Genomic DNA, 72,089 nt, shown 5'->3' on the forward strand with positions numbered 1-72,089 from the left:
GGCAATAATAAGGCAATGCCTAGAGGAGATAGCAGGGTCCAATATGGTAGCCCTTATATTATAAGAAATGTGAAAATGTTGGCACATAAATTCCTCTTTTTTTTGTTGTACCACTGGTCACATAAGGACACCATTGTTACTCTCTTGGGCCCCCTCTGAACTATTGACTTTAACAATTTGATCAGCTTCCAGCCAATGACCATGAGTTAATGTATTCTCCTCAGTTTGGCCTTTCTTGATGGTCCCTATTTATTCATATTTATTTTTTTATTTGAGTTAATGGCCTCTGGTTCCTATAATTTGTCTGTATTGAGTCCATTTTGTATCATTATACACAGGACTGGAAATCCAGGTATTGGTTGCACTTTGAACAATCCAAATACTTCAGCATTTCCTTTCCTGCTCCATGAAAGATTTCACAATTACCTGTCACTGCTAAATAGCACCACTTGACCCAGTTTGCTAAACCCATATTATAAACCAAGGAAAAAATATCGGTTAGAATAATTATTTTGTTAGTTGTGTTTAGAGGTGTGATTTATGCTAAAACATCATTTAGATTTAGAGCACCCCATTTTCTCCCAGCATCATTTCTTTAGATCTTCCCTCCCGTTATTCCTTGATCCTTCACAACTACTGGTAATTTGATGACAAATTTAATGCATTTCACAAGTTGTCTTTTTGCTGTCTTCTTTTTACTTTCCTTTCCTAAGTGCTAGAGTCACCAAAGAAGATGGAAAGCCAATGTTTTTGCACGATTATTTTTCTTTTGTCATACTATTATGTAAATAGCTTTCTCCCCTTGAAATTCTAATATGCTGACTTATTCTAGATGGACTGATCTACCTAAAACTTAGATTCCTACCCCCATCACCACCCCATAATGCTATTATCTGCATATCTGTGAGTCTAAGGGTAAGGTTTTGTAAAATAAAAATTAATGTGTGTTTTTCACATTTGACAATGATATTTATACTTATTAAAGCTTTGCTTTCAACTTTTAATTAGTCTTTATAATAATAATTGCTATTTTTCTGTTGCATACTCTAACAATTGCTAGCTTTAGAGAAATAAAGAAATTTGTTAATTAACATTCAGACTGCTAATGAAAATGTGAAATTACTGAAGTTACAAATAGAACTAATGGTAATTATTTTCTATAATCTAATTCATATTTGTTGGTTTCCTAGAAGTAAACAAATTTGCTAGAGCAACCAGTTAAAATTGGAATGCTATAATTTAGGGGGTGGAGAAAGAAAAGCACTCTTGTCAGTTAGTTGACATATTACATTGTCCGTCATAAAGAACAGTTGTTTTTAGTCACTGCCTATAACACTTCAACATGAATTTTGAATTTCTAATTATCTCAGTAGTTGTTACCAACACACTATAATTTTTTATTTTGTTTTAAAGTGTATGTTGTTTATACCATTTAGAATGGAGTGTAAGGTCCACAAATTAAACTACTGGCAGGATGTTGCTGTTACAAAAATGTCAGAAACCACTGCACTAAAGCTTGGTGTGCACAAATTTCTGTTGTGAAACCTTACATAATTCTCTCAGTGGTGGTCCAAATCCAAATCAGATCACATCACAGAAGAGTCATTTTGTATACTCTGTGCTAGTTTCAAGCTACCCACATTATTTCATCAGCCAACAAGTGAATGAAAGTTAAAATATATATATATGTTTATAAAATGAACAATATCAGCACGGTGATGTGATTGGTTAATTGTATTTCAAAACCACGTGTATAAATCTTTAAGACCACATGACTAGAAATTGGTTAGCCACATTACCATTCCTCATTTTTAAACAGCTATAAAATTCCTTAGCAGGTCTCCCCTCACTATCTGCTCTTTATTCCTCTGCTGGGGGAATTTTGCTTAGAGAAAAACAGGAAATCCATCATTTCAGGGGGTGAGAAAGGAAACATTTTCTTCTGTTCAGAGCAAGATTGTCATTCTTTTGCACTTGGCTCAAATCAGGAAGAAAATACACACTCACAAGCAAGCTTTTAACTGAAAGGTTAGCTTTTCTGCAAACTCTGAATTCTACCCGAATCACAGGAAGTTCAAACAGTCTATAGGCACAGACTTCAGAGATCTGGATAAAGTTACAAGACTATTAAAAAATGCTATGGGCTTTAGATTTTGACAGAGTTCAAAAGCTGATACTTTCATTTGAAAGTGTAATTTTCAAAGGAGAAAAGGAATGGTTAAAAGAAAGTAAACAATTTTACTTCACTGGTTTTACTGAAAAGTGTTGGCTATATTTAAGAAGACTAAGTATCTGTGACTTTGCAAAAACATTGTTTTAAATGGTGTGTGATTAGGTGGCTACAAAAAAAAAAAAAAAAAAGAAAGAAAGAAAGGCAACTAGAACAGTGTATATTCCAGCCAGTATCTTATATTAACATATTTGAACATCAGCTGTGAGAGGATGGCCAAGCAATTTCTTTCTATGTGAGCTGCCTCTTCAACATCGGCATTAGTATCTGATTAAAGCTTGGTGAAAAGTCACTGAGTTATTCCGCTTTTGTTCTTTAACTGAAGGGCCAGAGGGTAGAAAGTTTTGATGAAGCTGTGGACCTAGAAAAGAGTTCCTATCAATTTCTACTTCTCCCAAGTTGTCCGGTCAGGTACAATTTTGTACTTTATCATTCTTCAATTACGGTTGTTTCCTCAGGATGAAGGACGTGACTTTTATGTCTCTATGTAACCTGAATAAATCACAGGGCCCTACGTGACCCAAAATGTGAATGGAGTTGCATCTAAAAGAATGATAAATTTTGGAAGGCTCAGGCTGGCCCGGAAAATTTACACATCCCTCTGCACAGAAAGCTTAACAGAAACTTGATACAAATACCCTCTGGTTGTTGAAAATTCACGAGAGCAGCACTGCCAAGCTCCTTCCCCAGAAACTACACTCAGCATGTCAGCATCAAGCCTCCATAGCTTTGAACTCTTTCTGTGAGCATCTGTGCTTTATCTCAGTTATTTTGGCATCCATTAGCAAGATGTGTCCTAAGGTAATTACTTCTTTGCTTTATGCCATTTTGGCTTGTGAAAAGTTTCATAAGAACACTGTACTTTTGGAGAGCAGGGGAAACCTGTATGTACATATTCCTCTATCCTCGGTTCCTTGGCATAACTGCTGAAAATCTTCCCTGCTCTCTCTCATCTACTCAGTTCTTTCATTACCATGATGCTCCCTCTGTTCACTTCCTCCTTCCCTGCCCTGTGGCACACTACCTAGCCTTCTGAACAAAAGTTGTCTCTAGTAGATCTCTCCCCATCCACAGGCCACTCTAGAAGGGCTAGTAATCCAACAGCTTTATTCCCTCCCCTTGGCAAGTGTGGTTCTTTCCTTACCCTGACTACTCTCTTGCAATAAATTGTCATGAAAACTCTCATTACATTTGAAACCCCCAATAGTACCTAGCACATCCCTAAGGTCATTTTAGATGTTTTAAAACTCTTTGCTAGTTGAAAAATGTGCAGATTTTACTAGTTTCTTATTCAGGAACTACTTCTTTCTGCTCCACATTTTTGTCATGCCATATTAGCAAGAAACTGAACTATCAGTGTACTTTCTGATCTATGAGAAATGTTAAAACAAACTCACATCTTAAGGTACCTAAAATATGATCCATGAGATCAACACTGCAGGGATGTTAAAAGACTACAGAAATATTGTTCTGTATATCAAACTGACAATGGTACCATCCATGGTAACCTGTGCCACAGCCTCTGTCTGAGAATCATGTCCCTCCTCTGATATCCCTGGGCTAAGAGGACATTCACAAATGAAAAAAAAAAAAAAAAAAAAAAAAAGAATGCAGAATTCACATACAGACCTATTTCTATGATGAAAAAAATACTATTGGATCAATTATTGATCTTCCACATCAAAAGAAAGTACCAGTGACATAAAGAAACCAAAAATCATTCTTAGAAAAATTGAGGTAATCTGATATTTTTTGGTTGCACATTTGCCTTGAATCACATTTGGCATAGTTCAACAATGCAAGGGTTTGTATTCATTGAACACACTGCAAATGAGTGGCAAAAGACAGAATAGAAACAGTTTCAGTGTATGCTTAGAAAAAAATCATAAAGCCATGCTAAGTGGGTCCAGTACAAATCCAGCTGTTCTTTCTCTGCTAGTGAGCAACTGTTTCATTCCTTTTTTTTTTTTTTTTTTACCAATTTCCTATTGTGCTTCTTATAGTAATTTCTCCAGGTTTTTCCCACACCAAGCAACTCTCAACACCAGCTTGGTGTCCTACAACTTGACTCAATTCTGACACTATCTACATGAAGATATCATCACATCCTAGAGGTTAAGGGTTCAGTCACACAAGACTGCCCCCCTCTTCCTTCAGATGCCAATCGCAAGCTCAGGTTTTCACTTGTGCTTCTGACCAACTGGCTATACTTCAGAGGTTCGATGACTCCTTCCTTGGGTTTGTTTAATTCTCTAGAGAGGCTCACAGAACTCGGAGAAACAGTTTACTTACTAGATTATTACCAGTTTATTATAAAAGGATATAACAGCCCAGTGGAAGAAATGGATAGGGCTAGGCATGAGGAAAGGGCACAGAGCTTCCATGCCCTCTCTGAGCTGTGCCACTCTCCCCAGACCTCCATGTGTTCACCAACCCAGAGGTTCTCTGAACCCCATACTTTTGGGGTTTTATGGAGGCTTCATTGGATAGGTATTATAGGTTAATCATTCGTCCTCCAGCCCCTTTCCCCTACCTGGAGGTCAAGGGTTGGGACTGAAAGTTCTAACCCTCTAATCAGTTGGGTGGTTCTCCTGGCAACCAGCCCCCATCCTTAGGTGATTTCCAAATGTCATCTCATTAACATAATGAGAGACATCTTTTTGGCCCTCATCATTCAGGAAATTCCAAGTGTTTTAAGAGCTCCCTGCCAGAAACAGGGATGAAGACCACATATATAATTTTTATTATAAATCACAATATCACACAGGCCTTCTCCCTATTCCCAAGACCACAGTTCATGTTTGGTCTTCAAAACACACCTATGAGAAATCTCACTTTATATTTTCCTGAGAAGATTGAGGGGCATCAACTTCTGTGTCTTTTCTCCTCTCCACATCAAAGTATCTATCACCACATTTTCACTACCATTGTATAACCTCAAGAAAGATATCCTCTTCTCCTTTGGTTCATCACCCTACCTTTGTTCTTGATTCCATTTTGACCCATTTCCCCTAAAACTTTGCTCCATCCTTTATACCAGGTGTCATTAACTCAAAGTTTGATATTAGCCTACAGACTTGATTTTTGGTCTGCGTAGAGTTTTGTTTTGGTTTGGTTTTTTAATGCTTTTAGACAAGACACACAGTCTTTTTGTAAAATTTTGTTTTTATTGAAGTGTAGTTGATTTACAATGTTGTGCTAATTTCTGCTGTACAGCAAAGTGACTGTTATACACATATATACATTTTTAAAATATTTTTCTCCATTATGGTTTATCCCAGCATACTGAATATGGTTCCCTGTGCTTTCCAGGGCACACACGCTTGACTTTGTCTCTACTCCCACTCTTTCCTACTGAATTACATTCACTAGCTTCAGTTATTTAACCACCTAACCAGACCATAAAGGCATTTGAGCTGCTGACCCCTGCCTTACATCTTCAGGTCTTTTCACTGGCTCCTTTGCTTCTGTTTACATTCTCAGATTCTTCATATCCTAAAAACACAAAATATCTCTTCTCTGGACCTTGCCATCCCCTGAAGGTACTATCTGATTCCCATGTTTCTTTGTACCACTCTATGTCATCACTTTGGCATCCTATGCTATTTCCCATTCACCCTGCTTCTGAGTAAAGAAAATACACACACACACACACACACACACACACACACACACACACACACACACACATATCAAGATTTGGATTCTAAAAGTGAAAGTATGTAATACATATTAATGAATTACGGACCCAGCTCTTTTACTTTACCAACTTTGAATAATAATTTAACACCTGAGATTCAGCTTGTTATGAGGATTAATGTCTTTCCTGCATACTGCACAGGGTTGTTTTAACACAGTAAAGGAATAATAATAGATTCTATTATTTATTGTCTGTGGTGTGCCAGGTTCTGTGTTGAGTGATTTACATATATTATGCCATTTACTTTTTGCAATAACCAAATGAAGAATATGCCATTATCACCACCACTTTGAAAAATGAAAGTGAAACTTAGGAGTTAAAGTAACTGGCCCAATCTTACACAATGAGAAAGCAGAAGAGCCACAAAAAAATACATAACTCACAGGAAAATATTTGGATATTTCTTTTAAGCCCTGGGTATGAGCAAATTGTTTTAACTATATTAGTCCAGTGTAGAAAGAATTTAACATAGCTATTAGCACCTTGTGTCCCTTAATGTCATTTAGCTCTATCTAGATGTAGACCCTTACAGTACTTTTCTCAGTATTCTGGAACCACGTAGAACTTCTTTTTTAGTGCTGTATCTATGTCCCTCCTCCTTCACATTGGCCTTACCACTTCTAAGGATAGACAAACATGAAAGAGGACATCTGTTTTATCCCTGAGTACAGCCTCTTGCAGGTCCAATGAATGAATTACCACCTGAGAACAGTGCTCTTGTAATTTAACCACAGAGACATAAATTTCAATTTCTCCTTGTTTCTCTTTCACTAAATTCTAAGAATTACAACAGATAGGAAAATTGCAGTTATCTGACAATTCTGAATACCTTAATTGTAAACTCCAGCCAGGACATGAAACTTACCAATGAAACTGCTCTGCTCATATAAAGCTGTATTAACTAAAAAGGTCAACTTTGTTTTGCTATCTTTTAATTTTTTTAAATACCTATACTGACTCTCACACAAAGAAGCACAAAAGACTTCCAACAGGAAATGAAATGGGTCACCCAAACATCTAAGTCCTTCAGGTATTCTCACTGGATGAAATATCAAGATTGGCAAGGCAGGTGTAAAACATAAGCAAAGTGGCTTGATATCAAGAATGATGGGAAGACCTTCTGCTCCTCTCCCTAAATCTACTTCCATATTGTTGCCTGGGTTAGAAATGCCTATAAGCCAAGATAAACATTTTCATTCTACATTAAGACCCAAGGCTGAAAAAGTAAAATATCTCAAGAGAGACAACACATAAACTTACCTTTTTCACACTGATGTAAAAATGACTGATATCAGATCTTTCCCTGAAAGCAGACTTTTAAAGGAGATGGAAAGTTTTGAGAACTGCTTTTATCTCAGCCTTCTTATTTCCCAAAATGATGGATATCTTCACTTGCATTCCTAGATTAGTCAAACTTAGTGATTGGCTACTTTAACAAGCCTCTGAAAGCTCCAAACATGAGGCAAAATGTTTGTTCCGTATCAAGATACTTCTTGCTGCTGTTACCTTATATAAACTGTTCAAGTTCTTGGTCTTAATCCTGACCCTTTGTAGCAGAAGCTGTTGGTCTGTTTCTGACTCTGTGATGCCCAATTTCTTTGCCTAAGTTCTAAATTTACTATTATTCACTGTGCTCCTTAATATCTGTGTGATTTTTCCAGCCTTGTTTGACCACCTGATTGCCTAGTTTTCATCCCAGATCTGCTCTTTTTGAATGAATCCTCTCTCTGGACCTATTTCAGACTCCTTGTTCCAGACAGACCATGAGCCTGATGGCAGTGCCTATCCCCGAATCTATTTCTCCATTTTGCATCAGATATCCAACAAAAGCTTGACTTTTCTACTCTGTATGAAGTAATAATAGGCCCACGATAGAGCAGAGAGGTGTCTACAAATCTGAGCATCTCTTGTCTTACTTTAAAAAAAGAGAATAATGCTGATAGAAGAAGCAGTGAAGCAGTACCAGGCAGCAGTTAGGCATGAGAACTCTTGAGTCAATCTGCTTTCAAATTATAGGTTCTCTCTTTACTAGTTTTATGATATTAGGTAGAATATGAGACCAGTGTGAAAGAGTAAGGAGATGGACACATGACCAGAAAAGAAGTTCTACATGGTTCCAGAATGCTGGGCAATGTACTATAATAATTTATATCCAGATAGAAGTAAATGTCTTTAAGGAACAGAAGGTACTTGTAGCTATGTTAATTTCTTTCACACTGGGTTAATATAGCTACAAAATTCAACATGTACTCATACCCAGGGCTTAAAATAAATACACAAATCTACTCAGTCTTAGCTTTTTCATGTGTAAAATGATGATAACAATACCATCTACCTCAAAAAGCTGTTGTGAACATTAAATGGCATATTTAGGTGAAATATGTAAGTGCTCGAAAAATGCAGTCTGGCGACAACAGGGTTAATCTCTTTGGTTTTGGCTGAGAAGAAAAATAAATCACAATCCTAAGTGATTACCAAGAAGGTCTGAGGTTGCTTCCAGCTTGTTCAGCACATGAGTATGTTTAAATTGCGATTGAGGGTACCAAATATTGAGGGTGCTCACTATTGAGGTCAAGACCTCAATGGTTGATTTAAGCAAGATCATTTGCATCTCTTTGTGTTTTACAGTTTGTTGAGCTGTGTTTGCCTAGTTGTTCAAGATTTTATTTTCTCTTCATTCCCACTTTCACTTTAAAGGATTTTGTCCAATATATGGCTTTACTCCAAAGGCATAGTAATGTGTGCCTCTTACTGTACCATTTTCCCAGGGTAAAAAATATTTGGTTTTGTTTTTTTTAAGATTGCTTGGAGGTAAGGTCAAATATCTTGAATAATATTTGTTATGCAAGGGAATTCAATAAGATGTATATTTTGCTTTCAGGGAACAGATAAGTCAGGTTTCAAAGACCTCCATAAACCCACATATTTTGGCTGTTGAATTACACTCTAAATAATGATACTAGCAGGGGTGCAGTGGAGAAGAACACTCTTCTTATGCCATCTAACTTTATAAAAACAAACGAAAATCAGCAGGCTTTCTGGGCCAATGACATTATCTTTCATCTGGGCAGCCTGACACACATGTATCTCCACAAACAGATTGTCCACCTGGGGAGTGTGAGTACAGACACAGCTAATGAGTACACTGAAGGGATTCTCACCAGAGATTGACCTGTGGGGAGGAACAGTCATCTTACCTAATACTGTAGGCACTAAAGAAGAAAACAAAATAAAGCAACCAACGACAACGACAAAAACTCAGGAGGGAGCAAGCTCAGTGTGGTAAAAGGCAAGCCATCCACTGATTCAGAGTATTGAATCTTTGCCCCACGCCCAGATACAGCCTCCAACAATAAAAAAGTCACACTTTGGATGAATAATATATTGGGGGTTATCAACTTCTAACAAAGCAGCCAATACAAATGGAAAACACAGAGATACACAATTAGAGATGGGATGTCTCGAATTGAGCTAACTATAGTGACTGTCAGTGACAAGTCTTTAAAGCAACTGTAGGTTTTAGGCAAAGGACACAAGGAGATATCATCAGTAGGGGAGGCAACACAGACTTTGTAATGTTCTTATGAGCAACAACACATTGCAGGAAGAAATGATGTCAGCAATATCATCTTTGAACGTAAAGGACAGTGAGATACCTAATAGCTGTTGCCCATTTTTAAACCATTCCAATCTCAAAGAAATGTACTTGGGAAGAATTTGGAAAATAAACCTTCCCCAAACCATACTACAAAGAGGCAAATACCATTAGAAACATATTGACTGCTTGGGGCTTGCAACCACCTCTTAGAAACAGTAAAAAGCCCTGGAATCACAAACATTGATATCAATGAACTTTTGATCTCAAAATATTATGGGGAAGCTCAGCAGCTACTTTCAAATTTTATTTCCCTTCTTCTGTAACTGAACAGAAAAAAATATAATTTTTGGAATATTAAAAGGCCCTAGTACAGATTGTAGCATTAGAATTTGCCAAATTTCTATTTTTAAAATGAACGTGTCCTTATACAAGAGACCATAAAAAGAGGAGGTCTGAAATTAATATGGGTTTTTAAAATTATGGTTAAAAAACACATAACATGAGATTTACCCTCTAAACAAACAGTTAAGTGTATAGTACAATATTGTTAGCTATAAGCACAGTGATATACAACAGATCTCCAGAACTTTTTCATCTCGCTTAACTGAAATCCCTCCCCTCAAGCAACACCATTTGCTTTCTATTTCTATGAGACTGACTACTATAGATACCTCTTATAAGTGGTATCATACAGTACTTGTCCTTCTGTGACTGGCTTATTTCACTTAACATACTGTCCTCAAGATTCATCCATGTTGTCACATATGACAGAATTTCTTTCTTTTAATGTGGATTTTTTTTTTACTCTCCTGAAACACAATACCTCTGAAATATTTAGATTCTGCAAATAAATTTACTTGTAGTCTGAGCACTTCTCATTCAACACCTGTAAGAACTAAGCATGTTTTTGTCCAAGATATTAAATTTTATCATTTTCTATTCAAAGTTAAAATAGCAGTCACCCCTCACTAAAGAGATTAAGGTGAATTGACACTTTTGTAAGCTCTTTAATAATGAAGAGACCAACAGAGTGTATACTTGCTCATAGGGATTTAATGAGTGCAGTAATCTGGCAATTAAGAGAATAGACAGTTTTTATAGAATCACTCTGTTTTTCACTTGATAATGAAAATATATGTGACTATTTGGATTTTCAGAAAACAATTACAAAGATCCCAGAAAAAAAATATGCAGTAGATTAAAGAATATATTGAAAAAAAGAGAGACAGGAAAAGTAGATTAAATAGGTAAGAATGATATGAAATGTATGCTGCAGCTAACATTTCCAGATGTCATCAATTTTCTATTCATGCTTTTTCCATACTTCCAATGCCAACATCTTAATGAGACTAGGGATTCTGAAAGAAGGGAGCAACTTTGTGATCATTGTACTACAATGTTATGATTCACTGTAGAATATGTTTTACTATTGTAACATTACTATTATCTAAATAATTACCACAATTTGGGCTTAATCTACAATCCAATTAATTAAATATTTATTGAAAATCTTCAGTGTACAGAACACAGTATCAGGCACTATGGAGAGGCTAAAAATGATTGAAGAGACAGTTTCTACTCTTAATAGTTTATGGTCTAGACATACAACATATTTTTATTCTGTGGCTTGAGAGTAATTAATAAATGCATTAACAGGTATAAAATTATACTGAAATGCCTGACTTTCAGCAGTTGATATATTCTGGAAAATGTATACATAAATTAAATTTCCTCAAATTAAATTACTTTTAGAAGAAAACCAGAGACTTAATTAAAGCAATACTATTTTGAAAAGTTTGATAAAGTAAAGTTACTCCTTGATTTGTCTTGTGCATTAATCCATATTTTCACAAATTGGTCTTGCTTCAAGTGAGGTACAAGTATACATTAAAAATCGAAACCTAAGTGCTGAGTGGGCACAAAGACACTTGTCAGAAGTAGGATTACTCCAAGAAGATTTTTAAAATATAGGATTCTTTGTTCAGGTCATAAACAAGTTTGTGAGGGTAGAATGGTTAAAAGGCATGCTGTAGAATAACATTAGAAATTAGAGGATCATACAACTGTGACCCCAGACAGAATTTGGTCTACAGAGATCAGTAGGCCTGTGGTTGGGGAAAGGGGAGAGTGGGACAAACTGATCCCTAGTTGTGAGTGTGACTGATCTTCTGGTCTACAAGAGGCCGGGAAGAAGTTGAAATAGTAGGTGAGTCTTCCCCAGCTGTGAAGCCAGGAATGTGCAGTACTTACAGCCTACCTGCTTTAAAATCACTAGCCTCAAGAAATAAACAACACTTCACCATTCAAGACTTATGAGACTGCCATTATGTAGAGAACACCAACAAATGTGCCTCACCCTAATGAGCTAAAATTGGAAAACAGCAAATCCTAAGGACCTAGCACCAGGGAGATGAATATCACTCAGAACAAGGAGAACACATGCCCATCAAAAGAAAACCACTGGGTAATTTGCCAACTAAACAATTGAGTAGACACATTTAAGGAGAGGATAACATCTATTGAGACCCTAATTAGGAAACTAGAAATCAAAAGAACAAATACCTAAAAAAAAAAAAAAAACCTAAAACTCAAAGCCAATATATAAAGAGAAAGAAATTATGGGAAAAAGGTAAGAACCTCTGAAGGTAGATACAAGGTGATTTAATATACAAATAATAAGTGTTCCAGAAGGATATCAGGAATAGATGGAAATGTGGCAATAATCAAGCCAATAATACATAGAGGAAAATTTCCCTGAGCTGGAGAAATATCTAAGCTCACAGACTAAAAAGGCTCATAAAATTCTAGCCAGAATTGGTAATAGAAGACACACATATAAAATTACTGAACTTTGAGTATAAAGAGAAAAATCTAACAAGTTTCCATTCATTCAAGAAATATTTATTAAACATCTACTGTGTCAGTCACTGCTCCACGAATTGGAGAACAGTTCTTCCTTCATGGACTTGATATATTCAAATCCATTGTCCTCCTCTTTCTCTGTCACACCCTCAAGGAAAAGCCCTAAAACTGGACATTTACAGCTCCATCAGTTTCCTACAGTTACCCATACAGTTGAATGTGGCTGGAAAAAAAAGTAAGACCATGCTGACAAATTTCACTTAAAATTCATGACCACTAACCTTGAGTGGGTCCCTAATGCTTCCCAATAATTCTGCCACATTTTTTCCAATTTAGTTTACATCTCTCCCAGATGACTATTTCACACTTCCAATTTTTTCAAACTTCCAACCACCTTCCTTCCTTCCTTCACTCTCAGCTGATCACCTTCTTCCTCATTAATTAGGAAAATGTAAGCAATCAGAAGATAATTGCTCTTTATATTGTTATGTGATAATTACCTTGATGCAGTGGTGTCTACCAAGCACACTACCAGGAAAACTCTCCAAGAGATCACAGAACAGAAAAGCTCACATGAAAAAAAAATTAAGATTTTTTAATCATATGATCTATTAAATTGATTTAAAACAAAACAAGAAGCACAGGAAAAGAAATCTGGCATGTCAGCACACCTAGGATAGGATGTAAGTGATTGGATGAACCACACTAGCTGAATCCTTGGTTACATAATGTTCATATGTCCTGTCCCTCTGTTGCATCAACTTTCCCCATGATGGCATGGTTATGAGGACCAGAGATGAGGTTGGAGAAAAGGGAGGGAGGAGGCATGAACAGAAAGCATCTATGGCTTGCTTTACAAGAAAGATGCAGAAGTAATTGTGTTTGGCTTGGCCAATAGCTGTAGCTCACCAATTACCTTGCTGAACAACTATGGTTTTATCTTTGCTTCTTGGGCACAGCACATGTGGGGTCAGAGAGGAAGTATACTGAGCACTATCAGTGAATGGCTACTTTAGGGATGACATAGCTGTTAATCCAGATGGTGCATTATGGTACCTTATGATGTGATCTTTCCATTCTTTTCTACCAAAAAGTAACACTCTTGTTTGATCCATCATATATTCCATTTATTCTATCTTTAACATATCTATTTATCTTTAATTTATCTTACTAACATAGTGCCTATGTTTAACACATCTTAGAAATTCTATCTATATTTAACAAGCTATTTACTTACTCATAACTTATACTTACCATACCTCATGGAATTTGTTTGCATCCTGTAAGTTAATTGCTTCCTTATTATTTCATAATTAAAACTGTCAAAACTGTCAAGAGTATGAGATTCCACACAATATTCAAACTCAGTTAGTTTTCTGTAATTTGTTGTGGCAGAAGATGTGAGATTTCTGGTCAGTGATAAAGGAGAGTTTATTTCCACAACAATGGCAGTAGCCAGATATCATAATTTCCTTACACCAGTTTCTTGAGCTGCAGTTCCAGCAGGGCAATGCAACAAGAGCCAGGTGAAGCCTACACACATAGTGGATTGTATTAGGAGAGGAAACTCAAGTTTGGAGAACCAGAATCTTTTATAATGGGCTACAAGCAGACCTATCTTTGCTCCATAGGAAGACATTATCTTTATCGTACTGAAGAAGAAATAAATCTGTCCTTTTTTCTGGACAGAGAGCATTATCTCTATTTCAAGATTGTGTGCTATAAAACCAACCTTGAAAAAAATGTATCTATTCTCAAAATAGGCAAAAACAAAAGAGACTCATGGAGAATTATCTCCCTCAAAACAATTTTTATGAGTTTTATTGATCCTGTTTGTTCTTTTCATCCTCTGTAGCAGAACTGAATAGTCTCAGCTAATGCATCAAAACACATATTATACCACCTACATCTACATCCTACATCTGTGCCTATATATTCTCCCTTTACTCCATAGGCTGAGGTGAACTATTCATGCTCTTATATAAGGCCAGCAACCCCATCCTCAATATTCGTTTATTTACCCAAGGGCTTTATTCCTCTCCTGAATCATAAATTATTTTCTGCACCTCTGGCTTCCCACCATCAGAATAACAAAACTACTGTATTTTTTCAATTAAAAAAACAACCTGTATTGACTTCACATTTTATTTTAGGTCATCCTTACATCAAAACTCTTCATAGAGCTATCTATACTTATCTCCAATTTATCTCTTCCCATTCTTTTTGTGTTGCATCTTCTTGATGTAGTGATCCCTTTATTATTATGAAATATCTCTTTTTGTCTCTAGTAATTTAACTTGTCTTAAAGTCTGATGTTAATATAACTACTCCAGCTCACGATGGTTATTGTTTTCAGAGTAAATCTTTTCACATTTTATTTGTTTCTTTGATTATAAAGTGTCTCTTGAAAGCAATATATCATTGAATATTGCTTTTTTTATATCCAGCCAGATAGTCTCTTTTGATTGGTGTGTTTAGTCCACTTACATTTAATATAATGATTGATATGGTGAAATTTACATGTGCCATTTGCCTTCTATGTGTTTCATGTTTATCTTTTGTTGTTGTTCCTCTATTTCTTTTTTATTGCTTTCTTGGGCAAATTTTTCTATGAAGGGACAAATAGTAAATGTTTTAGGCTTTGAGGATCATATGTTCTCTGTTGAAACTACTCAACTCTACCATTGTAATATGAAAACAGCCATAGATAATACATAAATCAATGAACATGGTTGTGTTTTAATAAAATTTTATTTATAATATGTGGCCCACAGGCCATAGCTTGCCAAACCTTATGTGAAATACTTTTTACTATGCCATTTTAAGTCCTCTGTAGTATGTATTTTAAAAAATATATATTTAAAGAAATTTTTAAAAATTTTAGTGGCTGCTGTAGGGATTACAACATACATCTTTAATTTATCTCAATCTATTTTAGGTAGATTTAACTTTAGGTTAATACTGACATAATTTTGGTAAAATATAGCCACTTTGCTCCCATATAGCTCTAACTCTTTTCATTCATTCCTGTAGATCCAGATTAGCATCAGGTGTCATTTTCTTTTACTCTGCAGGACTCCCCTCAGTATTTCTTATAGGGTAGATCTTTTAGTAATTAATTCTCTCAATTTATATTTCCATCTAGAAAGTCTTTATTTTACTTTCAATTTTGCAGAATAATTTCTCTGGGTATAGAATTCTTGTTTGATAGCTTTAATTTTTTTTTCAGTTCTTTGAATAATTTACTGCCTACTGGCTTCCATTGTTTCTGATGAGAAGTCTGCAATTTGTTGTTTCCCTATACAAGATAAGTTGTTTGCTCTTACTGCTTTCAAGGTTTTTTGAATGTCAGCAGTTTGTGATTTGTAGGTGTGGTTATTTTTGTGTTTATATATATAATATATATAATATATTTATATTACTTGAGGTTCATTGCCCTGTTTTTCTGTAATCATATGGCAAAATTTTGGCCATTATTTTATTAAATATTTTTTTTAGTCTTTTTCTTCTTATCTCTCCTTCTAGGATTCTTTGTCTTTTTTTTTTTTTTTTTATGTGGTACGTGGGCCTCTCACTGTTGTGGCCTCTTCTGTTGCGGAGCACAGGCTCCAGACGCACAGGCTCAGTGGTCATGGCTCATGGGCCCAGCCGCACCACGGCATGTGGGATCCTCCTGGACCGGGGCACGAACCCGTGTCCCCTGCATTGGCAGGCGGACTCTCAACCACTGCGCCACCAGGGAAGCCCCTAGGATTCTTATTATGCACAATTTGGGATACGTTGTCCTACAGGTGTCTGAATTCTTCCATGTTTTTCCTATATTTTTCACTCTGTGTTTCAGATTTCTTTTGCATTATGGATGCTTCATATTGAGTTCTAGAAGATACATTTAATTTTTTTTCATAGTTTCTACTTCTCTGTTAAGATTTCTATGTTGAACCATTTTTCTTCAAAATTTTTGTTAATGTTTTGGACTTTTTAAAATTTATTTTATTGAAGTATTGTTGATTTACAATGTGTTAATTTCTGCTGTACAGCAAAGTGATTCAGTTATACAAATATATACTTTTTTATATTCTTTTCCATTATCACAGAATATTGAATATAGTTCCCTGTGCTATACAGTAGGACATTTTTGTTTATCCATTCTATATATAATAGTTTGCATCTGCTAATCCCAAACTCCTAATCCATCCCTTCCCCCATCACCCCTCACCCTTGGCAACCACAGGTTTGTTCTCTATGTCTGTGAGTCTGTTTTTGCTTCATAGATAGTTCATTTGTGTCCTCTTTTAGTTAATTTTTTGGACATATTTAAAGCAGCTGCTTCAAGGTCCTCAATTATTAAATACAACATCTGGGCCCACGCAGAGTCAGTTTCTATTGACTATTTTTTTTCCTGAGCATGGGTTGTACTTTGCTATTTCCTTGCACATCTAGTAATATTTTTGCAAAAATTGGGTATTTAAATAATATAGCAACTTAATATTCTTTTTTATTTTTCTCAGGGCTGTTTTTGTTTTAGTAACTACATGGACTTAAATTGTGGACTCTGTCTCCCTCACTGTAGCTACTGATGTTTTCAATTATTTTCCTTTTATATTTAGTCTAGCTTTCAACGCATCAACCCTTTATCTGCATAGCTTAGTGGTCAGCTAGTTTGGGTAAACATTTCATTTACACATTTTGAGCCTGAAAGGCATCCACCCAATGCCAACAAATCTGTGAGTGGGTTCATGAGTTCATTTAAATTTGCTGTCAATTATCAAATCTCCCTTGGCTTTCATTTGTGGCTGGGCTCTCTGGAGACTTCCTTACACATGTGTAATTTTCCTTTCAACCAGGGATGTGATTGAAACACATTTTCACTTCTCTTGATCTCTCATTTCTAGAATCTTCCCATTAAATTTCTGGCTGGCCCATTAATTATCCCAATTCTGTGGGTTTAGACCAAAGCTGTGGGTTCCTTTTATTTTTCCAAACCTAAGAAACCTATATTTGCCAGAAAAGCTATTGAGTTTTTACTCCCTCTCCCCCATAATTAAGTTCCCCTTTTTGGCAGCAAATTTTCTGGTTTTCATGAGTAGTCCCTGAATGTTAAGATACTATTATTCTTGCTGACCAAACAAATTGGTGGAGAAGTGGGGAGGAGATCTTCCCCAGGCAAGGAGACCATAAACTTATTTCTGCTTTTACTAAAAGCTCTTGCAGTTTTTCAAGAATACACACTTCTCAATTTCTTGTTAGACATTGCTCAATTTCCAGTGCCTTAAAATGTTTGTTTTTACTATATTTTCAGTCTTTTATTTTGCAGAGAGAAATCACCAACTTCTTCACACCTCCATAACCAGATGTCCCTCTAACATTCTCTTTGACAACTTTATTTAGATTTTGCCCTCAATACTCCATCAAAATTTGTCTAAGTCACCAATAGTCACCACATTGCTAAATCCAATTTTCAGTCCAAATCTTTCTTGACCCATAAGCAGTATTTGACATCATTAGTCACTTTCCCCTTCTTGAAACACTTTATTTGATCTCTTGAGCAACAGTCTTCTCTTTGAAAATTCACTTGCATCACTGGTTATTCCTTATCAGTCTTCTTGGTTTACTAATTCTAATCTTCATGACAGTTAAATATTGGGTGACCAGAGGGCTCAGTCCTCAGATTGCTTATCTTTTTGATCTACCATCACTGCCTGGATGGTCTCAGCATGTCTCATGGCTTTAATAGAACCTAGACATTGAAGATCTCCAAATTTTGTCAACTTTCTCTAACCAGGAAAAATGAGGAAAATAAAAAATATAAAACAATAATATAAAATATTTTTTTTTATTTGTTTGCGGTATGTGGGCTTCTCACTGCTGCAGCCTCTCCCGCTGTGGAGCACAGGCTCTGGACATGCAGGTTCAGCAGCCATGGCTCACAGGCCCAGCTTCTGCGTGGCATGTGGGATCTTCCCGGACCAGGACACGAACCTGTATCCCCTGCATTGGTAGGCTGACTCTCAACCACTGCACCACCAGGGAAGCCCTAAAATATATTTTTTTAAATAAAGATGATTGCAATAGAATCAAGTATATCAGTCACTATATTAAGTGTGAATAGAGTGACTTCTCCCCTTGAAAGACTCAAACTGGTGGATTGGAATGAATTAAAAAAACACATCTCACTAAGATGTTTCTACAGAAAACATTCTTAAAACAAAGTAATAATGAAAGGGTGAAAATAAAGGAATGGGCAAGAGGATGTCAGAAAAATGCTAAAATAACCAAGAGTAACATTATTAAAAAATTAAAAGTAGAATTTAACTTTAAAATCATCAAGTAAAGTAAAAAGCATAGTTAATATAAAAGGTGAAATTTACAAAAAAGATATATCAGTCATATAATTCTTTGCAATGAAAAATATAAATGTATTAAACAACACTTGCTATAAATTCAATAAGAAATTATTTTTAAAATATGACTATAGTAAGAGACATCAATATATCTCTTTCAGAGGTAGACATATTAAAAGGCCAAAAATAATTTAATTCTATATCATAATATTATAATGCCTTTCACTATATATAGCATATATAGAACTTCATCTCCCTCAAATAGAGAGCTTTTTTCCACATGTCCATTGAATATTTTTTAAAATCATGTATTTTCCCCAAAATACAAAATGTAAGTCCTTCAAAAGATACTATGTGCAAGCCACATTTTCTGTCATAATCCAACAAATTAGAAACAAATTTTAAAACAAATTACAGGAAGCCCCTTCACTGGTGGAGATGGGTGGGGTGGCAGGGGAGAAGCTTCAGAGCCACAGAAGAGAGCATAGCAACAGGGGTGCAGAGGGCTAAGTGGAGAGATTCCCACACAGAGGATCAGTGCCGACCAGCATTCACGAGCCTGAGATGTTGATCTGCTCACCCGGTGGGGCAGGTGAGGCCTGGGAGCTGAGGCTCTGGCTTTGGAGGGCAGAGCCCAGGGAGAGGACTGGGGTTGGCTGCGTGAACACAGCCTGAAGGGGGCTAGTGTGCCACTAGCAGGGAGGGAGTCCAGGAAAAAAGTCTGGAACTACTTAAGAGGCAAGAGACTGTTGTTTTGGTGTGCGTAAGGAGAGGGATTTAAGAGCACCACTTAAACGAGTTCCAGAGATGGGTGCAAGCCACGACTATCAGTGCAGACACCAGAGATGGGCATGAAACACTAAGGATGCAGCTGCAGCCACCAAAAAGCCTGTGTGCAAGCACAAGTCACTATCCACACCTCCCCTCCCAGGGGCCTGTGCAGCCCACCACTGCCAAGATCCCGTGATACAAGGACAACTTCTCTGGGAGAACACACAGTGTGCCACAAGCAGTTGCAACGTCACACCGGCCTCTGCCGCCACAAGCTCGCCCCGCATTCCATACCCTTCCCTCCCCCCAGCCTGAGTGAGCCATAGCCCCCCTAATTGGCTGCTCATTTAACCCCATTCTGTCTGAGCAAACAACAGATGCCCTAAGGCGACCTATACACAGAAGCAGGACCAAATCCAAAGCTGAACCCCAGGAGCTGTGCGATAAAAGAAGAGAAAGGGAAATTTCTCCCAGCAGCATCAGAGGCAGTGGATTAAATATCTCCACAATAAACTTGACATACCTTGCATCTCTGGAATACCTGAATAGATAATGAATCATCCCAAAATAGAGGCAGTGATCTTTGGGAGCAACTGTACACTTGGGGTTTGCTCTCTGCATCTAATTTGTTTCTGGTTTTATGTTTATCTTAGTTTAGTATTTAGAGCTTATTATCATTGGTAGATTTCTTTATTGAATTGGTTGCTCTCTTCTTTTTTTTGTATATATAGAGATTTTTTTTTTCCTTTTTAACTTTTTGTGAGTGTGTACATGTATGCTTCTTTGTGGGATTTTGTCTGTATAGCTTTGCTTTTACCATTTGCCCTAGAGTTATGTCTGTCCGTTTTCTCTTTTGTTTGTTCTTTAGTATAGTTTTACTGTGTGTTATCATCGGTGGATTTTTTTAATACTTTTCAATTTTTTTATTTTTAATAATTTTTAGTCTAATTATTTTATTTTATCTTTTTCTTTCTTTCTTTCTTTCTTTTTCCCTTTTCTTCTGAGTTATGTGGCTAACAGGGTCTTCGTGCCCTGGCCAGATGTCAGACCTGTGCCTCTGAGGTGGGAGAACCGAGTTGGTGACAGTGGTCTACTAGAGACCTCCTGGCTCCACATAATATCAAACAGCAAAAACTCCCTAAGAGATCTCCATCTCAACACTAAGACCCAGCTCCACTCAAAGACAAGTACACTACAGTGCTGGACACCCTATGCCAAACAACTAACAAGACTGGAACACAGAGCTTCGCTGGTGGCACAGTGGTTGAGAGTCTGCCTGCTGATGCAGGGGACGTGGGTTCGTGCCCCGGTCCGGGAAAATCCCACATGCCACGGAGCGGCTGGACCCGTGAGCCATGGCCACTGAACCTGCACTTCCAGAGCTTGTGCTCCACAGTGGAAGAGGCCACAGCAGTGGGAGGCCCACGTATCACAGGAAAAAAAAAAAAGACTGGAACACAAACTGACCCATTAACAGAGAGGCTGCCTAAAATCATAATAAGGTCCCAGACACTGAAAAACACACTACCGAATGTGGTTCTGCCTACCAGAAAGACAAGATCCAGCCTCATCCAACAGAACACAGGCACCAGTCCCCTCCACCAGGAGGGGCACAGCCAACTGAACCAAACTACCCACTAGGGGCAGACACCAAAAACAATGGGAACTACGAACCTGAAGCGTGCGAAAAGGAGACCACAAACACAGTAAGTTAAGCAAAATGAGAAGACAGGGAAACACACAGCAGATGAAAGGAGCAATGTAAAAGCCCACCAGAGCAAACAAATGAAGAGGAAATAGGCAGTCTACCTGAAAAAGAATTCAGAGTAATGATAGCAAAGATGATCCAAATTCTTGGAAATATAATGGAGAAAATACAAGAAACGTTTAACAGGAAGCTAGAAGAACTAAAGAGCAAACAAACAATGAGGAACAACAAAATATATGAAATTAAAAATTCTATAGAAGGAATCAATAGCAGAATAACTGAGGCAGAAGAACGGATAAGTGACCTGGAAAACACAATGGTGGAAATCACTACTGCAGAGAAGAATAAAGAAAAAAGAATGAAAAGATTGAAGACAGTCTCAGAGACCACTGGGACAACACTAAATGCACCAACATTCAAATTATTGGTGTCCCAGAACAAGAAGAAAAAAAGAAAGGACTGAGAAAATATTTCAAGAGATTACAGTTGAAAACTTCCTAACATGGGAAAGGAAAGACTCAATCAAGTCCAGGAAGCCCAGAGAGTCCCATACAAGATAAATCGAAGGAGAAACGTGCCAAGACAAATATTAATCAAACTATCAAAAATTAAATTCAAAGAAAAAATATTAAAAGCAGCGAGGGAAAAACAACAAATAACATACAAGGGAATCCCCATAAGGTTAACAGCTAACGTTTCACCAGAAACTCTGCAAAACAAAAGAGAGTGGCAAGACATATTTAAAGTGATGAAAGGGAAATATCTACAACCAAATTTATTCTACCCAGCAAGAATCTCATTGACATTCGATGGGGAAACTAAAAACCTTACAGACAAGCAAAAGCTAAGGGAATTAAGCACCACTAAATCAGCTTTACAAAAAACGTTAAAGGAACTTTTATAGGCAGGAAACACAACAGAAAGAAAAGAACTACAATAACAAACCCAAAACAATTAAGAAAATGGTAATAGGAACATACATATCAATAGCTACTTTAAATGTAAAAGTATAAAATTCTCCCACCAAAAGACATAGACTGGCTGAATGGATACAAAAACAAGACCGGTATATATGCTGTCTACAAGACACCCACTTCAGACCTAGGGACACATACACACTGATAGTGTGGGGATGGAAAAATTTATTCCATGCAAATGGAAATCAAAAGAAAGCTGGAGTAGCAATTCTCATATCAGAAAAAAGAGACTTTAAAACAAAGAATATAAAAACAGACAAAGAAGAAGACTACATAATGATCAAGGGATCAATCCAACAAGAATATATAACAATTGTAAATATTTAGGCACCCAACATAGGAGCACCACAATACATAAGGCAAACACTAACAGCCATAAAAGGGGAAATCAACAGTAACACATTCATAGTAGGGAACTTTAACACCCCACTTTCACCAATGGACAGGTCATCCAAAATGAAAATAAATAAGGAAACACAAGCTTTAAATGACACATTAAACAAGATGGACTTAATTGATATTTATAGGACATTCCATCTAAAAACAACAGAATAAACATTCTTCTCAAGTGCTCATGGAACATTCTCCAGGATAGATCATATCTTGGGTCACAAATCAAGCCCTGGTAAATTTCAGAAAATTGAAATCACATCAAGTATCTTTTCCGAACACAACACTATGAGACAAGATATCAATTACAGGAAAAAATCTGTAAAAATTTCAAATACATGGAGGGTAAAGACTAAACTAATATATAACCAAGAGATCACTGGAGAAATAAAACTGGAAATAAAAAAAATATCTAGAAAGAAATGACAATGAAAACATGATGACTGAAAACCTATGGGATGCAGCAAAAGCAGTTCTAAGAGGGAACTTTATAGCAATACAATCCTACCTCAAGAAACAAGAAACATCTCAAATAAACAACCTAACCTTGCACCTAAAGCAATTAGAGAAAGAAGAACAAAAAATCCCCAAAGTTAGCAGAAGGAAAGAAATCATAACGATCCGATTAGAAGTAAATGAAAAACAAATGCAGGAAATGACAGCAAAGATCAACAAACTAAAAGCTGTTTCTTTGAGAAGATAAACAAAATTGATAAATCATTAGCCAGATTCATCAAGAAAAAAAGGGAGAAGACTCAAATTAATACAGTTAGAAATGAAAAAGAAGTAATAACTGACACTGCAAAAATACAAAGGATCATGAGAGATTACTACAAGCAACTATATGCCTATAAATTGGACAACCTGGAAGAAATGGACAAATTCTTGGAAAAGCAGAACATTCTGAGACTGAACCAGGAATAAATAGAAAATATAAACAGACCAATTACAAGCACTGAAATTGAGACTGTGATTAAAAATCTTCCAACAAAGAAGAGCCCAGGACCAGAAGGCTTCACAGGTGGCTTTTACTAAATATTTAGAGAAGAGCTAACACCTACCCTTCTCAAACTCTTCAAAAATATAGCAGAGGGAGAAACACTCCCAAACTCATTCTACAAGGCCACCATCAACTTGATACAAAAACCAGACAAAGATATCACAAAGAAAGAAAACTACAGGGCAATATTATTGATGAACATAGATGCAAACCTCCTCAATAAATTACTAGCAAAGAGAATCCAACAGCACATTAAAAGAATCATACACAATGATCAAGTGGGGTTTATACCAGGAATGCAAGGATTCTACAATATGTGCAAATCAATCATTATGATAAACCATATTAATAAATTGAAGGAGAAAACTATATGATCATCTCAATAGAGGCAGAAAATCTTTCAGCAAAATTCAATGCCAATTTATGATAAAACTCTCCAGAGAATAGGCACAGAGGGAACTTACCTCAACATAATAAAGGACATACATGAGAAACCTATGGCCAACATCATTCTTGATTGTGAAAAAATAAAACAATTTCCTCTAAGATCAGGAACAAGACAAGGTTGCCCATTCTCATCACTATTATTCAACATAGTTTTGGAATTTTTATCCACAGCAATCAGAGAAGTAAAAGAAATAAAAGGTATCCAAATTGGAAAAGAAGTGAAACTGTCACTGTTTGCAGATGACAAGATACTATATACAGAGAATCCTAAAGATGTTACCAGAAAACTACTAGAGCTAATCAATGAATTTGGTAAAGTAGCAGGATACAAAATTAATGCACAGAAATCGCTTGCATTCCTATACACTAATGATGAAAAATCTGAAAGAGAAATTAAGAAAACACTCCCATATACCATTGCAACAAAAAGAATAAAATACCTAGGAATAAACCTACCTAAGGAGAAAAAATACCTGTATACAGAAAACTATAAGCCACTGCTGAAAGAAATTAAAGTTGATACAAACAGAAGGAGAGATATACCATGTTCTTGGATTGGAAGACTCAACATTGTGAAAATGACTATACTACCAAAGCAATCTACAGATTCAGTGCAATCTCTATCAAACTACCAATGGCATGTTTCACAGAAGTAGAACAAAAAAGTTCACAATTTGTATGGAAACACAAATACCCTGAATAGCAAAGCAATCTTGAGAAAGAAAAACAGAGCTGGAAGAATCAGGCTCCCTGACTTCAGACTATACTAAAAAGCTACAGTAATCAAGACAGTATTGTTCAGGCACAAAAAAACAGAAATATAGATCAATGGAACCAGATAGAAAGCCCAGAGATAAACCAAGGCAAATATGCTCACCTTATTTTTTTATAAAGGAGGGAAGAATATACAATGGAGAAAAGACAGCCTCTTTAATAAGTGGTTTGGGGAAAACTGGACAGCTACATGTAAGAGAATGAAATTAGAACACTCCCAAACACCATACACAAAAATAAACTCAAAATGGATTAAAGATGTAAATGGAAGGCCAGACACTATCAAACTCTTAGAGGAAAACATAGGCAGAACACTCTATGACATAAATCACAGCAAGACCCTTTTTGACCCACCCCCTAGAGAAATGGAAATAAAAGCAAAAATAAACAAATGGGACCTAATGAAACTTAAAAGCCTTTGCACAGCAAATGAAACCATAAAAAACACAAAAAGACAACCCTCAGAATGGGAGAAAATATTTGCAAATGAAGCAACTGACAAAGGATTAATCTCCAAAATTTACAAGCAGCTGATGCAGCTCAATATCAAAAAAAAAAAAAAAAATCCAAAACTCGGCAGAAAACCTAAATAGACATTCTCCAAAGAAAATATATAGATTGCCAACAAACATGAAAGAATGCTCAACGTTACTAATGATTAGAGAAATGCAAATCAAAACTACAATGGGGGGCTTCCCTGGCGGCGCAGTGGTTGAGAGTCTGCCTGCCGATGCAGGGGACACGGGTTCGTGCCCCAGTCCGGGAAGATCCCACATGCTGTGGAGCGGCTAGGCCCGTGAGTCATGGTTGCTGAGCCTGCGCATGTGGAGCCTGTGCTCCGCAGTGGGAGAGGTCACAACAGTGAGAGGCCTGTGTATCGCCAAAAAAAAAAAAAAAAAAACTACAATGGGGTATCTATCACATCACACCAGTCAGAATGGCCATCATCTAAAAATCTAGAAACAATAAATGCTGGAGAGGGTGTGGAGAAAAGGGAACACTCTTGGACTGTTGGTGGAAATGTACATTAATACAGACACTATGGAGAACAGTAAGGAGTTTCCTTAAAAAACTAAAAACAGAACTGCCATATGACCTAGCAATCCCACTACTGGGCATTTACCCTGGGAAAACCATAATTAAAAAAGAGCCATGTACCACAATGTTCATTGCAGCTCTATTTACAGTAGCCAGGACATTGTAGCAACATAAGTGTCCATCGACAGATGAGTGGGTAAAGAAGATATGTCACATATATACAATGGAATATTATTCAGCCATAAAAAGAAACAAAATTAAGTTATTTGTAGTGAGGTGGATGGACGTAGAGTCTGTCATACAGAGTGAAGAAACTCAGAACGAGAAAACAAATACCATATGCTAACACATATATATTGAATCTAAAAAAAAAAAATGGTTCTGTGGAACCTATCGGCAGGACAGAAATAAAGACATAGACATACAGAATGGACTTGAGGACACAGGGAGGGGGAAGGGTAAGCTGGGACAAAGTGAGAGAGAGACATGGACATATGCACACTACCAAACGTAAAATATATAGCTAGTGAGAAGAAGCTGCATAGCACAGGGAGTTCAGTTCAGTGCTTTGTGACCACCTAGAAGGGTGGGATATGGAGGATGGGAGGGAGACGCAAGAGGGAGGGGATATGGTGATATATGTAGATGTATAGCTGTTTTACTTTGTTATTAAGCAGAAACTAACACACTGTTGTAAAGCAATTATACTCCAATAAAGATGTTAAAAAAAGTTATAAAATGATTGCCAAAAACAAAAAATGTTAAATATATAGGAATTAGAAAAATCAACTCTAAATGATATTTGGTTCACAAAGGCCATCAAAATTGAAATTAAACCCATATGGAATAAACTGAAACAGAAAACATTTCTATCAAAACCTATAGGATACCGAGATCTCTATACTTAGAAGAAAATAAACAGACTTAAATGTTTTTATATTAAAAAGGAAATATGAAAATATATGATCTTCTTTCTCATTATATTATTTGAGAGAACTACAAGATCAAACTTGTAGGAAGTAGGAATTAATAGACAAGCTGAAATCAATAAGTTAGAAAGTAAAATATATGAACAAATAAATATAAAATCTTTTTTAGAAAAAATGAATTAAATAGCTATCTATCTCAAACGCATAGTTAAGGAAGAAAGAGAGCAAATGCACAATATTAGAATTATAAATGAAACTTAACCACAGATATTGAAGAGATTAATATATCAAAATTATCCTCTGAAGAGAATTCAACACACAGTTCCAAGACAACAAATTTTCAAACCTAGAGAAAAATTGATGATCTTCTAACAAAACATAATTTCTAAAAATTAACCCAAAAGTATTGGAAACCTTAATAACCTAATTATGATAAAGTGATTGAAAATGTGGTTCAAGAACGATCATTGTAAAAGCAGGAGCAGATTGATTCAAAGTTGAATTTGTCAAATCTTTAATGTACAGATAATTTCAAATTTATTTAAACTATTTCCAGAGAAAAAATGAAAAAAATTCCAATTCATTTTATGTAGACAGCATAAGTTTATTACCATGACTATGAAAATGGTATTAAAATAAACCTTATAAACCAATATGAATATAGATGAAAACATTCTAAATATTATAACATATTAGAAAATATAATTGATATATCATATTATAATACACTGTAGCCAATTAATGTTCCACAGATGCAAAGTGTTTTTTTTTATCAGGAAATCTATCTACATAATACATTTAATAAATAAATTAAAGGAGAAAAGCAGTAGTATTTTATCAACAAATGTTAAAAACTTATTCAAAAAAGTTCAGTAGCCATTTCTAGTAAGTTATCTAAATAAGATAGTAATTGAAGAAAACTATTTACATATAATAAATACTATCAAAACCCTCAAATGAATATTGTCTCAAAGAGTCAGATCTTAAAACCAATACAGTTAAAATCAGTAAGTTTTTATCATTATTTTCAGCATTGTTTTGGATATTCTTGGATAAGACAAATAACTGGTATAAATATCAGAAAATAGATAAAATGATTGCATGATAGTTTATCTATAAAACTACATATACTCTATAGAAAAAGAAACTAAGAAGAGAATTTGATGAGTTGCTTGAGTAATACATAAATATACAAATATTAACTGCTGTTTGTGATTCTAGCAGTAAGAATGTAGAAGAGTCAATGGAAAAAATATTTTACTCACTAGAGTGAAAAACTAAATAAAGGGAAATAAAAGCAAAGTCAGGGCTTCCCTGGTGGCACAGTGGTTGAGAGTCCGCCTGCCAATGCAGGGGACACGGGTTCGAGCCCTGGTCCGGGAGGATCCCACATGCCACGGGGCAACTGGGCCTGTGAGCCACAACTACTGAGCCTGCACGTCTGGAGCCTGCGCTCCGAAACGAGAGGCCGCAACAGTGGGAGGCCCGCACACCGCAATGAAGGGTGGGCCCTGCTCGCCGCAACTAGAGAAAGCCCTCGCATAGAAACAAAGACCCAACACAGCCAAAAATAAATAAATAAATAAATAAAAATTTAAAAAAAAAGCAAAGTCAAAGAACCTATATGGAGAAAATGATAAACACAGAAGAATTTAAAACAAGGTCTGAACGAATATGATAAAACTATCAGTTATCCCAAAACTAATGTCTCAAATCAATACAATTCCAATTAGAATACCAAGAATGTTGTTGTTTCCTAATTGCATTAAACTATCTTAAAATTTATATTGAAGATTAAATGACAAAGTATAGTCAAAAAATATGAAAAAATAGGTTGGTTGATCCTTGCTTTGTAAATATACTGTAAATCCTCTTTAATAAAATCAGTATGGTATTGGTATAGTCATATGCAAGTAGATCAATAAAACACAATGGAGAAAACTGAAATAGATTCCAATATATACAAGAATGTAAATATGACAAAAGTAATATTTTAATCCTTTGAGCAAAGGCTGGATTCTTTTCCATAAATGTCACTGGCATAAAAAAATCTAAAAGTAAACAAACTTAAACCTTCAGTTAAGACATGAACAAAAACATTAATGAGCTTCAGATTGACTCAAGGTTTAAATGTGGATAAAACAATAAAAGTCATGTAAGAACACACAGGAGTTTATATATAAAATCTGGGGCCCAGAGAAATGATCAGCTTCTTAACCCAAACTGGAAACTCAGGAGTTTTAAATGAAAAAAAAAGTACACATATTAGACTATATAAAATTGTAATGCTGAGCTAGGAGGAACCAAGATGGCGGAGTAGAAGGAAATGCTCTCACTCCCTCTTGTGAGAACACCAAAATCACAACTAGCTGCTGAACAATCATCAACAGGAAGACACTGGAACTCACCAAGAAAGATACGCCACATCCAAAGACAAAGGAGAAGCCACAGTGAGACAGTAAGAGGGGTGCAATCACAGTAAAATCAAATCCCATAACTGCTGGGTGGGTGACTCACAGACTGAAGAACACGTACCACAGAAGTCCACCCACTGGATTGAAGGTTCTGAGCCCCACGTCAGGCTTCCCAACCTGGGGTTCCGGCAACGGGAGGAGGAATTCCTAGAGAATCAGACTTTGCAGCCTACTGGGATTTGATTGCCGGACTTCAACAGGACTGGGGGAAACAGAGACTTCACTCTGGGAGGGCACACACAAAGTAGTGTGCACATCGGGACCCAGGGGAAGGAGCAGTGACCCCAGGGGAGACAGAACCAGACCTACCTGCTAGTGTTGGAGGGTCTCCTGCAGAGGTTGGGGGTGGCTGTGGCTCACTGTGGGGACAAGGACACTGGTAGCAGAAGTTCGGGAAATACTCCTTGGCAGGAGCCCTCCGAGAGTCCGTCATTAGCCCCACCAAAGAGCCCAGGTAGGCTCCAGTGTTGGGTTGCCTCAGGCCAAACAACCAACAGGGAGGGAACCCAGCCCCACCAATCAGCAGTCAAGCAGATTAAAGTTTTACTGAGCTCTGCCCACCAGAGCAAGAGTCAGCTCTACGCACCACCAGTCCCTCCCATCAGGAAACTTACACAAGCCTCTTAGATAGCCTCATCCACCAGAGGGCAGACAGCAGAAGCAAGAAATAATACAATCCTGCAGCCTGTGGAACAAAAACCACTTTCACAGAAAGATAGAAAAAATGAAAAGGCAGAAGGCTATGTACCAGATGAAGGAACAAGATAAAACCCCAGAAAAACAAATAAATGAAGTGGAGAGAGGCAACCTTCCAGAAAAAGAATCCAGAATAATGATAGTGAAGATGATCCAGGACCTCAGAAAAATAATGGATGCAAAGACTGAGAAGATGCAAGAACTTTTCTACAAAGATATAGAAGAATTAAAGAACAAACAAACAGAGATGAACAATATAATAACTGAGATGAAAAATACACTAGAAGGAATCAATAGCAGAATAACTGAGGCAGACAAACGAATAAGTGACCTGGAAGACAGAATAGTGGAATTCACTGCTGTGGAACAAAATAAAGAAAAAAGAATGAAAAGAAATGAAGACAGCCTAAGAGACATGTGGGACAACGTTAAACATAACAACATTCACATTATAGGGGTTGAAAAGGAGAAGAGAGAGAGAAAGGACCCAAAAAATTATTTGAAGAGATTATAGTCTAAAAGTTCCCTAACATGGGAAAGGAAATAGCCACCCAAGTCCAGGAAGTGCAGAGAGTCCCTTACAGGATAAACCCAAGGAGAAACACACAAAGACACAGAGTAATCAAACTGACAAAAATTAAAGACAAAGAAAAATTATTAAAAGCAGAAAGGGGAAAATGACAAATAACATACAAGGGAACTCCCATAAGGTTAACAGCTGATTTCTCAGCAGACACCTTACAAGCCAGAAGGCAGTGGCATGATATACTTAAAGTGCTGAAAGGGAAGAACCTACAACCAAGATTACTCTACCTGGCAAGGATCTCAGGCAGATTCGATGCAGAAATCAAAACTTTACAGACAACCAAAAGCTAAGAGAACTCAGCACCACTAAACCAACTGTACAACAAATGCTAAAGTAACTTCTCTAAGTTATTCGGAATCACAAGAGAAGAAAACGACCTACAAAAACACCCCCAAAACAATTAAGAATATGGTCATAGGAACATACATATCAATAATTACCTTAAACGTGAATGGATTAAATGCTCCAACCAAAAGACACAGGCTCGCTGAATGGATACAAAAACAAGACCCATATATATGCTGTCTACAAGAGACCCACTTCAGACCTAAGACACATACAGACTGAAAGTGAGGGGATGGAAAAAAATATTCCATGCAAATGGAAATCAAAAGAAAGCTGGAGTAGCAATACTCATATCAGATAAAATAGACTTTAAAATAAAGAGTGTTACAAGAGACAAGGAAGGACAGTACATAATGATCAAGAGATCAATCCAAGAAGAAGATATAACAATTATAAATGTACATGCACCCAACATAGGAGCACCTCAATACATAAGGCAAATGCTAACAGCTAAAAATGAGGAAATCGACAGTAACACAATAATAGTGGGGGATGTAACACCTCACTTACACCAAAGGACAAATCATCCAAACAGAAAATCAATATGGAAACACAAGCTTAAAATGATACAATAGACCAGAGAGATTTAATTGATATTTATAGGACATTCCATCCAAAAACAGCAGATTACACTTTCTTCTCAAGTGTGCACAGAACATTCTCCAGGACAGATCACATCTCGGGTCACAAATAAAGCCTCAGTAAATTTAACAAAATTGCAATCATGTCAAACATCTTTTCTGACCACAATGCTGAGATTAGAAATCAATTACAGGGAAAAAAATGTAAAAAACACAAACACATAGAGGATAAACAATATGTTACTAAATAACAAAGAGATCACTGAAGAAATCAAAGAGGAAATCAGAAAATACCTAAAGACAAATGACAATGAAAACATGACGATCCAAAAACCTATGGGATGCAGCAAAAGCAGTTCTAAGAGGGAAGTTTATAGCTATACAAGCCTACCTCAAGAAACAAGAAAAACCTCAAATAAAATATCTAACCTTACACCTAAAGGAACTAGAGAAAGAAGAACAAACAAAATCCAAAGTTAGCAGAAGGAAAGAAATCATAAAGATCAGAGCAGAAATAAATGAAATAGAAACAAAGAAAACAATAGCAAAGATCAATAAAACTAAAAGCTGGTTCTTTGAGAAAATAAACAAAATTGATAAACCATTAGCTAGACTCATCAAGAAAAAGAGGGAGAGGACCCAAATCAATAAAATTAGAATGAAAAAGGAGAAGTTACAACAGACACCACAGAAATACAAAGCATCCTAAGAGACTACTACAAGCAACTCTATGCCATTAAAATGGACAAACTGGAAGAAATGGACAAATTTGTAGAAAAGTATAACCTTCCAAGACTGAACCAGGAAGAAACAGAAAATATGAACAGAGCAATCACAAGAAATGAAATTGAAACTGTGATTAAAAAGCTTCCACCAAACAAAAGTCCAGGACCAGATGGCTTCACAGGTGAATTCTATCAAACATTTAGAGAAGAGCTAACACCCATCATTCTCAAACTCTTCCAAAAAATTGCAGAAGAAAGAATACTCCCAAACTCATTCTACAAGGCCACCATCACTCTGATACCAATACCAGACAAAGATACTACAAAAAAAGAAAATTCCAGACCAATATCACTGATGAATATAGATGCAAAAATCCTCAACAAAATACTAGCAAACAGAATCCAACAACACATTAAAAGGATCATACACCATGATCAAGTGGGATTTATCCCAGGGATGCAAGCATTCTCGAATATACACAAATCAATCAATGTGATACACCATATTAACAAATTGAAGAATAAAAACCATGTGATCATCTCAATAGATGTAGAAAAACTTTTGACAAAATTCAACACTCATTTATGATAAAAACTCTCCAGAAAGTGTGCATAGAGGAACCTACCTCAACATAATGAAGGCAATATATGACAAACCCACAGCAAACATCATTCTCAAAGGTGAAAACTTGAAAGCATTTCCTCTAAGATCAGGAACAAGAGAAGGATGTCCACTCTCACCACTATTATTCAACACAATTTTTGAAGTCTTAGCCATGGCAATCAGAGAAGAAAAAGAAATAAAAGGAATACAAATTGGAAAAGAAGAATTAAAACTGTCACTGTTTGCAGATGACATGACACTATACGTAGAGAATCCTAAAAAATGCAACCAGAAAACTACTAGAGCTAATCAATGAATTTGGTAAAGTAGCAGGATGCAAAATTAATGCTCAGAAATCTCTTGCATTCCTCTACATTCTCTTGCACAGAAATCTCTTGCATTCCTATACACTTAAATGGGAGTTAAGGAAACACTCCCATTTACCACTACAACGAAAAGAATAAACTACCTAGGAATAAAGCTACCTAGGGAGACAAAAGACCTGTATGCAGAAAAGTATAAGACACTGATGAAATAAATTAAAGATGATACCAACAGATGGCGAGATATACCATGTTCTTGGATTGGAAGAATCAATATTGTGAAAATGCCTATTCTACCCAAAGCATCTACAGATTCAATGAAATACCGATCAGATTACCAATGGCAATTTTTACAGAACTAGAACAAAAAATCTTAAAATTTGTATGGAGCCACAAAAGTCCCGGAATACCCAAAGCAGTCTTGAGGGAAAAAAACAGAGCTGGAGGAATCAGACTCCCTGACTTCAGACTACTCTACAAAGCTACGGTAATCAAGACAATATGGTACTGGCACAAAAACAGAAACATAGATCAATGGAACGAGATAGAAAGCCCAGAGATAAACCCATGCACCTATGGTCAACTAATCTATGACAAAGGAGGCGAGGATACACAATGGAGAAAAGACCGTGTCTTCAATAAATGGTGCTGGGAAAACTGGACAGTTACATGTAAAAGAATGAATTTAGAACACTTCCTAACATCATACACAAAAATAAACTCAAAATGCATTAGAAACCTAAATGTAAGACCAGACACTATAAAACTCTTAGAGGAAAACAAAGGAAGAACACTCCTTGACATAAATCACAGCAAGATCTTTTTTGATCCACCTCTTAGAGTAATGGATATAAAAACAAAAATAAACAAATGGGACATAATGAAACTTCAAAGCTTTGGCACAGCAATGGAAACCATAAACAGGGCTGAAAGACAACCCTCAGAATGGGAGAAAAATTTTGCAAATGAATAAATGGACAAAGGATTAATCTCCAAAATATATAAACAGTTCATGCAGTTCCATATTAAGGAAACAAACAACCCAATCCAAAAGTGGGCAGAAGACCTAAATAGATATTTCTCCAAAGAAGACATACAGATGGTCAAGAAGCACATGAAAACCTGGTCAACATCACTAATTATTTGAGAAATGCAAATCAAAACTACAATAAGGTATCACCTCACACCAGTTAGAATGGGCATCATCAGAAAATCTACAAACAACAAATGCTGTAGAAGGTGTGGAGAAAAGGGAACCCTCTTGCACTGTTGTTGGGAATGTAAATTGATACAGCCACTATGGAGAACAATATGGAAGTTCCTTAAAAAACTAAAAATAGAATTACCATATGATCCAGCAATCCCACTACTGTGAATATACCAGAGAAAACCATAATTCTAAAAGGCACATGCACCCCAATATTCATTGCAGCACTATTTACAGTAGCAAGGTTATGGAAGCAACCTAAATGCCCATCGACGGACGAATGGATAAAGAAGTGGTGGTACATATATACAATGGAATATTACTCAGCCATAGAAAGGAACGAAATTGGGTCATTTGTTGAGACGTGGATGGATCTAGAGACTGTCATATAAAGTGAAGTAAGTCAGAAAGAGAAAAATAAATATCGTATATTAACGCATATATGTGGAACCTAGAAAAATGGTACAGATGAACCGGTTTGCAGAGCAGAAATTTAGACACAGATGTAGAGAACAAATGTATGGCCACCAAGGGGGGAAAGCGGCGGGGGGGTGGGGGAGGTGGTGTGATGAATTGGGTGATTGGGATTGACATGTATACACTGATGTGTATAAAATTGATGACTAATAAGAACCTGCTGTATAAAAAAATAAATTAAATAAAATTTAAAAACAAAACAACAACTAATACTAAACTTTCTTTGGGTTATTTGTACAGAAATATATTAATATAAATGTTTCAGACATTACATGAAATTCCTAAAAGTCTTATATGCTCTGGTATAATGTTATAAGTCATAATTCTAGTTATTATTTTAAAATGTATGTCTCAGAAATAACTAAATTTCCTTGTCAATTGTATTATTATGAACTTTCATCAAATATTTAACCATGGTCAGTTTTAAGTCTTTTGTCATTTACAGACAGTTCTGGGTGTACTCTGATGCTTTTGCAAAAATGTTCCTATAAAAGGATTTCATCTTCAAGGAATTCATGGAAAAGACTCTGACAAGCACAGGTTTCTGGTAACTGACTATACTGCTGAACTGAATGAATAAGCATTTTCAGAACTCTAATGGAAAACTGATGAATTCATAAAAGTGCTAACAAAAGATCAAGAAGAAAAAAAAAATTAATTACATGGGATTGAGTGAACTGATGAGGATGATTATAATTTTTGTGACTTTCTGTTTGAATAAAAAAAATGTAATGCCATGGAAAGACAGCAATAACATATATCTATAATTTAGATATGGGGGAAAAGCTGTTCTCATAGGTTGCTAGAGAAATTATGCATTAATTGATGAAGCTTTTCTGGAAGCATTGTTGATATCCTCTTCAATCTAGAAATCTCAATTTTAGGAAATATAAACACAAAAATAAAAACACCAATATATAAGGATTATATACGTGTGTGTGTATATGTATAAATATATATATATGTGTGTGTGTGTGTATTACAGCATTGTTCATAATGACAAAAAATGAAAAATAGGTGAATGTCTTTCAGTAGGTGCACTAGTGAATAAATCATGCTACAGCTTCAAAATAGAATCTTCTGCACACATTAAAAAAAATTCATCAGTTCTATACCAGCTTTCTTTGAAGAATTTCCAGAAGTTATATTTGAATAAGAAAACTAAATGCAGAAAATATCTGGAGGTAGGAAAAAGGAACCTACATTTTACAATTGCTCAACAAAGTTTGAGAATTTTTCATAATTTATGTGCATGAAAAACTACTCCACGTGGTGAAATAAGAATAGATCAAGTCTTGTACATAAATAGTTGTTCTGCATTTTTTAACCTAAACAAATGCATCCTTACTTTGATGCTATTAGTCTTTTAGAAATCCAGACCAAAATTCCTTTGATGGACATTCAGCTTTTAACAGCTCCTTATCTCTCCTCTTAGAATAGCCATATGCCAAAGGGTCAGGTGGCACTTTTCCAGGGAAGCATGTTCAGACACAATACTGAGTGGAAATTCTTGTGTACTCCCCTATTTGGATCCTTCTTTAGTGTCAAGAGTTAGATTGTATACTCAGTCAGCCTTCCAGTGCTGTGATTCTTGATAATTCTTAGATCTCTTTCTGCAGGTCGTAAATAAATGCTCACCATCCTACCCTGCCACACACAAAATAAACTCACACAGTATTCAGTATAGCATTGAGCCATAGGAAGTATTTTAAAAGCCCACCTATGTCATTCATTCCTTTAATAAATTTTTACTTAGCACTGGTTTTATACAAATATTATAGTAATTTCTCTGAGTATGTAATGATGAAAAAATAGACATGGTTCCTGGACTCCTGAATCTTAAAGTCTAGTGGAAAAGACAGACAATAAATATGTATGATTATTATATGTAAATAAATTTCATAATGCTTTGATTCTTAGACATACATTTTTTTACACCTCTGAAATCTAGATGTATCTTATAATTGATGGAGTATCATAACTTAATTGGCAGCATCCTTAGTTTGTTTTTAGTGATCCATAAAATAATGGTGCATCTTACAATTGATAGCATCTGAGATTCAATGAAAGAAGACATGTATTCACAAACTGAGTTATATATTATGAATTCTTGAAAAACTGAGAAAAGTAAGAGATGATGGACCTACTGAGGAAGGATCAGGCAATGTTTTATTTTATATTTCTTTTGCTAGAATTGATCTTCACCAACTTCTGCTACACTCTTACTAATGTTTTTCATCCTCAGAACTTTTAATCCAGTCCAATAAAAAAAACTAGGAGCATATAAGACTTGTTGCTTGTTTTCAAACATTACCTTAAAGTTTATCAGCTATGATACATCCTGAACTATGGTAGTGGAGATGACAATGTAAATAAATGGAACAATTTGTAAAGAACTTAGGTCATAGAGTCGAAAGAACAGACAGAATATGAGAGATGAGGGGTTCTGATATGGGTTGATTGATATGAAACCACTGTGACATATGAAAACAACTACTGATTAAGATTTACTAGAATAACAGAAACTAATTTTTTCAGAGTAATTTTAAATGGCACAATTGTCAAATTTATGTTATCTAAGAACAGAAACTAAGACTTTTAACTTGATAAACTCACATATTACATAGAATAATGTTGTGAACAAGGTAAGTATGTTTTAGACATATCACATAAAACAAGCAAAAGTGGCCAACATGCCTGAACAATCCATAATTTGGATCAGCTATTTAATCCACATGACTAATTAGTACCATTGATGGTAACTAGAAAGAATTATTTATTTAATATGGCTTTTAAACCAGAAAATCTCAAATCCAGTGAGAAGAATTATGTTTCTTCAGCTTCAAACAATGCAAAAAAATTGTTTTAAATACCTAAAGGCAACAATGTATTTTATTGCTGAAGAAATAGAATTACTAAAGGTGTGTTTATAATAATAAAACCAGATAAACTTTTTTGAAAGAACTATCATCTATTGGGGATTATATTATCACTGTGTTGATACAGTATCTAATATTTTGGAACCAATAATAAATCCTTTCTAGTTATATAATGAATGCTTTTCAAGATTTTTTAATCTCATTTATTATCTCCATGCTATTACAACATAGCTAAGATTTTATTCCTAATTTTATCGATGCTGAAAGCATCTGTGATACATAAAAAGAAACGCACATGAGCTAGCATATGTATATTGCCATTGAAGATGTTGGGTGACCACCTGGTGAGGATGCTGTAGAGAAGATTTAAGCACTGGGCTAGTGATTAACCTATATCATAGAAATTCCTTTTACAGCTCTGAGATTCTATGAATGTCAATAGCAGAAATGTAGCTCTCCATTGGACTTGAATTTTGCCTGTGCACCCTTGTTTAGAGTTAAGAACTTGGGAACCAAAATCACACCGCATGGGTTCAAATCCTGACTCCACCAGTTTATTACCTTATAACTTCAGGTATCTGTTTCAAAGTTTCATAAAACAGAGATTAATGCAAAGAGTTGTGAGTATCAAATAATATATGTAATGCATCTAGCAAAGAGCTGGATACATAGTAGATACAAAATAAATATCAATTTTTTAATTACTATTATTCACCAGGTGATACAGGAAATTAGAAATATTTAACTTACACACCATGGGGCAGCATAGCACCAAGTCACTGTCAGATATAGATGGACTTGAATCCTAGCTCTAGTTGAGCATCAGTTCTCTCACGTTTAACATAGAAGAAAAACATTTTTTCTCATGTGGTTTTGTTTTGTATAGTTTGAATGAAGTAAGGTATGATAAAGCAGATGACATGTTTTTATTTTACATAATGAAATCAAATATTGGTTATTTTGTTACACTTGGAACATTTTTCTCTTTTCATCAGAATGCTTGTCTCTGATGAGATATATATCCTTAGTTTTAAGTTCTCATGGAACTATCATCTTTGCGTTGTTAGTCCTCAAAATAAAAGCTATTGAAAATGTGCTGGTTAAGCTTACAACATACTAGCTCTGAGCAATATTGTGCCTTTGATTGCAAGCAGAAACAAATATGAAATCACAAATTGCATGGTCAATTTCTACCCTGAGCTTCCTTCTAGTGTTTGCTATATGGGTAAACACTCAATTGGAGAACCTTGACCACATAAATGATATATACTAAATTATGAGAATCATAGTCTTACCTGTCTATTCAACAGACTGTTTCTTTAAATATAGAGAAAAGCAGGGTTGATGGTGCTACAGTATTCATAACTAAAGAACTGATTCACTGTACCATAGTCTGACTTCAGGCAGAATGATAACCAAGGTTATCATTTCTCAGAGCAAGACATGGCCCAATTAAAAAAAAAATCTAAATTATTAAGAAACACTGAAATAGCGTATGTCATTGTCCAAAACATGCAACAAATTACCATCTCCAAAACATGCACCAAATTTTAAAAGCTCATGTTTTAACTGATAAATCAGTGAGCCTGAAGTATAATTTCCTTAGTTTAAGTGTATATATATTCCTTGTGATGTGCTGTATTTATTTCCTATGTACTATAATCCCTGAATGCAGTTAGTGTATCAATTTTGAGTTTTCCTCAAGCTGCAAGTAACACTAATTACTGAGCAGGCAGTTTGACATCTGCATTGAATATATCTGTATTCATAAAACATAATTATCTTTGGAAGTTGAACAATATGTTCTTATTAATGAATGCCAACATATGAGCTTTATATTATTTTAGATGTATTTTAGATGTAGTTGCATTTTAGTCTATACCCAAGCAAATGTATTCAGAGTTTCTTCTCTAATTTTCTAGAGTAAACCCTGTCTATTGTATACAACATGATGTCAATGTATTTCCTTGGTCAAATAATTAAAGGAACCTTGAAATTTTTAGGCATAAAACCAAAAACGAATATCATAGCAAACACAGAAAATACAAGTAAGTCAAGTTTTAAACAAACAGATGTATGTATTTTCCTTTTTGGATAAGGATAAACATTTATAGTCTTTCTGTAAAGTACATTTGAATTGCTGTTTTTCCTCCCTGCTGACAAAATAGATTAGTATAGATGATTTCTGTCCATAAAAGGTTTTATACTTTTGACTCATCCATTTAACTCCTACCAAGTTACCCTTTTTACCAACATTCTCTTTGTCAAATTTAGAGAGAAATTTGCATTTGTCATTTTGGTTCTTTCTCAATTTACTGTTCCCCTATCATTTGCCCTATTCCTAACTCTTTCCTTAAGAAACAGAATACAGTAGTAAAGAGGTTTTTCCTTCCTGTGCCTACCAGCAATTTCTACCTGCAGATAATGTGAAATGTGTTTTAAAATAATGCTGATAGGCTCAAATAAGAGAAAGAAGGCAAGTTAGACTCAATTTAATCCAACATCTTTTCTGTTGGTTGCATTTTTAGAGCCAGTATTCCTAGCACATATCTGCTTTTAACAATAGGTGCAAATAAGGCTTATCAGGATACTGCAGTGAAATTTAAACAAAAGATATTTAACACTGTGACATGTATTGTATTTAAATTACTCATTTGAAGCATTTCTTTTGGTTTAAAATCACGGGGCTAATCAGAAGCCCAGTAACCCTTTGAGGCTTTTCCCTACCACCTGCACGCTGTTTCCTTATGGCCACAAAATAGATCAAAGAGTCAGCTGGGTCAAGATGAAGTACGACATCAAAGTCATGGAGGGCCTTAGTTTAGTGTGGGAAGGCCCTGCTTCCCCATACTCTGTGTCTAGCTTATTGGATATTTATTAAAGCCACAACTGAGGCAGAGCCTCTCTAGGGAAGAGACATGACCATTCTTCATCTTAGTGTCCCCCTGTGCCTATTACAGTGTGTCACATAGAAGATGCTGAATAAATGATTGTAAAGAATGAATGAATGATGCACAAGTAAATAAATTTCTAATCAGCCATGAGGGTGTTCTATATGCCCAAATGAGAATTGGATGAGAATTTTTTTTTTTTTTTTTTTTTTTTAGCATTTACTGAGAGAATAGCCAGGGGGATGGTTAGAATACCACCAGATCAGAGTTTCTCTCTTGGTGAATCAATCCTTTGCCTCTTCTGAGCTTGCAGGGTGCATAAATACATCTTAATACAAATTGCAAAGACCAAAAAGGAAATTTTCATATTAATGCTCATAAGTCATAGTCTAACAGGTGTTGGGGCATTTAGATATGGTGGTGCTCTAAAATCTACTTGTCAGATATCACCAACCCATTCAAGGCACAAATTCAAAGAAAAGTACTTACATCAATGTTTCTTAGTGAAGCCGAATCAAATGGCAATGCAATGCACTGGATTGGGTGATCTAGCACCATATTGTCCAGAGGCTAAAATTAAACAACCTAACTAATTAAGATCTCTTTTCTCCCTTCTGCCCACCCAAAGGTTAATCAATTTGGCAGATATTCAGTGGCTCTGACTCTTTTGCTCATATTATATAGACATAGCCATAGACTAAACTGGCCCAGGCAGATTTGAAATGTTCACTCAGCACGTACTTTCTACATGCTCTGCTTTAAGCCACAATTTAATGAAAAGAGAATATATTTCAAGTTGTTCTCTATTTTAACAGTTATCTGGTAAAAACCCAGGTTAATGCACACACATGTATAATAGGTATCCAATTTTTCTCTATTAGACTTTGGAAAATGTTATTAACGTGCTTTATGGCACATATTAAATTTTAATTTTTTTCCTTTTTTTCTTCAAATGAATCATAATCTACAGTACATTCACAACTTTTGTGTTTTGACAGATTAATTACATTTGCCATATCTGGTAGCCTGGTGGCAGGAGTAAAAAGCCTCAAATTAAGCAGTCCTGGAATAATTCTACTCTTTAAAGGATGTGTTTTAACAAAACATGATCATGATTAAAAATGCTAAGATGCTGAAAATAGTGTAGGCTACAGAATGATAAGAGTCAGAATTTATCTCAGAGGAAGAGTTACATAATGAGAGGTTATAGCAGATATTTGATTAGTGGGCTATGAAAACAACAAATCCTGAATGGAAATTTACACATACCTACGGTTTGTAGTACTTTCTCAAATGGATGCACATTATACTGTTCAGAAAAGAAAAAAATAAAGCATTCTCTGATTGCAAATAAGCATACAAAGTTTTCCCTCTAATTTTCAGACAGAAATTATATTCTCATTCTCCTGGCTGCTATAGACATGGTTTCTAGGGACCCAAGAACACATTTTACTAAATTCATTACTCATACAGAAGGGATAGAGTTATGATTCTTTTCAATGCCATTGTCACTGAATTGCTAATTTGTCTGAATAATAAAAATTTAAATGCAATGTTGGGATAGATGACTTTTCAGGTCCCTTCCAACCCCAATTCTAGATGTATCCATGATTCTAATATCTAAGACTGGAGAAATGTAACACAAAAAGATGAATCTCACATCTCTTCCTAGAACTCAACTTGGTCCTTGGAGATTAAAAAAAAATTCTAACACATAGAAGGAATAGCTTAAGGGGACCAAATGATACACATATTTAAATGTTTTACTTTGGTTTCAAGTAGCTTCTCTAGAAAATGTTGCTTGGGAGTATTAAGGACACACATACTTCTAAAGAGAGCAGAGTTCATTGCCATAAAGAGATTTTTGAAGGTGAAAATCAGAGGATTGAATAACAGAAGATATTGATTAAGCAATTAAAAGAAAAAGATGGGATCTCAGCATATCTTAGTAAATACTCAAGTGCTTAGAAAATCCTTTTGGGGGACTGATGAAAATAAGTGCCCCAAAAGAATAATCTTTGGAAATGTGAACAATGCATCTTAATAGAAAAGACTTCAAACCCTCACAACTTTTACCTTCCAAGAATTTGGCTAAAAGTACCTCAAAATGCAGGAAAATGGAATTTTAATATTCTGTTTGAAAAGGAGAAAGATAAATTATGAAAACGGAATTAATTTTTGCTGTGATCTGATAAAAATTTCAAGGGTCATCAGTGTTTTCACATTTTAGCATGTAGTGATACATACTCAATTATGTGTGCCAAATTCTGTCCAGAAATAAGTAGACCCTATTCCCTGAAAGTACTACCTGAAAGGGAAACCTACTGTGTGACAATATTTATGTAACATTTTCCTAAGAACCACAGTACCTGTAAACAATAGTTGAGCTATATTTATGTGACTGTATCTCGGAACTGAAGAAATAAAAGAATGGCAGTTACTATCTTTACTATATTTAACAATCTCAAGACAGTCTCTTCAGCAAGTGGTGCTGGAAAAGTTAGACAGCTGCATGTAAATCAGTGAAGTTAGAACACACCCTCATGCCATGCACAAAAATAAACTCAAAATGGCTTAAAGACTTAAACATAAGACATGACATCATAAAACTCCTAGAAGAGAGCATAGGCAACTCTGCTCTGACATAAGTCATACCAATGTTTTCTTAGGTCAGTCTCCCAAGGCAATAGAAATAAAAATAAACAAATGAGACTTAATCAAACTTACAAACTTTTGCACAGCAAAGGAAACCATTTAAAAAAAGACAAGACAACCTATGGAATGGGAGAAAATATTTATCTCCAAAATATACAAACAGCTCATACAACTCAACAACAAAAAAACAAACAACCCAATCAAAAAATGGGCAGAAGACCATAATAGACATTTCTCCAAAGAAGACATACAGATGGCCAATAAGAACATGAAAAGATGCTCAACCCCACTAATTATTAGAGAAATGTAAACCAAAACTACAATGAGTTATCACCTCACACCAATCAGAATGACCATCATTAGAAAGTGTACAAATAATAAATGCTGGATAAGGTGTAGCCAAGACTGGAAACAACCTAAATGTCCATTGACAGAGGAATGGATAAAGAAGATGTGATACATATATAAAATGGAATACTACTCAGACATAAAAAAGAATGAAATAATGCCATTTGCAGCAACATGGATGCAACTAAAGATTATCATACTAAGTGAATTAAGTCAGAAAGAGAAAGACAAATACCATATGATATCACTTACATGTGGAATCTAAAATGTGGCACAAATGAACCTATCTGCAAAACAGAAAGAGACTTGTGGACATAGAGAACAGACTTGTGGTTGTCAAGGGGGAGAGAGGTGGGGGAGGGAAGGACTGGGAGTTTGGTATTAGCAGATGCAAACTATTATATATAGGATGGATAAACAACAAGGTCCTACTGTATAGCACAGAGAACTATATTCAATACCCTGTGATAACCATAATGGAAAAGAATATAAAAAAAAGAATGTCTATATGTGTATAACTGAGTCACTTGGCTGTATAGCAGAGATTGGCACAACCTTGTAAATCAATCATACTTCAATTTAAAAAAAGAGTTATCTTTATCATCTTCATTCTCCTCATATTAACTCAGGACTTGGACAAGAGGTCTCACAATTTCATTCCATAATATAGGCAGGCAGGACAAAGGATAAATGTAGAACACAACCAATGGCAGGGGGCAAGTGCTAGGGGACCACTCCCAGCAATAGAGGTGGAATTTGAAAGTGCATCCAGCTAAGTAGGGGACTATCCAAGAAGCACAGATATCTCAATCCCAGTTGAGGAAATATTTGACAAACAAAATGGAAAAGCAGGATCCCAATAGCTAGCCGGTAAACTAAATCAGGGACTTTATAGACAACAGTCCTCAGAATTCTAGACATGAAATATCATCCAAGAAATCTGTCTATAACTAACTGGGGTAGTAGGCAGGATAAGAGGTTGAAATCTACAATTAGTGAACAAAAGTCAGTGGGACTGGTCTAATGCTGAGAGATGCTGAGAGCTGAAACTCAGAGACAACAGACAGAATCTCTGGGTACTTCCAGTTCTGGGTCTGATTAGTATTAAAAGAAATGGGGGGCTTCCCTGGTGGCGCAGTGGTTGAGAGTCCGCCTGTCGATTCAGGGGATGCGGGTTCGTGCCCCGGTCCAGGAAGATCCCACATGCCGCGGAGCGGCTGGGCCCGTGAGCCATGGCCGCTGAGCCTGCGCGTCCGGAGCCTGTGCTCCACAGCGGGAGAGGCCACAGCAGTGAGAGGCCCACGTACAGCAAAAAAAAAAAAAAAAAAGAAAAAAAGAAATGGGGTGAACAATAAAGGATTCAGTAAAGAAGTGAGTAGTTCCTGATTAGCAGGAGCTCATGCTATTTGAATCTTTTAACTGAATATTATATAATATTTAATGCACATAAAAGAATACACTTAACATATATTAGCAACCATAACACATACTAATAAAATAAACACCTGAGAGCCCACCACCCAACCTCACTGCTACAAGTTACAAAAGTCATTGACTCTACCTATGTATTAATACTTCTTCCCTATTTCAACCTCCTACCTTTCTGCAAAGGTAGTACATCCATTTGCAATTACATGTTTATCATCACTTGCTTTTGAAAATAGTTTTATCGCATATTTATGTATTCTTAAACAATACATTATTTGTTTTGCTTGTTTTTTAGCTTCATAAAAATGGATTCATACTACTCAGACTGTAGTCACTGTAGTCTATAGTGACTTACATATTCACTATTTTTCTAAGATTTATCCAAATTTTGTGTGAGCTCTAAGTTATTGTTTTTCAATGCTGTATGATACTCTATCTTTTCAATATACCAAAATTTATTTATCCATTTATTTATCCATTCTCCTAGCAATATTATGAACAATGCTGTTATTAATATTTCCTATACAATTCTCATAGCGAACATGTGTAAGAGTCCCCCTAAAACCTACTTCTAATTCAGAGTTGCTGGGCCATAAGATATAGAGATGTTTAATTTTGCAAGCTAATGTCAAATTGTTTTCCAAAGTGTGTGTCAAATTTAGTCTTCCCTCAGCAGATTCTGTTTCCATTGATCTTTGCTCTTACCAACATTTGATAATGATAATCATAATTTTTTCAGATGTGCAAAATGCTATTTCATGGTATTCTCAAATTGTATTTCTCTGATCAGCAATGATACAAACATCTTTTCATGTTTTTATTCTCCATGTTTGTTTCATCTTTTGAAAAATTCCTGTAGTAACTTTTGCCCATTTTAGCTATTGGTTTGTGGTTTTTACTTATGGATTTGTAGTAGTTTCTAAAAATTATATTCTACAAACTAATCATTGCACAGTTATATGTATTGTAAATACATTGTCTCAATTTCAGGCTTGCCATTTTACTCTTCATAATGAACAGAAGTTCTCATTTTTAATGTAGTCTAATATATTGATCTTATCTTTTCTGGTTAGTATATTTTGCATCTGATTTTTAAAATCCCCTACACTGAGGCCATAAAAATATTTTCCCATTTCTTTCCTAAAAGTTTGTTTTACATTATTTTACAAGTGAGCCAGGAGGAGGGAGTTGAAATAGAATGAAACAGGGATATTTCAATGATTCAACAAATTCTTCTGAGAGCTTATACTGTTCGAGTTATTGCACTAAGGGCTGGGTCTTTCATTGACTCATTTATGTTTACCTCTTTAAATACAAACACTTCGGTCTAGCCTTCTCTCCCATATATCAGAAATTTGTACTGATGATCATAACCTAGAGAGTAATTAGAACAAATTTCTTAGATCGCATGTACCAATGTTAATTGAGTTGTGTCTAGCACTCTGGTTTTATTTAACTATCATTACCCATATTGCCACACTGCTAGGCCCTGACTTTTTTAGGTTTCACAGAAAATCTAGACTTTTTATGCAGGGTAGAGACTACATGTATATAAAAAAGTGCCTTCCATGGTTTACAAAGTAGGTTACTACTTCATTAATGACTGTCTTGTAAGGAGAAAAAAACAACTACATGGTAATCTGGAATAACAACAACGAAAAAACACTTTAGATTTTTTTAGGAGCTTTATTCAGGATATTGGACTTAGTGCCTTATTTTTTTTCCAAAGCCATTGCAAAAACACTACATCAAATAAGCAAGCTCCTCACACCCTCTGAGCACCAGATGTTAAACTAGGAAGTGTTTAGATGGTAAAACAATGAAAACAATAAGAAACTAGACCTCTTTATTTCTATGTAATACAGAGGGTACTGTGATATTCCTTACAGATAGTTTCTACTAAAATAAGGAGCACTACAGTAAATACACTGCAATAGCTATCTTCCAGATGAAGGTGATGGCATATCTCAGAATGGTCTGTTGTCCAAAGAGGTGACTTCAAGTTCTGGGAACTGGTGAACATTTTCTTGTGAAATATTTATGATGTGGACTTAAATTATATTTGCTATGGATGTGTTCTGAATATAAACTTAGAAAATTAATTGCTTTCCTCTCAGAGAAGCTAACATTTCTCTTCCATTTCTTTTCATGTGCCTACTTGGTCTAGGAGCAGGAGAGCACTTTGAAAGCTAAGTATGTGACTTCGTGCTTCCTGCTTAATATCTATCAAATCATTTTGATAAACTCACTCTTCTATTGATTCTAAGAAAACTTCAAGTTTCAAATGCTTATGAATTCAAAAACAAACTATAGGTCAGACCACTGCACCTATTCAACTCTCAGTAGAGGATCATCAGAAAGACTGCTTATGCTTGACTTTGGAAATTTCAACACAAATACCTATGGTTGGTTTGTAATGTTGACACCATTGTCATCCCATATCCAGAGATACAACATTCAGAATCCATGCCTATAAAATGGACATGTAAGTAGAAACTTCTTCAGAGTGACTGTAAGAGAGTGACTGACTATCCTTCAGTCACAAGCCATGGTTAGTGTTTACAGGGTTTGTGGCTATCAGAAACTCAATTGAGACCCATTGGCCACATTTCAAAATGATCCACCTTATCTCCCATTGGTCACTGTCAATGCTATGCCACATTGTTTGAGTATATTGTGTATATTTATAACAATTCTGATCCCCTGCTTTGTGGTTGGTCTGCTTCAGCTCACCACACAAATATCATCTACCTTCCACAGACAATAAGACACATGATAAAATCCACAAGAATGATACTCCTGATAAGATGGCAGTGTCCTTAAAACATAACAAGTTTATTTTATTTTACAAGCCATAATTTTTATCACTAAAATGTTCCTGCAATGGAGAAGCAGCTTTCATAATAGCAGTGATATGATATTACATTTGGAAAATTCTTCACCTTTTAATACGTCTCGTCTTATCTGATTCCTACAATAACTCTATGGTAAGTACAACAGGTATCATGTGCCCCAATTAACAAATAAGAAACTAATACCAAGAGAAGGTTAAGTGACTTGCTTGGACACAAAAATTTTTGTAAATAGCTAGGCCACACTGAAGGACACAGATTATTGTCTGTACTTTTTAAAAATAGGATAATTTGAAATAAACTGTGTTTTCTCAACTTTTCCCATAAGCCGCAGGATAGCAAAAAAGGCCCTACAGGAATGCACATGGGATCAAAGACATCCATCATCACTTAAACTGGAGCAACACTGCTTTTTTTCTAATTGTTTTATATTTGAGCTCTGCATAAGATTTCTTATGAAAAAAATAGTGCATGGGTACAAAAAGAATAAAAAGGTTTAAAAAACACTGGAATAAATTATCTCCACCTCCGACTTTCTTTCTCTGATTAGTCAAGTGCTAATTAGCGAAAGGTCCATCTGTTCCCCATTTATGACTTCATTGTTGCTGTAGTATATTATAGTCATTTTGGCCATTTACTCATCTATAAAATAAAATCATACTATTTTCACTAACAAGTACAAGTGTAAATTTCTAAACACACACACATATACACATGTGGTTTTGATTTAGCATCTGTGTGTTTGAAGACCATGATCACATAATCTTGCAAGTGACAGAAAATCTAGGTTGTTCCATTCAATTTTAGAGGGTTGATGGTTCATAAGGACAACTAAGATACTTTTATTCACCACTAAGTAATACAGAATTGTACAGGTACTGATGATGACATCAGCTGTCATCAAGCTGTGGGGAGAAAAGGTGTGGCGATTTAAGAAAAAAAATGGGCAGACCAAGCAGATTTTCATGTGTTTGGAAGTTTCTCAGTTGCGCTAGGGATGGGTTTAGCCGATTTTTCTAGGTAGCAAGGGCAAAATCATAGATATAAAGTAATAGTTCAAAAATACTGTCATTATACAAACAGCAAATAATTAGAAAATGAAAAAAAATTAAATGCTTTTACAGTTACAAAAATATTTAATAGACAAGGATGAATTTAACAAAAGATAGGTAAAACTTCTAACCCCAAAACTACAAAACATTGTGAAGAAATTTAAAAGGACCCCAGTAAATGGAAATTGGAAGAGTCAAATTGTTAAGATGACAACTCTCCCTATGAACTGATAGATTCAAAGTAATACCAGTCATAATTCTACTAGGCTTTTTTGTAGAAATTGACAGGCTGAGTATAAAATTTATATAGAAAGGTAAGGGACCTAGAGTATCTAAGGAATTTGGGAGAAAAAAATGAAGCTGGATATCTTACACAACATGACAAGTACATACTACAAAACTCCAGTAATCAAGAAACCATTGTGCTGGCAATACAGATTGGCAAACAGACCAAGGGAACAGAATGGAGAATTCAGAACTAGACACAGGCTTCTGTGGTTATTTGATTTTGACAAAAGGGATAAAGTAATAAAATTGTTGAAGAAAAGTCTTTTTAAAACCTACATTAGAATAACTGAGTATCTATATAGAGGAGGGGATCAGGGGAGACAGGGATAACCTTGACCTCAACTTTACACTAGATGTAAAAATTAATTTAGGTAGATCATAGACCTAAATATAAAAGTTAAAATTATAAATCATAGACTAGAAACATAGGAAAATGTCTTTTGACCTGGAGGCAGTCAAGGATTTCTTATCACAGAAAGTAAAAACCATTAAAAAAATGATATATCATCAAAATCAAAAATTTCTCATCAAAACACAAATTTAAGAAAATAAGCCACAGACTGGAAGAACGTAATTGCAAAATGAAGTGATTATAGAAGGCTGATGTTTGTGATATATTAAAAACAATACTTACACATCAGTAATAAAAAGACCAACAACTAAATTAAAAATCAGATAATAATTTGAACAAACACTTTACAAAAGAAGATACACAAATGGGGTGATAAGTGCATGAGTAAATGCTCAACACCGATCATCAAGGAAATGCAGATTAAAACCATGATGAAATTCCACTGTACACTTAACATTCTTGCTAAAATTAAAAAGACTGACAACACTAAATGTTGTCAAGGATATAAAGTCATTGGAAGTCTCATGTATCGATGATAAAGTAAAAATGTTAAAAACAACTTTGGAGAAATGACTAGAATTTCTCATAAACATACACCATCATGAAGAACCACCAATTCTAAGCATTTACCAAAGGGAAATTAAAACATACATTCACAAAGTGACAGTACAAGAATGGTTGTATTAGGTATCTGTTGCTGCATAACTAATTACCACAAACTTAGTGGCTTAAAACAACACATAATTATTATCTAACAGTTTTTGTGGGTCAGGAACCAAGCACATCTTAACTGGGTCCTCCACTTAGCGTTTCACATGACCGCAATCAAAGTGTCAGCTGGGATGCATTTTATCTTGAGGCTCAACTGGGAAAGAATCCTCTTTAAATCTCATTCAAGTTGTTGGAAGAATTAATTTCCCTGTGGTTGTGGAGTTGAAGGCCCAGCTTCAGTCTTACTGTTTGTTTGAGGTTACATTTATCTCCTTGCCATGTGGTCTTCTCATTTTGACTGCTCATTTCTTTCAAGCTGAGTAAGGAGAGAGAGTCCCTAGAAAGAGAATACTAGCAAGACAGGGACTCCTATGACAACGAATTATGGGAGTGACATACCGTCACTGTTACCGTCTGCGCATCTGGAGCGTCCGGGTTCATGCCCCAGTCCAGGAAGATCCCACATGCCGCAGAGTGGCTAGGCCCATGAGCCATGGCCTCTGAGCCTGTGCGTCCAGAGCCTGTGCTCCGCAACGGGAGAGGCCACAACAGTGAGAGACCAGCGTACCACAAAAAATAAAAAATAAAAATAAAAAAAATAATATCTCAAACAGACATACTTTGGGGTGGCAAATTCTTCTTCCCTTCATTATCATCATGTCAAAATTACTCTAGTTATGGATTTATCTTTCTATCTTTTACCTATATTATCTATTATTTGCTGAACCATCTGAAATAAAGTTTCAGATAGCATAAAACTTCATTTTTAATATGTCTGCATGTATCTCCTGAGAACAAGGAAATTATCTTAAATAACCACAACATCAGAGTCACATCAAACAAGTTTAACATTGTTAAATAGAGTCTATATTCAAATTTCTTCAACTGTTTCCCCAAAGTTCTTTAGAGTTTTATTTTTAAATCTAGGGTCCATTCAAAAGTCACTTATTGTATTTGACTTTTTATATCTCTTTAGCTTCCTTTGATCTAGAATAGCACTTCTTGCCTTTTTTGATTTTATAAAATTGGCTTTTTTTTTTTTTTGCAGTACACAGGCCTTTCACTGCTGTGGCCTCTCCCGTTTCAGAGCACAGGCTCCAGATGCGCAGGCTCAGCAGCCATGGCTCACGGGCCTAGCTGCTCCGTGGCATGTGGGATCATCCCAGACCGGGGCACGAACCTGTGTCCCCTGCATCGGCAGGCGGACTCCCAACCACTGCGCCACTAGGGAAACCCGATATATTAATTATTTTAAGCTGGTTACTTTTTAAAAAACAGCAGACATAGGAAAAACTCTGAAAACCAAGTAGGAATTACCCTTCTGTGAGAAACATTTACATTTATAAGGAAAATCTCCATTTGCTGTACCAGGAAGAAGAGGATGACCAAATCTCTAGAAACTCTTATCAATGGAGAAAGCAATGACTTAAGTCTGATCACAATCACCCTTGTTTACTGTGTTTTCCCTGGTTACCTCCCACAACTGGGTCTGCCCACCCTCAACACCCTCTTTTGTCTTTAGCTGAAGATGATATTTAAGGTGAAGATTTTGGCCATTTTGGAGATTTACTCAGCTCTCCCAGGTCTCTCTCATGTATACATGTTATTACATTTTTGTTTGATTTTCTCCTGTTAACCTGTCTCATGTCAACTTAATTCTTAGACCAGTCAGAATGACGTAGAAGGGTAGAGAAAAATTTTTTCCTCCCCAACAATAATAATTGGTGAATCTAAGTTAAGGGTATGCATGCTCTTCTTTCAACTTTTATGCAGGTTCAAAATTGTTCAAAATAAAAATTGGTGGGGCTGTAGTTTCACAATTAGCCACGATGGAGTACCTAGTACCAGACTAGCCCTCCCACTGTAAATAACTATAAAATTTGACAAAATATATGGAACAATAGTTTGCAGATACTACACTATAGGTGGTACAGGTTCTGATTTGCTGACAAAAGAGAAACACAGGAAGTGAGCCCAATTATTGCCCTGATTTTCTGCCAAGAGGCACTTTCCAGACTGCTTTCAGAGAGGTGGAACACAGAGCATGGCAATCTTGCCAACCTGAAGATATAGAGTTCAGAGTTAGGTGCTGTGTAGGTGGCTGGAATTTGTGAAGCAAGATAACAGACAAGGAGGAGCTATGCAGAGAAGAAGTTCTAGAAATCCACAGAACAGCCCCAATGAGTCTTTAGCAGAATACTAAGCCACATTTTTGCAATGCAGAAAACAACTATTGAGGATTCATTAATTGAATGGAGATTACAGAATTTTCAAAGTACTAGTAGTCATTCAAATTCTGATTCACCAGATAGAAAAGACATTCTTGAATATCACAGATTCAGATGAGGTATACACATAAGATTTAGTTGCACACCTAAGGCATAAGGCTACTTCTGAAAGCAGTTCTTTTATCTATTTCCTGTTTGCCCATTTCTGTTCCCCTGTAACCTTGAAAGAACCTAATTATAGGAATGAGATCACTAGGCAATTTAAACTAACTCCTGACATGCTCTCCAGAATGCACACCATGTTTGTCTAACATGTTAATTCTTTTCCTAGATTAAAAGAAATAAGAGTGACTACTTCTCTACCCCCAACTGCCTCCATAGCAATCCTGCAGGCAGATCACGCAGGCAAGATAACATCTGAAGAGAGTGTCAGCCAGTCTGCAAGCAATGGAGAATGATGAAGAACCCAACCTTCTGCCTTGATGATTCACTGAGATTCTTTCTGGCCTTTTTCCCTTTAAAAACTGTCATGACTGAGCAAAATCTTTGGAGTTGCTATTAGGACACAAGTCCACCTTTCCCCCAGATTGCCAGCTTTTTTGATTAAAGCAACTTTCCTTTCTACTGACACTTGCCTCCTGAATTATTGTCTTTTGAGCAGTAAGCAGCCAAACCTGAGTTCGGTAACATTTCAACTCTAGAACAAGCACTACTCTACATCTGCCAGAACAAAGCTTAAAACATGCCTCAGAAAATCAAGCTGGTACACAAGTAAACTAATTACCTGCTAGAACAAAATTTAATATGCCCATAAGTAAAGCACTGAAGAACTGATAAAATATCCAGAAAGAAAGATATGCAATATTTACTTTAATAATCAGAGAGCTGCTCAGTTTCCAGTGAGGGTCCTAAAATGTTTTCAGTATTGCATAAATTGTTTTACGTAGCTCAGCTTGGCTGGTGAATCCTTCTAATTTGAATAATTCCCCAGTGAAAATAAAATATAATAGTACAATGATACACACAAGATATACTTTTTGTTAGTAAACAACACCTGAAAAGATGGCAACTCAAAATAGAAGAACATGTAGTTCTCCACTAAGAATGAATGAAAACTGAAGTTGGAACTCACAAAATGTTTCCAAGAATATATAGAAAATTCCAAGGCACTTTGAGCCATGATAATATTCTAGATAATTTCTATCATGGCCATTGCACCCAATGTTTCCAAAACAATTTCTGATTTGGATTGGTTGAGTTAGACCATTCTCCTTACTAGCTTTGTTTATGTTCCAAAGTCCTGTTTGATTTTAAGCAAAAATAGCAAACATACATCTTGACACCTTGAGGAGGCTGAAACTGGAAGATGATATACACCATGACATCAGAGACAAAAATACATTTTAGGATAGCTTCCTAACAATAATTGTGTCTTACACAGCATTTTTTAGGATATAGAACAGCTGTCAATCACCAGCATCTACAAATCTATTTGAAAATTTGTGATGCTCAATTAAAAACCTGGAACTTTCATCCAACACTATATTAAAGATGAAGTACCTCAGTGAGAAATACTTTTTATAGAACCTGCCTCAAATATTTGAAGAAGGAAAATAGCCTGAAGTGGTAAACTCTCTGCTTTCTTCACAGAGCCTACCTGATTTTTGATTTCCATGTTTTCTGCAAGAGCTTAATTGAACCACATTGATTTGACCTTTCACTTTCAATTAACATCTTCTACAAAGTGTGAATTCACAGAGCCTGGTTTGACAGTTTCATACTTAACAAGAAAGTTTCTGCAAGTCTGTTTTGAATTTAAATGAAAAAATGCTGTAGATATCAAGTTACAGCTGAAAGAAATAAGTACCAAACTAGCTTAAGTTTACTTCTATTAGAAAGGGGCACTTGAATTTAATTTGACTAAAATAATCTGTCTCTCTCTGCTATTTAGAAATATGTGTTTTGTATGTAGTGTTTTGATTCTAGGCTACATAAAATAGGGTACACTCTAAAATACTACACTGCTATATCAAAAATATCAGTAGAAAAATCATTTCAGAGTGCATCCCACCTGGCCCTTGGCAGTGCCCCTGGAGCACTCCAGGTCAGCTTTCAGGTGCTGGAGACCTAGCAATGGTGTCATCTCCTGTTCCCTGTGAGCCCTTCGGGTCCCCACTGCAGTGGTGCTTCTGCTAAACCATTGAAGTGATAAGGAGTAACAGACTCCACCAGCCAGGAAATGCCTCCAGTGAACATTTTCTAACAACAACAGACTGAGCAAAAAGGGAGAGAAGCAAAAACAAGGACCTGGAATGAAGTGGCTCTTTGGAGCTAACTCCCATCTTCCCCATCACTCCCAGCCCTTGTTGAGGAGCCTCTGACACCATTGAGCCTACATATAAAAGGCAAGTCTTTGCATCCTTAATCTGTACCTGAAGTTCAATTCTGTTCCTGAGAGGGAGAGCAAAGACTGTTCAGGAGCACAGGAGCCATCATTTCTGGCTGAATTAGGACCTCAAGAGGGAACCTCGGAAGAGACAGCACACACAATTAAGAGGGGGTGCCTTCAAGATGGCAGAGGAGTAAGACGTGGAGATCACCTTCCTTCCCACAAATACATCAAAACTATACCTACTTACATGTGGTACAACTCCTAAAGAACAGTTACTGAATGCTGGCAGAAGACTTCAGACTTCCCAAAAGATGCCCTCAGGCAACCTACACGCAGAGGCGGGGCCATCTCCAAAGCTGAACACCAGGAGCTGTGTGAACAAAGAAAGGAAAATTTCTCCCAGCAGCCTCAGGAGCAGCAGATTAAATCTCCACAATCAACTTGAGGTACCCTGCATCTGTGGAATACCTGAATAGACAAAGAATCATCCCAAAATTGAGGAGATGGACTTTCAGAGCAGCTACAGACTTGCATTAGCTTTCTGCATCTAATTTGTTTCTGGTTTTATGTGTATCTTAGTTTAGAAGTTAGAGCTGATTATCATTGGTAGATTTGTTTATTGATTTGGTTGCACTCTTCCTTTTTTAATTTATATATATATATATATATTTCCTTTTTCTCTTTTTGTGAGTGTATATGAGTATCCTTCTTTGTGTGATTTTGTCTGTATAGCTCTATTTTGCATTTGTCCTAGTGTTCTGACTGTGCATTTTTTGTTATTTTTGTTTGTTTTGCTTTATTTTTTTAGTATAGTTTTAGTGCTTGTTACCATTAGAAGATTTATTTTTTGATTTGGTTGCTCTCTTCTTTCTTTCTCTCTTTTTTTAATTAACTTTTTTTTATAATATTTTTTCTATTTTAATAACTTTATTTTATTTATTATTACTTTTTCTTGCTTTCTTTCTGTTTTTCCACCCTTTTCTTCTGAGACGTGTGGCTGAGAGGGTCTTGGTGCTCTGGCCGATTGTCAAGCCTGAGGCTCTGAGGTGGGAGAGCCAAGCTCAGGACATTGGTAGACCAGAGGCCTCCCAGCCCCACATAATATCAATGGGCAAAAGCTCTCCCAGAGATCTCCATCTTAATGCTAAGACCCAGCACCACTCAACAACCAGCAACCTACAGTGCTGGACACCCTATGGAAAAAAGTAGCAAGACAGGAACACAAACCCAACCATTAGGAGAGAGGCGGCCTGAATTCATAAGTTCACAGACACCGCAAAACACACCACAGGACGTGGTCCTGCCCACCAGAAAGACAAGATCCAGCCTCATCCACCAGAACACAGGCACCAGTCCCCTCCACCAGGAAGCCTACACAACCCACTGAACCAACCTCAGCCACTGGGGGCAGACACCAAAAATAGCAGGAACTACAAACTTGTAGCCTGCAAAATGGAGACCCAAAACACAGTGAGTTAAGCAAAATGAGAAGACAGAGAAATACACAGCAGATGAAGGAGCAAGGCAAAAACCCACCACACTGAACAAATGAAGGGGAAATAGGCAGTCTACCTGAAAAAGAATTCAGAGTAATGATAGTAAAGATGATACAAAATTTTGGAAACAGAATGGAGAAATTACAAGAAACGTTTAACAAGGACCTACAAGGACTAAAGAGCAAACAAACAATGATGAACAAGACAATAAATGAAATTTAAAATTCTCTAGAAGGGATCAATAGCAGAATAATTGAGGCAGAAAACGGATAAATGACCTGGAAGATAAAATAGTGGAAATAACTACTACAGAGCAGAATAAAGAAAAAAGAATGAAAAGAGTTGAGAACATACTCTGAGACTTCTGGGACAACATTAAACGCAACAACATTTGAATTACAGGGGTCCCAGAAGAAGAAGAGAAAAAGAAAGGGACTGAGAAAATATTTGAAGAGATTATAGTTGAAAACTTCCCTGATATGGGAAAGAAAATAGTCAATCAAGTCCAGGAATTGCAGAGTCCTATACAGGATAAATCCAAGGAGAAACATGCAAAGACACCTTAATCAAACTATCAAAAATTAAATACAAACAAAAAATATTAAAAGCATCAAGGGAAAAGCAACAAATAATATACAAGGGAATCCCCTTAAGGTTAACAGCTGCTCTTTCAGCAGAAACTCTGCAAGCCAGAAGGGGGTGGCAAGACATTTAAAGTAATGAAAGGGAAAAACCTACAACCAAGATGACTCTACCCAGCAAGGATCTCATTCAGATTTGACCGAGAAATTAAAACCTTTACAGACAAGCAAAAGCTAAGAGAATTCAGCACCACCAAACCAGCTTTACAACAAATGCTAAAGGAACTTCTCTAGGTAGGAAACAAAAGAGAAGAAAAAGACCTACAATTACAAACCCAAAACAATTAAGGAAATGGTAATAGGAACGTACATATTGATAACTACTTTAAATGTAAAAGGATTAAATGTTCCCACCAAAACACATAGACTGGCTGAATGGATAAAAAAACAAGATCTGTATATATGCTGTCTACAAGAGAAACACTTCAGACCAAGGGACACATACAGACTGAAAATGAGGGGATGGAAAACAATATTCCATGCAAATGGAAACCAAAAGAAAGCTAGAATAGCAGTTCTCATATCAGAAAAATAGACTTTAAAACAAAGACTATTACAAGAGACAAAGAAGGACACTACATAATGATCAATCCAAGAGGAAGGTATAACAATTATAAATATTTATGCAAGCAACATAGGAGCACTTCAATACATAAGTTAAATGCTAACAGCCATAAAAGGGGAAATTGACAGTAACACAATCATAGAAGGGGACATTAGCACCCCACTTTCACTAATGGACAGATCGTCCAAAATGAAAATAAATAACGAATCACAAGCTATAAATGATACATTAAACAAGATGGACTGAATTAATATTAATAGGACATTCCATCCAAAAACAACAGAATACACTTTCCTCTCAAGTACTCATGGAACATCCTCCAGGATAGATCGTACCTTGGGCCACAAATCAAACCTTGGTAAATTTAAGTAAATTGAAATTATATTGAGTATCTTTTCTGACAACAACGTTATGAGACTACATATCAATTACAGGAAATAATCTGTACAAAATACAAACACATGGAGGCTAAACAATACACTACTAAATAACCAAGAGATCACTAAAGAAATCAAAGAGGAAATCAAAAACTACCTAGAAACAAATGACAATGAACACATGACAACCCAAAACCTATGGGATGCAGAAAAAGCAGTTCTAAGAGGCAAGTTTATAGCAATACAATCCTACCTCAAGAAACAAGAAACATCTCAAATAAACAACCTAACATTATATCTGAAACAATTAGAGAAAGAAGAACAACAACAAAAAAAAAAGTTAGCAGAAGAAAAGAAATCATAAAGATCAGTTCAGAAATAAATGAAAAACAAATGAAGGAAATGATAGCAAAGATCAATAAAACTAAAAGCTGGTTCTTTGAGAAGATAAACATAATTGATAAAACATTAGCCAGACTCATCAAGAAAAAAAAAATAGAAGAGTAAAATCAATAGAATTAGAAATGAAAAAGGATAAGTAACAACTGACACTGAAGAAATACAAAGGATCATGAGAGATTAAAACAAGCAGCTATATGTCAATAAAATGGACAAACTGGAAGAAATGGACAAATTCTTAGAAAAGAACAACATTCTGAGACTGAAACAGGAAGAAATAGAAAATATAAACAGACCAATCACAAGCATTGATATTGAGACTGTGATTTAAAATATTCCAACAAACGAAAGCCCAGATGGGTTCACAGGTGAATTCTGTCAAACATTTAGATAAGAGCTAACCCCCATCCTTCTCAAACTCTTCCAAATATAGCAGAGGGAGGAACACTCCCAAACTCATTCTACAAGGCCACCATCACCCTAATAACAAAGCCAGACAAAGATGTCACAAAGAAACAAAGCTACAGGCCAATATCACTGATGAACATAGATGCAAAAATCCTCAACAAAATACTAGCAAACAGAATCCAACAGCACATTAAAAGGATCATACATCATGATCAAGTGGGGTTTATTCCAGGAATGCAAGGATTCTTCAATAAAGGCAAATCTATCAATGTGATAAACCATATTAACAAATTGAAGGAGAAAAACCATATGATCATCTCAATAAATGCAGAGAAAGCTTTCGACAAAATTCAACACCAATTTATGATAAAAACCCTGCAGAAAGTAGGCATAGAGGGAACTTTCCTCAACATAATAAAGGCCATATATGACAAGCCCACAGCCAACATCATCCTCGATGGTGAAAAACTGAAAGCATTTCCACTAAGATCAGGAAGAAGACAATGTTGCCCACTCTCACCACTCTTATTCAACATAGTTTTGGAAGTTTTAGCCACAGCAATCAGAGAAGAAAAGGAAATAAAATATCTTCTTCTGAGGAACCATACTGTAATATACAGTTTTATATCCTGACTTTTTTTTTTCACATTGTATCACATATATACAACGGAGTATTACTCAGCCATAAAAAGAAATGAAATTGAGATATTTGTAGGTGGATGGACCTAGAGTCTGTCATACAGAGTGAAGTCAGAAAGAGAAAAACAAATACCATATGCTAACACATATATATGGAATCTAAGAAAAAAAAGAAAAAAAAATGTCATGAAGAACCTAGGGGTAAGACAGGAATAAAGACACAGACCTACTAGAGAATGGACTTGAGGACACAGGGAGGGGGGAGGGTAAGCTGTGACAAAGTGAGAGAGTGGCATGGACGTATATACACTACCAAACGTAAAACAGATAGCTAGTGGGAAGCAGCCGCATAGCACAGGGAGATCAGCTCGGTGCTTTGTGACCACCTAGAGGGGTGAGATATGGAGTGTAGGAGGGAGATGCAAGACAGAGGAGATATGGTGACATATGTATATGTATAACTGATTCACTTTGTTATAAAGCAGAAACTAACACACCATTGTAAATCAATTATATTCCAATAAAGATGTGAAAAAATATCATTTCATTTGTGAAAATATGGACTTATTCCAGCATGGTACTTCCTCTTGTCACACACTTTACACTGTATCTTATACATCAGGAAACTAAGACATTGCATTTTCTATAAGCAGATTATTATTGGTAAAGATGAGCTTTCTTTAGTTCTGGGAAATGTTCAGTGGAGTCTCTCACCATGCAGCTGTACTTCATAAATAAGAAAAATATTTGATATGGCCATTCACAAGTTAGAGGATCATAAAATCCTTCAAAAGCCACTACTTTTATCTTACAAATGTAAAATAAATATGTATGAACCTTGTCATTTATATTTGCCACGATCAAATGCACATAATCACATGGGTCTGAATCCTGACATGAAATCCTGAATCTTTTTTCCTTTTTACTGATGGCAAGAGAATCTATTCCTACAATGATATTCAACTCAGTATATACCTTCCAATGCTTTAGCAACATTGCTCAAGTTGATCTGAAAGGTAGGTTATATTCTTGAAACATTCTGTAAATTATAAACAAAGATCATGGTAATTCAAGTCATGCTTCATGTGACCAATACCTCAGAACACTGTAAATGGAGAACAAGTATTTATGATGTCAAATGAAAGAATTTCATTTGACATCATAGGTAACATTTTTCATTTTTTTCATGCCAGTCTTAAAAATGGTGCCTAGTGACAGTTAATTGCCATAAAACCTTCACACTCATGGAGTCTGTAATTCTAAAGAACTCTTACTTATATCTTGACCCCATTTAAGAAAGTACTATTCTCCCTGGAGCTGTATAGGGATGGACTGGTCTCATCAGAATCCAAAACTAAAGAAAAGTTAAAGAATAGTCTGTCAGCAAAGTTGGAAGAAATCATTGTATATGGATTATTGTTTCCTCTGGGATGAATATATTGATACATACTACCTCCTGTGATACAAATATCTAAGAGCTACAAGACATATAATAAGTAAATAACCCATTTATGGTCAACAAATAAAATTAGCAGGTGCCAGTTTGCAAATGGTGAAAAGATAACACATATACACTTATTTTTTCATATTCTGCAATTTTACAACTTTATACTCAGCACTTCCCAAAGCCCCAGGGATGGTTCACAACATCATACTATCAAGATTGAAGAATAAAAATAATGCTTTGGCTCAAAGACATAATACCTCACCTAAAGCATTTCCTCAAAAATAACAGACCAAAGGACTGATTTCATCATTTCCTTTTTGGCATTTAAGAAAAGTGTATTCAAACGTTTAAAAAATAAGAGTGAAATTTTTAAGACATAGTGACTGAGTAGTGCCTTTCTACAAAAACGGAATTTAAAGCCATGGAAAACTAAATAACAAATGAAGAATGGCTGAGAATTGCCACTGGAAGACTTTGAAATAAATGCTGACGAAAAGAATGAAGTTGTGTCAAGGTACTGATCCATGCTGTCTCAGAGAGGCAATAGACTGAAAGGCGTAGGGTCAAGTTTCCAGAAAAAAAAAATCATCCTAATCTTGCAGTCCTCACCCTTCTATGGCCAAAGTTGCTTTGGAAATGACAAGGAGGGATTGTGTAATATGAATCCCTGTCAGAGAACTGTGGCAGTAATATTCTGGGTCAAGCCAGCGCACTCAAAATTCCTCCTATCAAAATAGCACCCTGGCTATATGGTGCCCAATAAAACTGAGAAGCTGGAGTTGTGATTGTGAGAACACTGCAGTTTAATAAATAATTCACTTTGTTCTTTGTATGTCCCTAAGTAAAGTAGAATAGGTCTCAAAGAGCCTAGGCAGCACTGATATCCAGGAACAGTGAGAGGGAAAAAAATAAAACAGAAGGGACAGAATCAAAAAATAAGCCAGGAGATTTTACCAGAGAGTCAGTGTTAGGACAAGCAGAAAAATATGGTTCATTTCTAGTCTTGCCATCAGCAACAGCAGTAATCCACACTGTCCCCCAAGTTTGTGTTAAACTTTCAAAGCAGGATACTAAATCCTTTCACAAATTTTCTTAAAGCTGTGACAGTGAGAACAAAGCAGAGAGCATTTCCTTACAGTTTGGGTAAGGAAATTGAGCAGCCCAATATAGATGAAGAAATTTAAAGAATCCATAGTGCTAGAGTATTTCTGTGGGTTTGGAGAATTCACTGAGTGAATGTATATCCTGCAAAAAGAGGGTGATAAAATTAAGCATATCTCTTGATCTTGATAATTCAGTGCCACATGATGATTTTGGTCTTTTCCTACTAAATGACAAAATGGTGTATGGTAAATATTTAAGATCTTCTCTCCACAAACTCTATTAGGACAACTTTCTGCTGCATTTGATTATATTTCTGCTCATAAGCATTCCACAAATCCTGAGTTGTTAGACTCAGAGCAAGTAGCACACTTTTTTTTCATCCTAGAGAAACTGCCCACTTTCCTCATCTTCTTTTGCTGCAGTGAAGAAAGTGGTGAATTTGTACAAAAGAACAATGTCAGATTTTTGTCCCTCAATTTTTACACAGTCAATTTTTTGTTCAAAAGTGATGCTCAGAATTTGTGCTCAAGGGATGTCAAATTGTCAGAATTATCCTACTGAAAGCTTTTCTTGCACAGGAGTCTGCTTTGTCTAAGAAACTCTTTTCAGTGTCAACATAACACTTTTGATGTATGCAGTAGCTGTTTTGCTTTTCTCACTTTTGACCACGAATACCATGTTTGTTGCTTGTAGTTTTCACACAATTGTGTATAATATTTTGGAAAGATTATTCTGTGCATGTTTCTTTGCACTTTCCCTAGCTCAAATGAACTTATTAACCCATATTGATTTCTACATTTGTGTTTTCTCACACTTTTTCTTAATATATGAGTTATTTATTTTGAGAAGATGGCATATTCTGTTAAATTAGGTGAGGGCAGTCAGGGGATTTCTTCAGTTTCTGAAGTCTCAAAATAAGAGATTAGTGTATTATTCAAGTTGTTTTGCATTTTGTGCTATACACTCTATTAGAGATAAAAATATAAATAAGGTAGAGGACCTGCCTTTTGAAGTTCTTGTTCTGGTATAACTATGATAGATAGTAATAGGTGCTATAAGTGGCTATGAAGGATCTAACTCTGCTTGGGGCAGGGGAAATAGAGTGAGTCTTGTTAAAAAAGGAATATCTGAAATGTAGCAGAATATGCCACCACAAAATTTGCATCTCTGACATAAGAATCATTTTGAGCTGATTACTTTGAGAAACAGCAGACATGGGAGATGCCACAAAGAGTAGAAGTTACTCTTTTCTTTTTGACAAGCCTTAGAAAATTTATTTTTTAAATTTATTTTATTGAAGTATAGTTGATTTACAATGTTGTGTTAGTTTCTGCTGTACAGCAAAGTGATTCAGATATGTATACATATTTTTTCATATTCTTTTCCATTATAGTTTATCACAGGGTATTGAGTATATTTCCCTGTGCTATACAGTAGGACCTGTTGTTTATCCATTCTATATATAATAGTTTGCATCTGCTAGTCCCAAACTCCCAATTCACCCCTCCCCCACCCCACCTCCCCTTGGCAACCAGAAGTCTGTTCTCTATGTCTGTGAGTCTGTTTCTGTTTCATAGAAAACTATATTTGTTCACATATAAGTGATATCATATGATATTTGTCTTTGTCTGACTTACTTCACTTAGTATGATAATCTCTAGTTGCATCCATGTTGCTGCAAATGACATTATTTCATTCATTTTTATGGCTGAGTAGTATTCCATTGTGTGTGTGTGTGTGTGTGTGTGTGTGTGTGTGTGTACCACATCTTCTTTATCCATTCATCTGTCAACGGACATTTAGTCTGTTTCCATGTCTTGGCTATTGTAAATGTGCTGTTATGAACACTGGGGTACATGTATCTTTTCAAATTAGAGTTTTCATCTTTTCCAGATATACACCCATGAGTGGAATTGTTGGACCATATGGCAACTCTATTTTTAGTTTTTTGAGGAATCTCCATAATGTTTTCCATGGTGGCTACACCAATTTACATTCCCACCAACAGTGTAAGAGGGTTCCCTTTTCTCTACACCCTCTCCAACATTTATTATTTGTGGATTTTTAATGATGGCCATCCTGATCAGTGTGAGGTGATACCTCATTGTAGTTTTGATTTGCATTTCTCTAATAATTAGCAATGTTGAGCATCTTTTCATGTGTCTATTGGCCATCTGTATACAGAAGTTACTCTTTTGAAGGGAAATTTACAGTTATAAAGGGAATATACATTTGTAAGTGTGTGTCTGTAATAGGAAGAGGATGACTCTACACTGGAGAGTTTTATCAGTGGAACAGGCTCTGATTTAAATCTGCATAACAAGCCTTACTCTTATTTACTAACCTCCCATAACTGTCCTCTTTCCCCACCTCCCACCTTTCTTTTGTCTTTAGCTGGAAACAGTATTTAAACTGGTGGCTTAGGCCACTTCAAGGAGTTACTCTTATATCCCTGGGTGTCTCCCATGTATACATGGGTATTTCTGTTAATAAATTTCTGTTTGGTTTTCCCTTGTTAATCTATCTTTTATTACAGGAGTCTCAGCTAGGAATCAGAAGGGTAGAGGAAAAATTATTGTTTCTCCCCTACATGTCTCACAAAAAGATAAAGGAAGCAAGAGAAGTATAGCACAGAGAAACATGACCAGTTCAGATAATAAGTAGTTGAACGTAGTCCTACTAAGAAGTTAAAACTTTATACTATAGGTCAGTAATTCTCCTTGGTGCACAAATAAATAAGCTATAAAGAGTTTAGAAATGTCTGTGCCCTGGACACCACCCTCTCAAGATTCTAATTTATTGGTCTATGATGAGTAATGAAGGTAATTTGTAAAATCTCCCTGGTGTCGACTGAAATAAAACACACAACATGATGGTTGTGAATTCAGTTTTATTTGGGGACTTACTGAGGACTATACCCCAGGAGACAGCCTCTCAGGTACCTCTGAGGAACTGCTCTGAAGAGGTAGCTGGAGAGGTCAGTGTATATGTGATTTTGGCAAAGGGAGCACATGCAACCAAGCACACATCTCAAGAATCTAACTATTTGAAGACCTGTTCTGCCAGTTTGCCCAGAGCACAGAGTGCCTCATTCCTAGTCTCTGCCCTGAACTCCTTTCAGGGTGCATTAAAGCTCAGCACCTGCAGTAGCTAATGACCCCATCCATGTAGAGCTGGATGGAGAGCGACACTCTTTACGTGGCACTGGTTATGCTAATTCAGAGCCAGTGGAAAATCAACACTTTACACAATGGAAGCCATTGAAGGGTTTTAAGCAGGACCATGAATGATGATTTGGGGAAACAAAATTTATTTAAATTGAAGAAGTGAAAGATCAAAGGCTGAAATACAATTAGAACAGTAATAACAAGATATCACCCCTCAACTCCTGCAAATCTAAAACAAAATTTTCACTTGCATCAAGCAAAATGGTACAAAAAAAGGACAAGGTAGTAAGTTTCTATAAGGCTATATTTATTCTACATAAAGAATTATTTTCTGTTCTGATATTTTATCATCCTTATGTTTTTATTTTAAGATGTTTATTTTATAAAATAATGGTGAATATACATGGTGCTTATTGATATCGATATTTGATGTTTTTACTTGGCAAAATATCAGTTTTGTTTTTCACAGTTGGAAGTGCTTACAATTTCCCTGCTCTTTCTTTCTTTTGTTTTTACTTTCACAATTGACATATTAAATGCATACTGTGAGATGTGTAACATATACAAATATAAAGTTTACAAATCAATGAATTTTTACACTTGTGTATACCCCTGTATCCACCACCTACTTTATGACGCAGAATTTGTCTAACACATCTGAAAGTTTCCTCATGCCCCATTTTATTCAATTTCCACTCCTCCATCGTTGGCAACCACTGTTGATTTATTGTGTCAGAGATTAGCTTTGTCAATTCTTGTACCTAATATAAATGGAATCATACAGTATGTACTGTCTGGTTTCTTGCAGTCAACATAATGCTTCTCTGACTCATCCATGTTGTTGCGTAAACTTCAGCAGTTTTTTTTTTTTTTATTTCTCGGTAGCATTTCAATGTATGATATTAACACAACTTGTTTATCCATTCTCCTGTTGATTGACATTTGGGTCATTACTATTTTTAGTTATTTTGAGTGAGGCTACTATGACCATTCTTTTATGAGTCATTGTGGACATATGTACTTGTTTCTCTTGGTTATATACATAGGAGTAGAATTTCTTCGTCATGGACAAGCAATATAGTTTATCCTGATATAAGTCTATTGTAATATATTTAGCATATATTAAGAAGATGTGAAACTAAAGTTAGTATCAACTAAATTTATTTAGAGTGGCTGCATAAACTTACAATTCCACCACCAATATATGAAAGCTACAGTTGTTCTACATGCTTGTCAACTCTTAGTATTATGTCTTTTTAATTTAAGCCATTTTGGTGAGGGTATAGCCATATATCACTGTGATTTACTTTTGTGTATGTTGGGTCATCTAAAGAAGATTACTGTTTTTCAATACCTGTTTATTTTAGTTGATCAGTTGTACAAGTAAGCACAACTACACGTTTTTGTTTACTTAAAAAAAATTGGGCTGTAATTCACATGTCAAAATATTCACCATTTTAAAGTGCCCAATTCAGTGATTTTTAGAATACTCACAAAGTTGTGCGACCATAAACACTATCTAATTCCAGAACATTCCCACACTGCAAAAAGAAATTCCACACTCATTAGCAGCTACTCTCACTCTCCTCTCTGTTCCCCTTCCACCTCTCATCCCTCAACCTTGGGCAACTATTAATCTACTACTTTCTGTCTCTATGGCTTTGCCTACTTTCATGTAAATGGAATCACGTAATATGTTGCCTTTCATGTTTGGCTTCTTTAAGTTAGCATAATAACATGTTGTATCATCTTTCAGTACTTCTTTCCTTTTAATGGCTGAATACTATTCCATTGTGTGAATATACCATATCTTGTGCATCCATCCATCAACTGATGTACATTTGGGAGGTTTTCACTTTTTGACTATTATGAATAATACTGCTATGAACATTTGTGTATGAGGTTTGTGTAGACATGTTTCCTATACTCTTGGGTATATATCTAGAAGTATAATTGCTGGATCATATGGTAACTCTGTTTAATTTTTTGAGCAAATATCAAATTATTTTTTAAAGAGACTGCTTACATCAGCTTACATTCTCACCAGCAGGGTATGAGGATTCCAGTTTTCTCACATATCTGCCCACAGTTGTTATTGTCTGTCTTTTATTATAGTCACCTTAGTGGATGAAAGTGGGTTTCTCACTGTGGTTTTGATTTGCATTTCTCTACTGACTAATGATGTTGAGAATCTTTACATGTGGTTATTAATCATTTGTATATCTTCTTCGGAGAAATGTCTATTCAAATCCTTTTCTCATCTTTAAATTACATTATTAACTTTTTCTTAGTGACCTCTAAAGTTTTTTTTATTTTATTCTGGTAACAAATCCTAATAAACAGATATTCTTAATTTAATGAAATCAAATTTATTGTTTTATTTAATCTTTTATGGCTTTATTTTATGGCTATTTTTTTTCCTTTATAAAGGAAAAAACTACTACTCCATAATCACAAAGATATCCTCCTATGTTTTCTTCTACAACAGAGTTTAACAATTTTTTTCTGTGAAGGGCTAGATAGTAAATATATACAGCTTTGTGGGCCTTACACTCTTTATCATAATTACTCAACTCCACCACTGTAGCATGAGAAAAGTGATAAAGAATACATAAATGAATAGGTTGGCTGTGTTCCAATAAAACAATTTACAAACAGAAGTAGTGGGTCAGATTTGGTCTATGAGCCATATTTCTAAAAGTTCTATTGTTTCATCTTTCACATTTAGGTCTACTGTCTATCTCAATTTGATGTTTGTGTGTGGTGTAACGTAGGGATTAAAGTCCATTTTCGTCTATAAGGATATGAAATTATTTAATACATGGCATCATTTATTAAAAAGACTATTCTTTCTCCCACTTAATTACAGTGAGATCTTGGATGTTAGTCAAGTGACTCTATATGTGTGGGCTTATATTTGGATGCCCTATTCTGCTCCATTGGTCTATTTGTCAATCCTTTCATCAATATCAAACTGCCTTAATCATTATAGGTTTATAGTTATTCTTGAAATCTAGTAGTATAAGTCCTCCAACTTTGCTTTTCTTCTTCAGGATTATATTGACTATTCAAAGACCTTTGCATTCTGATACAAGTTTTATAATCAGTTTATCAATTTACACACACACTACACACACCCTGCAGGAGTTTGAATGGGATTACATTTACTCTATAGATCAGTTTTGGAAGAATTGACATTATAACACTACAGAGCCTTCCAATCAATCCATAAACATAGTATGCTTTTCCTTTCATTTAGATCTTTTTCAATGTCTTTCAGAATGTTTTGTAGTTTCAGGTATAATGATTTACCACATCTTTTATTAGATTTATTTCTAAGTATTTGATGCTTTTTATTGTTATTTTCAATGTCGTCTTTTTATTGGCCCCCAAATTTTTGTTAGCTTACAGAAATACAAATGAATTTTGCATCTTGACTTTTTCCAAGTAACTTTGATAAATTCACTAATTAAATCTAATTGTTTCTGAAATTTTGCTTGTCCCTGAAATCCAAAACTCTTATAACTGAAGAGATTACTGAACTAGTATAGAGAAGAGGTAATAAAAGCACAAACTAAAATGGTGGTTATGAGGAAAGATTTAAGAAATCTATAAAAGAATCCATGGAAACTGGAATTTTAATGACAATGTAATGAATATTAGAGTCTATCAGGTTTCTATCTTGGATGGATGAATAGCTAATGTTGCCATTTACCAAGGTAGGAAATACAGGGAGAAGAAAACGCTTAAGAAAAAAATAATGAGGTTAGTTTTTAATAAATTCCCTTGAGTCATCTATAAGATATTTAAGGGAAAATTTCCATTAAGGAACTGAAAACAGAAATCTGGACTTCAGGTATTGAAAGATTTTAGGAATATAGTTGATAGTTGAAGCCACAGAGATATAGATGAAAACATAAGAACAATGTGTAAAGTGAAAAGAGAGCTAAAGATTTTAGTACTGGAAAATGCCAATATTAAAGGAGCAGTGAAGTGAGAAAAATCAACAAAGGAGAACAAAAAGAAATGCCCAAGAAAGGACAAACAAGAAAGGTAATCACAGAAACCAATGAAAGAAAGATTTTCAAGAGGTAGAGCATGTTCAGCAATGTGAAGTGCTATAAATTGGTCAAATGAACCAAAATTGAAATCACACATTTAGAAGTTATTAATTACTTTTTCCAGAGATATTTCAGCACATGATGTTTGAAATGGAAGCCATATTGAAGTGGATTGAATTGGAGGTGAAGAAAATTTTAAAAAACAAAAAAAGAAAAACTGAGCAAAACAGCATTTGTAAAGTCTTTTATGTGAAGAGCAGGAGAAAAGACTCTAGACAAAGATTAATACAGGTTCAAAGGAAGGGGTTTTTTTTAAATTTTTATACAATTTTTTTAGGTTACACTCCATTTACAGTTATTACAAAATATTAGCTATATTCCCCATGCTGTATAGTATGGGGGATCCTTGATGTACTGTACACCAATCTTACACCCAATAGCTTGTACTTCCCACTCCCTCACACCTATAATGCCCTTCCCCCCTCCCACTGGTAACCACTAGTTTATTCTCTATATATGTGAATCTACTTCTTTTTTGTTATATTCACTAGTTTGTTGTATTGTTTTAGATTCCACATATAAGTGATATCATATAGTATTTGTCTTTCAATACCCTCCAAGTCCATCCATGTTGCTGCAAATGGCAAAATTTTGTTCTTTTTTATGGCTGAGTAGTATAAGGAAGGTACCTTTGAGTGACAATATTTGATAATATTTGTATCTCTAGTAGAAAGACCCAAAGAGTTTGAGGCTATAGATGGAAGAGAGAATAATAAATGGAACAAGATCTTGGAGTAAATGGAAGGAGAGTGGATCTGATGCATAAACACTACCTGAATTAAACTAAACTATCCCTGTAATGGGATAAATAGAAACACAAATACTTATATGTTTTACAGATGTTAGGACATGGAAGTTGGATATAGGTTAATACCTGCTAGTTTGATCTTCTCCCCTACCTAGTCTCTCACATTCTATTATCTACTTAACATGTTTGAATTACTTCTAAGTTGCCCTCAAATGGGTGAAAAAATATCCCTCCCTTACTTGAACTTCACTTCCTTCACATATAATGAACAGTGCCACAGGCACCTTGTAAGCCTCTAGAAAGGATTTATTTTGTGGTGACAGGCCTTCAATTATGCATGTAAAAATCAAGCTACAGATTTAAATAATATGTGATAGTTTTTGTGAAGGTAAGAACGTATAAAGAACAGACATTCATGCTATCCCTTGCTACATATCCACTTCCACCTCCATCAAATACAAAATTCCAAATAGAATCAAGTTAATAGTAAAACAATGTAAGTTCTGAAGATTTTTATTAAAAGCTATTAATTAAGAGGGCATGGAGACTTTTTTTATAAAGCAGTGTCAATTATTTGCATTGAATACACTGAACATCAACAAAGAAATACATAGATTTTAGTGGAATGTGACAGGTAGTTTATAGTATCAATGAGGATATTGAGACATCTGGTAAATGGAGGCTTGTGATTACATTAAGCAAAGGAAACTTTGAAGGCAATAAATTGAAATTGACAGGTTTAAATAATTATAACAGAAAATGAGTGGTCAAGATAATTTTTAAGATACTTCCTCAATACACATGAATATTAAGGTAGCTTATAAAATTCAGATTTGATTTCTATGGGCAAGCAAGTGAATATTTTTAAATGTTTCCCATTGCATTTGCCACAACATGCAAAATACATAAGGTGATGATTGGGAAGTTAATCAAAAGATGAGACTGTCAGCTCCTAAATTAATTCATTAGTCTAATATTCATGGAATATATTTTCCTTTCAATGCACACACATAATTCTTATTAGCATTAGTGGGAGGAAGTTTCACTTGCATGGGAAGAATACAGCAATCAACATGCAAAAGTCTAAGAAAACTCTGTGAAGAATTTGTTATTTCATTGTTTATTGCAAAAGTGCTGTCTGCATGACACCAAATGAATACATTGAATCATCCAAATGTTTCTTAACAGCTGCATGTTTTACATAGTAGATGAAAAGTATAAAATGTTTTTTGCATTTGGTCCATAAAAAGAAAAGGTAACTAAATACTAACCACGTGCCAAGCACTGTGCTAAGTCCCTGACAAGTGTAGTTATTGACACAAAAGTGCTGTGAAGTCATCCCAAAACTCAGTGGCTTAAAATAATCATTTATTCTCATGCATCTGTAGGTCAATTAAGCATTAGTTGATAGAGACTGGGCTCAGCTGGGGAGATTTTCTGACCTTAAGCTAGACTTGCTCAATGGATTTGGGTGTTAGCTAGCAGTTGTATGATCTATGCTGGGCCCATGTAAGGTGGTTTGTTCTGCTCTGATGTATTTAATCTTCTCCAGGGAGCAGCATAGCCAGTGGCAAAGGAACAAGAGGGCAAGCTGAATGGTGTAAGAGCCTTACATATTTTGGTCATGTTATGTCTTACAGCCTGCCATTGACCAAAACAAGCCAAATGGCCAAGCTCAGAGTCAAGGGTTGGGGACATATACTCTACATCTTCAGTGGAAGAAACTGCAAAGTCACTGGGCAAAGGGCATGGATACAGGATGGGGTAAAGAACTGGGGCCATTAACAAAATCTGAAATACACAGTATTTTATTTATTCTTCAACACATCCCCACATATTATCCTCTTATTACAAGTAGGAAATTAGAAAAAAGAGAGGTTAAGTGACTTGCCCAAGTCATAGAGGTAATAAGTTGCAGAGCTAATGCCAAAGTTCATTTTCATTGTTGTCATTCCAGTACATAATTTTCTATGCACATAGTTTAAAAATCTGCAAGTTAAATGAGGTCTGCCAATTAACTGATACACAAATGGTATTGGCAGGTAAACAATAAATATATGCATGTGTGTGTTTGTATGTGTCTCTGTGTGTTTATCCATAATCATATAGAATATTGAG

The sequence above is a fragment of the Globicephala melas genome, chromosome X, assembly GCF_963455315.2.
Source record: "Globicephala melas chromosome X, mGloMel1.2, whole genome shotgun sequence".
Lineage (NCBI taxonomy): Eukaryota > Metazoa > Chordata > Mammalia > Artiodactyla > Delphinidae > Globicephala > Globicephala melas.